Here is a 72,089-nt window from a genome sequence, read left to right as displayed (position 1 = left end):
ACACCAAGGAACTTAAGGCTCTCGGTCCACTCCACTGCAGCCCCGTCGATGTGGATGGGGGCGTGCTCACCCCCTCCCCCCTTGTTGTATGTGGTCCACGATCAGCTCCTTGGTCTTACTGACGTTGAGGGAGAGGTTGTTGTCCTGGCACAACACTGCCTTGTCACTGACTTACACCCTTTAGACTGTCATTGTCGCCGGTGATCAGGCCTACCACCGTTGTGTCGTCAGCAAACTTAATGATGGTGATGGAGTTGTGCGTTGCCACGCAGTCGTGGGTGAACAGAGAGTACAGGAGGGGACTAAGCACACACCTCTGTGGGGCCCCTGTGTTGAGGGTCAGCGTGGCAGAGGGGATTTTGCCTACCCTCACCACCTGGGTCAGGAAGTCCAGGATGCAGAGGGGGAGGTGTTCCGTTCCAGGGTCCCGAGCTTAGTGACGATCTTGGAGGGGACAACGGTGTTGAACGCTGAGCTGTAGTCAATGAACAGCATTTTCATTTGTATTCCTCTTATCTAAGTGGGTGAGGGCACTGTGGAGTTTGCATCGTCTATGGATCTGTTGAAGCTGTATGCAAATTGCAGTGGGTCTAGGTTGTCTGGGATGATTGAATTGATGTTCCATTACCAGCCTCTCAAAGCACTTCATGATTACAGATGTGAGAGCTACAAGGTGATAGTCATTGTGGCATGAAGCCTTGGAGTTCTTAGGAACAGGAATGATGATAGTCATTTTAAGACGTGGGGATTACAGACTGGGACAAGGAGACGTTGAAAATGACTCAATCAATATTATACTATATAATATTATTGCAATGATATTATAGCTACTCTGTTAATGTGTAATCTGGCTATTGGACCACTTATGCCTGGAACTGGCCCTGTGTGTGTCTAGTAACTTAGCAAACTTACTTGATGATGGTTGACATGCTTCTATAGGTAAGCTATCAGGTAGGTGTGCCACTCAGACCTGATTGACTTGTTCAACTGTGAACAGAAAGAGTTTGTGTTTGACTGTATGGTCTCTGTCTCCCTTTATTTGACCACTGCAGCCTCTGCCAAGGGGTTTGGATCTTTATGGCACAGCCAGGATGCAGTGGCCTGGCCCGCTAACTGCAGGGTCACTGGTTCAAGCCCCATTGGGTTGTTCTCCCCTGTTGTTGAATTAGGTGTTAGAACAGGGCTGGAATAAAAGCCTGCACACCCAGTAGCTGGAGTGGTTATACAGTAAGTTATATGGCAGGCATTGTGTCAATGTGATGTTATTGTATTCTCTTCCAGACTATGTATTCATTGAGAATTCCTCCAGCAACCCTTACCTGATTCGCCGGCTAGAAGAACTTAACAAGGTACTGCCCGCCCTGGGGTGTGTGTGTGTGTGTGTTTGTGTGTAGGTAATTTAAGTACTCTGGCCGATGTGCCTGACGGCGAATAGCTGCCTGTCTGTCCTGTGACTTTTCCTGTCCTGCGCTAGTGAGTGTGAGATTGTGTGTGTAATCTGATGCTTAGCGACAGATGTTACCTGCCTTCAACTGTCATTTCCATGGCAACTGGAAGGTGAGAATGGGCCCACCTCCTCCCACCCCCTCTCTCTCCCTCAGTACCACCCTCTGTCCTCTTCCTCCTTCCCTCTGTCATCTGTACCTCCTTCCCTCCTCATCTGTACCGCCTTTGCCTTCTCCTCTTCATCCGTACCTCCTTCGCTCTCTCCTCTCTTCCTCCATGACCTTCCGTCAACTTGTTTCATCTCAGAGGAGACAAAACATCTGCTTGCCCAGTTACATCCACAATCTATCAATGTATCTATCAGTCAGTGTCATGGCTATTAGGTCAGGGAGAAAAGTCTCATGGGAAATTAAAATGTTGGTCTTCTTTGTTTGTTAGTCATTGTATTTCCCTGCCTCTCTCTCTAAATGCAATTCAAGACGCTGTTTTTAAAGTGTTGGAACTCTCTTTCCCCCTCCCATAAACAGCCAGTCGTAAATTTGAGTAGTATTTATGTGATAAATTAGTGTTTAACCTCTCTCCTCTCTCTCTCTTCAGACGGCCAGTGGCAATGTGGAGGCCAAGGTGGTGTGTTTCTACAGAAGGAGAGATATCTCGCACAGCCTCATACAGTTGGCTGACAAACACGCACGTAGGTGGCCCTGTGTGTGTGTGCGTGCGTGCGTCAGTCTCTCCGTCCATATGTGTGCTTCTGTGTATCAGTGTAACAGTAGGGGGTAGCTGAAATGTCTGCAGAGTTTCCTGATCAATATAACAGGGGTCCAGGCTCAGACAGTCATGTTTTGTGTGTGTGTGTGTGTGTGTGTGTGTGTGTGTGTGTGTGTGTGTGTGTGTGTGTGTGTGTGTGTGTGTGTGTGTGTGTGTGTGTGTGTGTGTGTGTGTGTGTGTGTGTGTGTGTGTGTGTGAGAACATACAGAGGACCTAGAGGAGGAGAAAGAGAGTCCGTCTGAGGCGGACCTGACAGACAAACAGGAACACCAGTTACGTCACAGAGAACTGTTCCTCTCGCGCCAATATGAGAGTCTACCAGCCACACACATCAGGTACACTCACTCATTTACACACACACGCTAGGGACATGACGGTCATGGAATTTTGGATGACTGCAATTGGTCAGCCAAATGACCACAGGCATCTTAATATCCGTTCGAATAGCAAACAAACAAAATATATATATATATATACAGTTGAAGTCGGAAGTTTACATACACTTAGGTTGGAGTCATTAAAAGTTATTTTTCAACCACTCCACAAATTTCTTGTTAACAAACTATAGTTTTAGAAAGTCGGTTAGGACATCTACTGTGTGCATGACGCAAGTAATGTTTCCAACAATTGTTTACAGACAGATTATTTCACTTATAACTCACTGTATCACAATTCCAGTGGGTCAGAAGTTTACATACACTAAGTTGACTGTGCCGTTAAACAGCTTGGAAAATTCCAGAAAATTATGTAATGGATTTAGAAGCTTCTGATAGGCTAATTGACATCATTTGAGTCAATTGGAGGTGTACCTGTGGATGTATTTCAAGGCCTACCTTCAAACTCAGTGCATCTTGGCTTGACATCATGGGAATATCAAAAGAAATCAGCCAAGAACCAAGAAAAAAAATTGTAGACTTCCACAAGTCTTGTTCATCCTTGGGAGCAATTTCCAAACGGCTGAAGGTGAATGGAAAAAAAAAACGCACACTGCTCTTGATAGTATCACTGATCTTTAATAAGCTTACGTATCAGCCTCATGGCCTTTGTTAGACCTTTTGCTCTCAAAAGCTCTGACGAAGGCCCTGAGGCCGATACGTAAGCTTGTTAAAGATTGCGTAAGCTTGTTAAAGATTGCCATGCACCTGCAATTGTTCAACTATTGCCATGTACCTGCAATAGGTTTGCTCAGATGTGCGAGTACCTTTTGAATTTCAAACGCTTGAAGGTACCTCGTTCATCTGTATAAACAATAGTACGCAAGTATAAACACCATGGTACCACGCAGCCGTCATACCGCTCAGGAAGGAGATGCGTTCTGTCTCCTAGAGATGAATGTACTTTGGTTCGAAAAGTGTAAATCAATCCCAGAACAGCAGCAAAGGACATTGTGAAGATGCTGGAGGAAACAGGTACAAAAGTGTCTATATCCACAGTAAAACAAGTCCTATATTGACATAACCTGAAAGGCCACTCAGAAAGAAAGAAGCCACTGCTCCAAAACCGCCATAAAAAAGCCAGACTGCAGTTTGCAAATGCACATGGGGACAAAGATTGTACTTTTTGGAGAAATGTCCTCTGTTCTGATGAAACAAAAATAGAACTGTTTGACCATAATGACCATCGTTATGTTTGGAGGAAAAAGGGGGAGGCTTGCAAGCCGAAGAACACCATCCCAACCATGAAGCACGGGGGTGGCAGCATCATGTTGTGGGGGTGCTTTGCTGCAGGAGGGACTGGTGCACTTCACAAAATACATGGTATTATGAGGAAGGAAAATTATGTGGATATATTGAAGCAACATCTCAAGACATCAGTCAGGAAGTTAAAGCTTGGTCGCAAATGGGTCTTCCAAATGGACAATGACCCCAAAGCATACTTCCAAAGTTTTGGCAAAATGGCTTAAGGACAACACAGTCAAGGTATTGGAGTGGCCATCACAATGCCCTGACCTCAATCCTATAGAAAATTTGTGGGCAGAACTGAAAAAGTGTGTGTGAGCGAGAAGGCCTACACACCTGACTCAGTTACACCACCTCTGTCAGGAGGAAAGTGCCAAAATTCACCCAACTTATTGTGGGAAGCTTGTGGAAGGCTACCCAAAACTTTGACCAAAGTTAACTTCTTACGGCTGAAATCCCGTTAACGGGATCGATATGACAACAGCCAGTGAAAGTGCAGGGCGCCAAATTCAAACAACAGAAATCTTATAATAAAAATTCCTCAAACATACAAGTATTATACACAATTTTAAAGATAAACTTGTTGTTAATCCCACCACAGTGTCCGATTTCAAAAATGCTTTACGACGAAAGCATACCATGTGATTATGTTAGGTCAGCACCTAGTCACAGAAAAACACAGCCATTTTTCCAGCCTAAGAGAGGAGTCACAAAAAGCAGAAATAGAGAAAATGTATCACTAACCTTTGATGATCTTCATCAGATGACACTCGTAGGACTTCATGTTACACAATACATGTATGTTTTGTTCGATAAAGTTCATATTTATATCCAAAAATCTCAGTTTACATTGGTGCGTTATGTTCAGTAATATTTTGCTTCCAAAACATCCGGTAATTTTGCAGAGAGCCACATAAATTTACAGAAATACTCATAATAAACATTGATAAAAGGTGCAAGTGTTATGCATGGAATTATAGATAAACTTCTCCTTAATGCAACCGCCGTGTCAGAGTTCAAAAAAGCTTTACGGAAAAAGCACACCATGCAATAATCTCAGTACAGCGATCAGGCACAAAAACAAGCCATACAGATACCCGCCATGTTATGTAGTCAACAGAAGTCAGAAATAGCATTATAAATATTCACTTACCTTTGATGATCTTCATCAGAATGCACTCCCAGGAATCCCAGTTCCACAATAAATGTTTGTTTTGTTCGATAAAGTCCATCATTTATTTCCAAATACCCCCTTTTTGTTTCCAAATACCCCCTTTTAGTTCACAAATCCAAATTCATGAGGCACAGGCACTTAGTCCAGACGAAAAGTCAAAAAAGTTGTATTACAATTCGTAGAAACATGTCAAACGATGTATAGAATCAATCTTTAGGATGTTTTTAACATAAATCTTCAATAATGTTTCAATCGGACAATTCCTTTGTCTTTAGAAAGGAAAAGGAACAGAGCTCACTCTCACGGGTGCACGACTGACTTAGCTCATGGCATTCTGCCAGACCCCTGACTCAAACAGCTCTTATTCGCTCCCCCTTCACAGTAGAAGCCTGAAACAAGATTCTAAAGACTGTTGACATCTAGTGGAAGCCTTAGGAAGTGCAATCGAACCAAATTTACACTGTATATTGGATAGGCAAAGACTTGAAAACCTACAAACTTCAGATTTCCCACTTCCTGGTTGGATTTTCATCAGGTTTTTGCCTGCCATATGAGTTCTGTTATACTCACAGACATAATTCAAAACGTTTTAGAATCTTCAGAGTGTTTTCTATCCAAATCTACTAATAATCTGCATATCTTAGCTTCTGGGCCTGAGTAGCAGGCAGTTTACTCTGGGCACCTTATTCATCCAAGCTACTCAATACTGCCCCCCAGCCATAAGATGTTAAAAAGTTTAACTTTTTAGGGATAGGGGGCAGCATTTTCACTTTGGATGAATCGCGTGCCCATAGTGAACTGCCTCCTACTCTGTCCCAGATGCTAATATATGCATGTTATTATTACTATTGGATAGATAACACTCTGAAGTTTCTAACACTGTTTGAATTATGTCTGTGAGTATAACAGAACTCATATGGCAGGCAAAACTCCAAACAGGAAGTGGAAATTCTGGGGCTGGTTGATGTTAAACTCATCGTTTATTCACATCCCAGTAAGATATGGATCTGTTCGCACTTCCTACACCTTCCACTAGATGTCAACAGTCAGTAGAACGTGGAATGAAGCTTCTAGTGTGATGTGGGGCCGGATGGCAGCTATTTGAGTCAGTGGTCTGGCAGAATGCTAGTTCCTGGTCACGCGCACTAGTCATGATATGGCCATGCATTCCATTACTCTGTAGACAAAAACGAATGCTCCGGTTGGAACGTTATTGGATATATATGATAACAACATCCTGAAGATTGATTCTCTACTTAATTTGACCAGTTTATTCGACCTGGAATATAACTTTTTGAAGTTTTTGTCCGAGTTCGCCTGGACCGGCGCCAGCGTTTGGACAAGTGAACTAAACGTGCTAGCAAAAGTAGCTAATTGGACACTAGTAATGGCCATTATCGAACAAAACAACGATTTATTGTGGAACTAGGATTCCCGGCACTGCATTCTGATGAAAGATCATCAAAGGTAAGGGAATATTTATGATGTAATTTCGTATTTCTGTTGACTCCAACATGGCGGAGAAATGTTGTGTCTTTCTGAGCGCCGTCTCAGATTATTGCATGGTATGCTTTTTCCTAAAGTTTAAAAAAAATCTGACACAGTGGTTGCATTAAGAACAAGTGTATCTTTAATTATATGTAAAACATGTGTCTTTCATCAAAGTTTATGTTATTTGACGTGGCTCTCTGTAATTACATCAGATATTTTGGAGGCATTTCTGAACATGGCGCCAATGTAAACCGAGATTTGTGGATATAAATACGCACATTATCGAACAAAACATAAATGTATTGTGTAACATGATGTCCTATGAGTGTCATCTGATGAAGATTATTAAAGGTTAGTGATTCATTTTATCTCTATTTCTGCTTTTGTGACTATCTTTGGCTGGGAAAAATGGATGTGTTTTTTGGATTTGGTGGTGATCTAACATAAATATATGTTGTGTTTTCTCTGTAAAACATTTAAAAAATCGGACACGTTGGGTAGATTAACAAGATGTTTATCTTTCATTTTCTGTATTGGACTTGTTAATGTGTGAAAGTTACATATTTCAAAAAAATATTTTTGAATTTCGCGCTCTGCCTTTTCAGCGGAATGTTGTGGGTGTTCCGCTAGCAGAACCCCTGGGCTAGAAAGGTTAAAGGCAATGCTACCAAATACTAATTGAGTGAATGTAAACTTCTGACCCACTGGGAATGTGATGAAAGAAATAAAAGCTGAAATAAATCATTCTCTCTACTATTACTCTGACATTTCACATTGTTAAAATAAAGTGGTGATCCTAACTGACCTAAGAAAGGGAATTTTTACTAGGATTAAATGTCAGGAATTGTGAAAAACTGACTTTACATGTATTTGGCTAAGGTGTATGTAAACTTTCAACTTCAACTGTGTATGTGTGTATATATATAATATATAATAAATATATTTAAAGATTGAATCCGCAGTCGGTGGTTAACAGTGCCACCACCATAGTTTGTGTTGCTGAGCTGAGGAGACGTCAGCATGGTCCCACCAAAAGAATGCTGTACATTTTGTGTTCTTCAGTCGCGCGTGTCCAGTGACTTATTTGTTGTAATATTGCAAACAAACGTGTCAGTTTCCCAATTAAGGATTTCAGCTTTAAAAGTCGCATATCTCCTCTACTCTGCTCCTGACTACATGTACTGCTGTTGGGGGGGGGGGGGGTGGGGGTTCCCAGGCAACCAAAGACTTGTTTGCTACAACACCTTGCTTGTTTCAGCAACGTTTCATCACGTTACAGCAGAAACAGACTAAACCCCATGTATTCCTGGTGTCTCATTTTCAATCAGCTGTTTGTTACACACACACACACACACACACACACAGTTCCTTCGCAAAGTATTCAGACCCTGTGACTTTTTTTGTTACGTTACAGCCTTATTCTAAAATGTATTAAATATGTATATATATTTCTCAGCAATCTACACACAATACCCAATAATGACAAAGCAAAAACAGGTTTTTAGGTCATTTATTTTGCAAAAAAAAACAACCTTTATTTACATTAGTTTTCAGACCCTTTGCTATGAGACTAGAAATTGATCTCAGGTGCATCCTGTTTCCATTGATCATTCTTGAGCTGTTTCTACAACTTGATTGGGGTCCACCTGTGGTAAATTCAATTGATTGGACATGATTTGGAAAGGCACACACCTGTCCAATATAAGGTCCCACAGTTGACAGTGCATGTCAGAGCAAAAACCAAGCCATGAAGTTGAAGGAATTGTATGTAGAGCTCCGAGACAGGATTGTTTTTAGGCACAGATCTGGGGAAGGGTACTAAAACATCTGCAGCTTTGAAGGTGCCCAAGAACACAGTGGCCTCCATCATCCTTAAATGGAAGAAGTTTGGAACCCCCAAGACTCTTCCTAGAGCTGGCCACCCCGGCCAAACTGAGCAATCACGGGAGAAGGGCGGTGACCAAGAACCCGATGGTCACTCTGACAGAGCTATAGAATTCCTCTGTGGAGATGGAAGAACCTTCCAGAAGGAGAACAACCTCTGCAGCACTCCACCAATCAGGCCTTTATGGCAGAGTCGCCAGACAGAAGCCACTCCTCAGTAAAAGGCACATGACAGCCCGCTTGGACTTTGCCAAAAGGCACCTAAAGACTCTCAGACCATGAGAAAGAAGATTCTCTGGTCTGATGCAACCAAGATTGAAGTCTTTGCCATGAATGCTAAGCGTCACGTCTGGAGGAAACCTGGCACCATCCCTGCGGTGAAGCATGGTGGTAGCAGGATCATGCTGTGGGGATGTGTTTCAACGGCAGGGACTGGGAGACTAGTTAGGATTGAGGGAAAGATGAACGGAACAAAGTACAGAGAGATCCATCATGAAAACCTGCTCCATAGCGTTCAGGACCTTAGAGTGGGATGCAGGTTCACCTTCCAACAGAACAATGACCCTATGCACACAGCCAAGACAACGCAGGAGTGGCTTCGGGACAGGTCTCTGAATGTCCTTGAGTGGCCCAGCCAGAGCCCGGACATGAACACGATCAACCATCTCTGTAGAGACCTGAAAATAACAACACTTCCCATCCAACCTGACAGCTTGAGAGGATCTGCAGAGAAGAATGGGAGAAACTTACCAAATGCAGGTGTGCCAAGCTTGTAGCGTCATACCCAAGAAGACTCGAGGCTGTAATCGCTGCCAAAAGTGCTTCAACAAAGTACTGAGTAAACAGTCTGAATACTTATGGGATATTTCTGTTTTTATTATTTATTTTTTTTAAATATAAATTGGCAAAAATTTATAACCAGTTTTTTCTTTGTCATTATGGGTTATTGTGTGTAGATTGATAACGAAGAAAAACAATTTTATACATTTTAGAGTAATGCTGTAATGTAACAAAATGTGGAAAATGTCAAGGGGTCTGAATACTTTCCGAATGCACTGTATCAGTGGAGGCTGCTGAGGGGAGGACGGCTCATAATAATGGCTGGAACTGATCATTTTATTTTCATGACTGTCTTCATCCATAACCGTCGGTGACACGGTTGTACAGTAATTGTGCCAGCCCTAACACACACACACACACACACAATCCCCCCTGCTGTAACAGGCAGTACCCCAGGATGCACACTCACCCAGCCATTAAACTGTGTACCACAGACAACAGTGCTCATCCCCCCCCCCCGTCTCTCTCTTTTAGGGGGAAGTGTAGTGTGGCATTGTTGAATGAGACGGAAGCTGTTCTCTCCTACCTGGACAAAGAGGTAAGAGGGGTTGTGTGTAGGTGTTGGTAGGTCCACACCTGCCAATAAAATGCCTCCCATACCATTCTCATATGTCAGCTTTGTGTGTGTGTGTGTGTGTGTGTGTGTGTGTGTGTGTGTGTATTGTAAAAACATCTGTGTTTTCCAAAGGATATGTTTTTCTACTCGCTGGTCTACGACCCTACCCAGAAGACACTGTTGGCTGATAAAGGAGAGATCAGAGTGGGACCACGCTTTCAGGCCGACGTACCTGACATACTACAGGAGGGTAGGGCGCACACACACACACACACACACACACACACACACACACACACACACACACACACACACACACACACAAGCCCCTCTCTCTGACTGACTGTATCTCTTCGTAGGTGACTCAGATGAACGTGACCAATCAAAGCTAGAGGAGAAGCTATGGGATCCTGACTGTCCTCTCTCCAGCAAACAGATAGACCAGTTCCTGGTGGTGGCACGGTACGACCTTTAACCTCTAATCCCTGACCTCTCGGTTCGTTTTCCGTACCAAAGAGCCCGGACCCTTGATCTCTAGCCCTGACATTAAAACTGTGTGCTTGTAGGGCGGTGGGGACGTTTGCCAGGGCGCTGGACTGTAGCAGCTCAGTCAGACAGCCCAGTCTACATGCGAGTGCAGCCGCCGCCTCACGAGACATCACACTGGTGATAGACACACACACACTCGTATTGTCCCGAGTTTGACTGTTCGTCTAAGGATGTAACCTTCTCTAACTTTCTATCTGCCTGTGTGTGTCCCCGTGTGTAGTTCCATGCGATGGACACGCTGCATCGTCATGGTTACGACCTGTCCAGTGCGTTGAGTGTGTTGGTGCCGTCCGGTGGGCCGGTGCTGTGTCGGGACGAGATGGAGGAGTGGAGCGCCTCGGAGGCAGCCATGTTTGAAGAGGCTCTGGAAAAATACGGAAAGGACTTCAACGACATAAGACAAGACTTCGTAAGTCTCCGTGTGTGTGTGTACATTGTTTTTAGTGTCACGTGCACATGTACAGTGAAATGCCTTTCTTGCTCGTTCCCAACAATGCAGTAACCAATATCAGTAGTACTATAAAATGCTAACGTATGGTAGAACAAAAACACAGGAGAAAGTAAGAAGCTATATACAGGGTCACTTCCAATACCTTATTTACAGAGTGCACGGATACTGGAGTGATGGAAGTAGATATGTATAGGGGGAAGGTGACAGGGATACTGGAGTGATGGAGGTAGATATGTATAGGGGTAAGGTGACAGGGATACTGGAGTGATGGAGGTAGATATGTATAGGGGGAAGGTGACAGGGATACTGGAGTGATGGAGGTAGATATGTATAGGGGTAAGGAGACAGGGATACTGGAGTGATGGAGGTAGATATGTATAGGGGTAAGGAGACAGGGATACTGGAGTGATGGAGGTAGATATGTATAGGGGTAAGGTGACAGGGATACTGGAGTGATGGAGGTAGATATGTATAGGGGTAAGGTGACAGGGATACTGGAGTGATGGAGGTAGATATGTATAGGGGTAAGGTGACAGGGATACTGGAGTGATGGAGGTAGATATGTATAGGGGTAAGGTGACAGGGATACTGGAGTGATGGAGGTAGATATGTATAGGGGTAAGGTGACAGGGATACTGGAGTGATGGAGGTAGATATGTATAGGGGTAAGGTGACAGGGATACTGGAGTGATGGAGGTAGACATGTATAGAGGAAGGATGTGTGATTAACAAGAGTAGCAGCAGTGTATATAATGATTGTGTGTTTAGGGTCAGTATGAGTGTGTAGTGTGCATAGAGTCCGTGCAAAAAGAGAAATAAAATCAAGGGTCAACTCAGATAGTCCGTGTAGCCATTCTGTTAGCTATTTAGCAGTCTTAAGGCTTGGGGATAGAAGCTTTTCAGGAGCCTGTTGGTGTCAGACTTGTTGCTCCGGTACTGCTTGCCGTGTGGAAACAGAGAGAATAGTCTATGGCTTGGGTGGCTGGAGTCTTGAACGATTTTCCGGACTTTCCTTTCACATCGCCTGGTATAGAGTTCCTGGATGGCAGGGAGCTCGGCCCCAGTGATGTACTGGGCTGTCTGCACCACCCTCTGCTGTAGAACCTTTTGAGGATTAGAGGGCCCATGCCAAATCTTTTCAACCTCCTGAGGGTCTTCACGACTGTTTGTGTGTATGTGTACCATTTGAAGTCCTTAGTGCAGGGTTTCCCCAAACTCGATTCTTGGGACCCCAGGGGGTGTTTTCGTTTCTGACCTAGCGCTACACATATGATTCAAATCAACTATTCAATAAAGGTTTGATCTTTTTAATCAACCGTGTAGTGTTAGGGCAAAACACTACATGTGCTCCCCTTCTGGTCCCGAGGACCGAGTTTGGGAAACGCTGCCTTAGTGATTTGGACACAGAGGAACTTGAAGCTCATTGACCTGCTCCACTGCAGCCCCGTTGATGTGGATAGGGGGCGTGCTTGCTCCCCGTTTCCTGTAGTCCATGATCAGCTATTATGTCTTGGTGACGTTGAGGGAGACGTTGATGTATTGGCACCACACTTAATTTTTTTTATCCTTATTTTACCAGGTAAATTGACTGAGAACACGTTCTCATTTTACAGCAACAACCTGGCGAATAGTTGGAGGGGGGACGAATGAGCCAATTGGAAGCTGGGGATGATTAGGTGGCCATGATGGTATTAGGGCCAGATTGAGAATTTAGCCTGGACACTGGGGTTAACACCCCCACTCTTACGATAGGTACACACTGCCAGGTCACTGACCTTCCTGTAGGCTGTCTCATCGTCGCCGGTGATCAGGCCTACCACCGTCTTGTCGTCAGCAAACTTGATGTTGATGTTTGAGTCGTGCATGGCCACGCAGTCATGGATGAACAGGGAGTACAGAAGGGGACTAAGCACACACCCCTGTGGGGCCCATGTGTTGAGGGTCAGTGTGGCAGAGGTAGGGTTGCACATTTTGGGGAATATTCAAAGGTGGAAACTTTCCATGGGGATTTAACGGAAATATATGCAAATTAATATTAATACCATTTAAATGTATTTTGCATTGTATATATTTACCATATCATATGGAGACCGAAACATAAACCTTTTACCTCATCATAAGTAGACATAATTGCAAATTATTAAATCCTTCCAATAGAAATTTTAAAAACTATTTAGTTACGAATTGAACTTTAATTAAATGAGTTGACTCTTCACATGGGATGATTTCACTGAACAACAAAAGGGAATATTGAATGATCCCCAAGTGGCTGATGAGATGTTGGCACGACTGCCATATTGCATCTCCATCCCAAAGCCCTTGCTTGGAAGTGTACTTCACCAGACTGCCAAGAACTTTGCCCTCACCCAGGCCAAGGTAGCGAGACACGGTAGTGTCTTGATAATCCAAGATGGCGTAGCAGTGGGATGTTTCGATTGTCTTGTCCCGTCCCTTGTACAGTTGACGTTGGAAGTTTACATACACCTTAGCCAAATACATTTAAACTCAGTTTTTTCACAATTCCTGACATTTAATCAGAGTAAAAATTCCGTTTTAGGTCAGTTAGGATCACCACTTCATTTTAAGAATGTGAAATGTTAGAATAATAGTAGAGAGAATGATTCATTTCAGCTTTCATCACATTCCCAGTGCGTCAGAAGTTTACATACACTAAATTATTATTTGGTAGCATTGCCTTTAAATTGTTTAACTTGGGTCAAACATTTCATGTAGCCTTCCACAAGCTTCCCACAATAAGTTGGGTGAATTTTGTCCCATTCCTCCTGACAGAGCTGGTGTAACGGAGTCAGGTTTGTAGGCCCCTTGCTCGCACACGCTTTTTCAGTTCTGCCCACAAATTTTCTATAGGATTGAGGTTAGGGCTTTGTGATGGCCGCTCCAATACCTTGACTGTGTTGTCCTTAAGCCATTTTGCCAAAACTTTGGAAGTATGCTTGGGGTCATTGTTCATTTGGAAGACCCAAGCTTTAACTTCCTGACTGATGTCTTGAGATGTTGCTTCAATATATCCACATAATTTTCCTTCGTCATGAAGCCATCTATTTTGTGAAGTGCACCAGTCCCTCCTGTAGCAAAGCACCCCCAAAACATGATGCTGCCACCCCCGTGCTTCACGGTTGGGATGGTGTTCTTCGGCTTGCAAGCCTCCCCCTTTTTCCTCCAAACATAACGATGGTCATTATGGTCAAACAGTTCTATTTTTGTTTCATCAGACCAGAGGACATTTCTCCAAAAAGTACAATTTTTGTCCCCATGTGCAGTTGCAAACCGTAATCAGGCTTTTTTTTATGGCGGTTTTGGAGCAGTGGCTTCTTCCTTCCTGAGAGGCCTTTTCAGGTTATGTGGATATAGATACTTTTGTACCTGTTTCCTCCAGCATCTTCACAAGGTCCTTTGCTGCTGTTCTGGGATTGATTTGCACTTTTCGCACCAAAGTACATTCATCTCTAGGAGACAGAACGCGTCTCCTTCCTGAGTGGTATGACAGCTGCGTGGTCCCATGGTGTTTATACTTGCATGCTATTGTTTTTACAGATGAACGTGGTACTTTTAGACGTTTGGACATTTTTCCCAAGGATGAACCCGACTTGTGGAGGTCTACAATTTTTTTCTGGGGTCTTGGCTGATTTCTTTTGATTTTCCCATGATGTCAAGCAAAGAGGCACTGAGTTAGAAGGTAGGCCTTGAAATACATCCACAGGTACACCTCCAATTGACTCAAATGATGTCAATTAGCCTATCAGAAGCTGCTAAAGCCATGACATAATTTTCTGGAATTTTCCAAGCTGTTTAAAGGCACAGTCAACTTAGTGTATGCAAACTTCCGACCCACTGGAATTGTGATACAACGAGTTATAAGTGAAATAATCTGTCTGTAAACAATTGTTGGAAAAATTACTTGTGTCGTGCACAAAGTAGATGTCCTAACCGACTTGCCAAAACTATAGTTTGTTAACAACAAGAAATTTGTGGAGTGGTTGAAAAACGAGTTTTAATGACGCCAACCTAAGTGTATGTAAACTTCCGACGATAATTTCTTTCTTCGTATATATTTTTCATAGCATTTTTCCATCTACGAACTGAACATACTCTCCTGCAACCTGCCTCACCCAATGCGGTGTGGATCTGCTATTGTTTTATACTTTAGAACCGTAACCCCCTTCAAGCTAGCCAGCTAGTAGTCAGTTAGCCACTGCTAGTTAGCCATTACCGTTAACTGGGACATCTGCCAGCTTCAGCCCGTTCAACTCCTGCCAGCCTGCACAGTGCGATATCAACCCAGAGCATATCGGACTGCTTTTCTCCACCATATCTCCGGATTCCTACCACAAGCGCTGAACCTTTACTCCGGATCATCGCAGTTAGCTAGCTGCTATCCGAGTGGCTACTCCTAGCTAACTTCTCTGTCCCGAAGCAAGCACCAGTTAGCCTGGAGCTAGCCTCGAATCTATGCCCATCTCCTGGCTAGCCGAATAGATCTATCAAGAATTCCTGGGCTTCAATTACCTCTTTTGCCTATTGGCCTGAACCCTTTGCTGCCGACACGGAGCCCCGCCGATCCATCATGAATGGTCTACCGATGTAACCGTCCGAGGGGGTTTCTGTCCCAAAGCAAGCACCAGTTAGTCTCGAGCTAGGCTCATCTCCCGGCTATTATCTGCTATGACTACAAGGTCCGATAGGAATTCAGGGAACTCAGTGAGGAACGCTGTATATGGCCCAGAAAAACAGTTTTCAACCAGCGATTGAGTTGTGAGACTCTGCTGTAGAGCTCATCACTCCCCCTAACTGGGAGGGGGCCAGAGACAATTACTCGATGCCGACACATCTTTCTAGCTGATTTACACGCTGAAGCTATGTTGTGCTTGGTGACCTCTGACTGTTTCATCCTAACATCGTTGGTGCCGACGTGGATAACAATATCCCTATACTTTCTACACTCGCCAGTTTTAGCTTTAGCCAGCACCATCTTCAGATTAGCCTTAACGTCGGTAGCCCTGCCCCCTGGTAAACAGTGTATGATCGCTGGATGATTTGTTTTAAGTCTAATACTGCAGGTAATGGAGTCTCCAATGACTACAGTTTTCAATTTGTCAGAGCTAATGGTGGGAGGCTTCGGCGTCTCAGACCCCGTAACGGGAGGAGTAGAGACCAGAGAAGGCTCGGCCTCTGACTCCGACTCGCTGCTTAATGGGGAGAACCGGTTGAAAGTTTCTGTCGGCTGAATGAGCGACACCGGTTGGGCATTCCTACTGCATTTCCTTCCAGAAGCCATGAGAAAGTTTTCCGGCTGCGGGGACTGTGTGAGGGGATTTATACTACTATCTGTACTTACTGGTGGCACAAATGCTGTTTCATCCTTTCTTACACTGAAATTACCCTTGCCTAACGATTGCATCTGAAGCTGGGCTTGCAGCGATCGTTCTGCTGTATATTATGAGTACAGCGACTGCAATTAGAAGGCATCATGTTAATGTTACTACTTTGCTTCGGCTGTTGGAGGTCCTGACGAACCATGTCCAGATAAAGCGTCCGGAGTGAAAAAGTTGAATGAAAAAAAGTTGAGTGAGGGGAAAACAAAAAATATAAACGGTAATTAAAAAGTAAAAACCGTAAAGTTGTCAGGTAGCAAAGTAAGGTTAGCAACAAAACACACAGCAGCACGTTAAGTTCACCTATTGACGACACAAAATCTTATTTACAGTGACGGCCCCCCCAAAAAACTTTGCGGGACTGTGGTTGGGTTTGGGAGCAATTCTTGCTGTAATTGGTGGGAGTCGGACAGGAAGCCAGTAGGTGTGAGCGGGTGGGAGTCGGACAGGAAGCCAGCAGGTGTGGGCGGGTGGGAGTCGGACAGGAAGCCAGCAGGTGTGGGCGGGTGGGAGTCTGGACAGGAAGCCAGCAGGTGTGGGCGGGTGGGAGTCGGACAGGAAGCCAGCAGGTGTGGGCGGGTGGGAGTCTGGACAGGAAGCCAGCAGGTGTGGGCGGGTGGGAGTCGGACAGGAAGCCAGCAGGTGTGGGCGGGTGGGAGTCGGACAGGAAGCCAGCAGGTGTGGGCGGGTGGGAGTCTGGACAGGAAGCCAGCAGGTGTGGGCGGGTGGGAGTCGGACAGGAAGCCAGCAGGTGTGGGCGGGTGGGAGTCGGACAGGAAGCCAGCAGGTGTGGGCGGGTGGGAGTCGGACAGGAAGCCAGCAGGTGTGGCGGGTGGGAGTCGGACAGGAAGCCAGCAGGTGTGGGCGGGTGGAAGTCTGGACAGGAAGCAAGCAGGTGTGGGCGGGTGGGAGCCGGACACGAAGCCAGCAGGTGTGGGCGGGTGGGAGTCTGGACAGGAAGCCAGCAGGTGTGGGCGGGTGGGAGTCGGACAGGAAGCCAGCAGGTGTGGGCGGGTGGGAGCTGGACATGAAGCCAGCAGGTGTGGCGGGTGAGAGTCGGACACGAAGCCAGCAGGTGTGGCGGGTGAGAGCCGTACAGGAAGCCAGCAGGTGTGGGCGGGTGGGAGTCGGACAGGAAGCCAGCAGGTGTGGGCGGGTGCGGTATGAAAACCTGTGGGAGCGGGATTAATTCATCAGTCAGACCTCTACATGTCTTAATGACGCAGAAGGAAAGCAGCCTCCGGGGTGTATGGTTTTCTGCTTGTTTATAGCCTCGTACAGTTTGTTAAGTGCCTGCTTCTTGTTTTTCTTGTCCTGAGGTGGAATATATGTATATATATATATATACAGCAGTCACAATAACAGCTGAAAACTCTTGGGAGGTAAAAGGGTTGACATTTGACCATCAGGTATTCCAAGATGGGTGAACAATGGGTCGAGAGTTCAGCACACCATTTGTTGTTGATGAAGAGGAATACCCGTCCCCCTCTTTACTTCCCTGAATCCAATGTCCTGTCTGCTCAGTGAATGGCAAAAACTTTGATTTGGATAGCCACAGGGAAGTGGCAGGTATTCCCTTTGCCGTAATCTTGCTAGGGCTCCCCTCTCCTGCCTCTTTGTCGCCGGCATTTCCTCTTGAATAGCTGGGAAAATTGGATCAGAATTATACAACCATTATACAACGGACATATGAGTCTAAGTTGATGCCGGAATTAGGTTAGTAACTGCCGATCTGATGTTCAAAAGTTCTTGTCTGTCATTTTGTGCAAAAAAAAATTAAGGGTAAATGCTAAAATGATCACTAAATAGCAAAGTTGGGTTGGAGCTCGCAAGATGGCAGCCATACAGTATGGCGCCATCTTATTTGTGTGTGCGTGTGTGTGTGTGATGAATTGGTTTCAGAATAACCCTGGTCGGCCTGCTCATCAATATTCATGAGGTTTCTGACACACAGACGTAAAAAACATGAGCGTTAATACCATCTCTCTCCTTTTCCCTCTCTTTAGCTACCGTGGAAGTCTCTGACCAGTATAATAGAGTATTATTACATGTGGAAGACAACAGACCGATACGTACAGCAGGTCAGTCTCCGTATCTCTAACCCACTCCTGCTAGCTAGCTAGCTAACCTAGCTGTTAGCCACACCGCAGAATCCAGTGCCAAGCTGTCCTCTGGTCTTATTGGCTAGTAGTCTAACCCTCCTCTCTGTCTTTCTCTCTGAGCAGAAGAGACTGAAGGCAGCAGAAGCAGAAAGCAAACTGAAGCAGGTTTACATCCCCACATAGTAAGTGTGTGTGTGTGTGTGTGTGTGTGTGTGTGTGTGTGTGTGTGTGTGTGTGTGTGTGTGTGTGTGTGTGTGTGTGTGTGTGTGTGTGTGTGTGTGTGTGTGTGTTTTATTGATTGAGTGTCTAAGTGTTGGTGTGTGAGTGTTGGTGCACAATCATGTCCATATACAGTGTGTGTCTTCAGCGTTAGAGGATTCATGTTGAAGATTTGTTGTGTATCTACCTCTCTCTTATTTCGCAGCAATAAGCCCAACCCTAACCAGATCTCAGTGACCAATGGGAAGATGGCGACGGTGAATGGGGCTGGGCCTGGAGCCTACCATGCAGCAGGGGGAGGACGAGCCTGCGAGAGCTGCTACTGTAAGTACACCTTCCTCACTTCATCCATCCATCACTCTCCATCCCTCATCTTAAACACTCATCAGAGTGTTTAAGAGGATGACTTATCGATCGACTGTTAGATTTTGATCATGTTTATTGATTGTGCTTTGATGAGGTGAATGAGTCCTAACATGCAGAATGTGTGTGTGTGTGTGTGTGTGTGTGGGTGTGTGTGTGTACAGCGACGCAATCAGCCCAGTGGTACTCGTGGGGGCCACCCAACATGCAGTGTCGCCTGTGTGTGTCGTGCTGGATGTACTGGAAGAAGTACGGTGGCCTTAAGATGCCAAGCAGAGCGGAGGGGCCCGAGGAGAAGACCCCACCCAGCCCTATGCCCAACGTAAGACCTCACCTTTAACTACTTTACCCCAGGGGCTTATTCTGCCGAATGAATGTTACTGAACATTCTGATAAATATATAATGTAGGACAGTTGTTTCTCTCCGTCATGCAGAACGGGTACTCATGTTGGCCCTCTCTCCCTCTAGGAGCCTCGGTCGCGTGGCCACGGCCCCCGCCAGTCCAGTCACATGGTGCCGGTGCGTAACAGCGGCAGCCCCAAGTCCTCCACGAAGACAAAGCAGGCCTTCCTGCTGCAGGCAACCCGCCTCACCAAGCTGGCACGCCACATGTGCCGCGACATCATCAGACTGCGACGCGCTGCGCGGCGCCCCTTTGTGCCCATTAACTGTGGCGCCATAAAGGCTGCGTGTAAGAGCTCCTTCAATTCCTAATTTCTGCCTCCACACACACACACATGGACACACACACACACACACCGCCCCCTCCTTCACCTTGACGCCCCCCTTTCACCCCCTCTCCTCCCACCCTCTGTCTGTCTCTCTCTCTGTTTTTGTTATATTGTATTATATTATTATTATGTTTTTTGTATTTCCCCCCCGTTTCCAATAAAGACTGGCGGTCCTCATGACTTTTGAGTTTCACCATCTGTTCATCCGTCTGTCTAGGTCTGTTTTTGGTTAGTTTTTGTCAATATCAACTGAACAGCCGTTAGAGCCGTTTGAAATTCATACGAGTACACACTGTTCTCCAAACATTTCTCAGAACGGGTCATTTTGTACACATGCATGCCCCGCACACACATCCTATACATGCTCACCCATACACAAACACACATAATGGAAGCTCTTCTCCAGCCAGAGTAGATTATAGTCGCAGAATGTCAGCGTATATTTGCTAAGGTTAGTTAGAAGTGGAGGAGACATATTTTACTAAGAGAATCTCTATTTTGCACAGCACACAGTGCGTGTTACATTGAGGAGCCTTGCTGTGCTTTTTCTGCAAGGAATTGTGTATATGAGATACGAGTGGTCGGTGTGATTGATTTGAGAGAAGTTTCATTAGAGCTCATCTGATGACATAAGGAGGGAAGGAGGAATGTAAATGGGTGAGTTCAGGTAGTAGTGGCTTTATGAAAATGACCACGGTGGTAACTAGCCTTCTATTCTCAGCTGTTCTTTCTGAGTTTAAAGCTCGTTTTTATTTATTTCCTGTTTCTGTGTTGCCAAGCCAACCCCCACACGTGCTCCCATTCCGTCCTGTAAGCCACTCTCACATGCCCATATCAGGATGTTCCTCTGTTCCAGTCATATGGACTCACTTCTATTGCTCTCTATTTCTCCTACCTCGTATTTATCTCTGTCTCTTGCTCTTCATCTCTCCCATTCCCTCTCTTTCTCTCTCTCCATCTCTTCCTCTCCATCCTTCTCATCTTTCTCCGTCTCACTCTCTTCCTCTCGCCATCCCTCTCTTTGTCTCTTTCTCTCTCCGTCTCTTCCTCTTCTTTCTTCTCATTTTTCTCCGTCTCGCTCTCTTCCTCTCTCCATCCCTCTGTCTCTTTCTCTCTCTCCGTCTCTTCCTCTCTCCATTCTTCTCATCTTTCTCCGTCTCGCTCTCTTCCTCTCCATCCCTCTCTCTGTGAATGTGACAGTGGTAACTGTAATAAAGTCACAGCTGAAACCATCCTCTCTGAGTCCTTGTGCTTCATTTGTCTGTGTACCTGTCATCATGCCACCACACTCACCGATTGGTCAGAGGACCAGACAAGGCCCGTCCCCTACTGCAGCATGGACTCCACCCTTCTCTGCCTGCTTCCATCACACCCTCACCATGTGCATGTGTTATACGGGTTACGCTTATATATTTAGTGTGTGAGCTCTGCTATCAACCCATAACCACCTCATACAGTAAGTCATCTAACACACTGCTACATCTACCCATAACCACCTCATACAGTAAGTCATCTAACACACTGCTACATCTACCCATAACCACCTCATACAGTAAGTCATCTAACACACTGCTACATCTACCCATCACCACCTCATACAGTAAGTCATCTAACACACTGCTACATCTACCCAAAACCACCTCATACAGTAAGTCATCTAACACACTGCTGCTACATCTACCCATAACCACCTCATACAGGAAGTCATCTAACACACTGCTGCTACATCTACCCATAACCACCTCATACAGTAAGTCATCTAACACACTGCTACATCTACCCATAACCACCTCATACAGTAAGTCATCTAACTCACTGCTACATCTACCCATAACCACCTCATACAGTAAGTCATCTAACACACTGCTACATCTACCCATAACCACCTCATACAGTAAGTCATCTAACACACTGCTACATCTACCCATAACCACCTCATACAGTAAGTCATCTAACACACTGCTACATCTACCCATAACCACCTCATACAGTAAGTCATCTAACACACTGCTACATCTACCCATCACCACCTCATACAGTAAGTCATCTAACACACTGCTACATCTACCCATAACCACCTCATACAGTAAGTCATCTAACACACTGCTACATCTACCCATAACCACCTCATACAGTAAGTCATCTAACACACTGCTACATCTACCCATAACCACCTCATACAGTAAGTCATCTAACACACTGCTACATCTACCCATCACCACCTCATACAGTAAGTCATCTAACACACTGCTACATCTACCCATAACCACCTCATACAGTAAGTCATCTAACACACTGCTACATCTACCCATAACCACCTCATACAGTAAGTCATCTAACACACTGCTGCTACATCTACCCATAACCACCTCATACAGTAAGTCATCTAACACACTGCTGCTACATCTACCCATAACCACCTCATACAGTAAGTCATCTAACACACTGCTGCTACATCTACCCATAACCACCTCATACAGTAAGTCATCTAACACACTGCTACATCTACCCATAACCACCTCATACAGTAAGTCATCTAACACACTGCTACATCTACCCATAACCACCTCATACAGTAAGTCATCTAACACACTGCTGCTACATCTACCCATAACCACCTCATACAGTAGGTCATCTAACACACTGCTACATCTACCCATAACCACCTCATACAGTAAGTCATCTAACACACTGCTACATCTACCCATAACCACCTCATACAGTAAGTCATCTAACACACTGCTACATCTACCCATAACCACCTCATACAGTAAGTCATCTAACACACTGCTACATCTACCCATAACCACCTCATACAGTAAGTAATCTAACACAGTGTTTCACTCTCAAACTGCTTTCAACTCAAACTGCAGTTATTTACAGTTTTATTAGCAGTTACTATTAGTTGGTAACAGTTAGTTTCAGAGCTTTCAGATAAATTCGTTAGTAGAGTTTCACCAATTCAAAACAACTACACAGCATGCCACAGGCACCAGTAGATGAAGCAATGTTCATATCTTTTCTCTGTCTGAAACATTCTCCGTATTCTTGACTGAATGACATAGTACAGCTGCTTTGTCTGTCACTGGCGCTGTTTGGTGATTGGTCAGTAGTAGAGCTGCTGTGTGGTGATTGGTCTAGATATGTTGCGGCTGTCGGAGGGTCAAGTCGGGCGACCGCCCAGAATCCGGACCGCCCAGAGGAGCACCCTGACCAGCGTCCTGCAGTTCCTGGGTAACACTCGCAATGTCTAAACAATGGACCAATACGTGTTTGTATGACATAAGAGTAGTCTCCAAGGAATGACATTCTCTTATGACAACAAATAGAAAAAAACAGAGTAATATGGGTGGTCAAACATGTGATGCTATGTGTTCCAGAGTCCCGCCCCGCGATACACGCCCCCCGTTCTCACCGAACCCTTGGCCTGCAAGCCCCTCCCCCTCGCCGCCTCCTCTCTTCTCTCCCTCACGGTCCCCATGGCCTTCTGGGTAAACGCAGCTTCCACCACCACACCAGAGCCGAGCCAGAGAAACGCCCAGGTACACAAACACACACACACACTTGCACACACACCTACAATCACACACACTCCAACTAATCTCTATTATGTTGTCTCCTGTGTCCTTCTGTAGAAAACCCAGGCCAGACAATGGTACCAGTGGTGAGTAACAGTTTCTCTTTTACTAAACACAGGACTTTAAATATGTGGTGTTCCCGCCTGACAACATTGCAGACGCAGATCTCAAATCGCCTGGATAGGTGTTTAACATGTCAGCTGACCACATCACATATTATACCAATCTGCCCGTAGACCAACCATAGACTTCAAATACAGACATTTAAGGTTGAATCTACAATATTACATCATTAAGCATGGCAGTTTTTTTTTATTGGATAATCAGGAGGTGCTCGTATTTGATTGTCTCGTTCTGAAGTTATTGTTTGTGATTGGCTCTTCCCAGCAGAATGGCCGTAGCAGTGGAGGCGGGGGGACCAGGGGCAGTGCTAGGGGTGGAGTCATGATTAGGAAGAGACGCCCAAACTTGATCGATGCCCCCGATGACAGCTTCTTCTTTGTCTCCCGGGAGACCAGGTAGGGGTGGCCTTTGATTGGCAACTGGCCTGATGATGCGTGAAACCGTCTTGCGTGTGATTGGAGAGTGACGGCTTATTATGCCTGTGACTGACAGCTGACTGGGCTTGAAGCAGCTGTGTCCTAACAAGCTTCAACAACCCTGACTCACCAAGCACAGAAATAGAATTCCAGAGATAAGCGTGTAGAAATGTAATTAATAAGCAGATCACTGCTGTTGGTTGAGATTCATCAGGAGTTGAGTGAGCAAACTGGGCCAAATTAGTCTTCAGATATAGTTTTGCTATGCAACAACTTGCTAGGGTAAGGGTTAATGGATAGTTAGTTGAACATATTTTATAGGGGACTAACAAGGAGACAACTGCAGGGTTATAAACAGGATTGAGACTGAGGCCACTGCCAAGCTGATGAATGGGACTCCACAGGTAACCAAATATTCTCATCTCATACAAAACACACTCACATGATGTAATGACTCTTAATGTGCACAACACCTGGGTCTGTATTCAATAAGTGTCTCAGAGTAGAAGTGCTGATCCAGGATCAGTTCCATAAAATCTTGCATTATCACTCCTACTCTGAGACTCTTTTGGGAATACAGACCCTGACCCCTGACCTCTTGTGCCCTGTTGCATCGTGGGTCGGCGTGTGTTTCCCTTCCTGTCAGTGACTGGCTGCTTGTCTCATTTCAGTGCTGCAGCCGTTACACAACTGCTCACGGTAAGCCCCCCACCCCGCACACACACACGCTCATATGCACACACATACATACACACACACGTGCCCTGGGTTACCTGTGGAGTCTGTTTTCTCACTTGTGCAGCGTACAGTCCAGTCCACTTGATAATGCACTCACACACAAACATACACACACTCACTGTGTCCATGAACCATTGCCACCCACATCGCCCCCCGGCTTCCCGGGATGAAGGGTTATTTCAGACTAACTGTCTGAGATTGACCAGGTTTCAGTGGAAATATCATTACTGCATTACTGGAGCATCCACTTACATCATCTGTGTGTGTGTGTGTGTGTGTGTGTCAGGAGACCTCATCTTCCCAGAATCACAGGAATAGAATATGCTAATGAGTCTCATCTGTTTGGCTGACTGACACTAATGACAGATGATGTAGATGCTCTATTCTTTATTAGAACCAATCAGAGCTCAGCTAGAGGTCAGGTTGTTGGTGTGTGACCATAGCTGTGGGAAGTAGGGGTGCAACCCCTGAAAAATAAAAAATACATACAAATAATAATAAATACCCATTTTCCCCAAATAAATATTTTCACAAAATGAGTGCAATGACCCTTTAATAATGCTGTATTAGTAGACCTACAGTGTATGTAGTGCGGGCAAAAAAAAATGCAGCACCCCAAAACTACTTCCCATGGCTATGTGTGTGTGTGTTTCTAAGCAGGTAGACATTAGTCTCCATTAATAATGTTCCGACATACACGCCTGCACAGGTAGAAGCATCGGTTGGGCTATGCAGAAATGGACTGGTAAAATCCATCCAGAGTCTTATGCGTTAGTGTCCTGGCGTAAACTTCCCCACCGGACGCAAAATTGGTAGCTAGCGGATAATATTTTCAATGAGTGTATATCTCAAGTGAGTAGTTTGCGCCATGACAGCTAACGTTAGTGTTACAAGCTTACAACCACTATAATTAGCCTAGCTATCTGCGTCGGCCTTTGGTCCGCCTCTGTCATGTTATCGAGATCATTTTTGAGCACAATTCCCGCTCACATTTTATGCCCGCCCCAAAAAAATTCTCCCTTTTCGAAGTCACCGAGAAAATCCACCATGTTCCATTGAACTAGTTCTGTTGCCCTAGGTCTGGGACTTCCGAGACTATGAAATAATATATTCAGCAAAAGGTACTTTCACACTTCATACATTTTCCATGACTCTGTGACTGGTCCTGCCTCACTAGATGGAGTGATCAATATTACAGATTATATCACGCAGAGAAGCTCTATTACAGTCATCACTCTTTATAATAAACACTCAGTCATTCACAGGACAGCCCTCAGGACCCATCTCTCTCTCCATCTCCCTCTCGCTCTCTTTTCTTGATGCGGTAAAACACAATGGCCTAAACAACACAATATGCACGTACACGCCACATGAGGCTGCTGAGGGCAGGACGGCTCATAGTAACCGCTGGAACGGAGCGAATGGAATGGCATCAAACACAATGAAACCATGTGATGTATTTGATACCATTCCACTGATTCCGCTCCAGTCATTACCAACAGCCCATCCACCCCAACTAAAGTGCCACCAACCTCCTGTGATACACTCTCACACACAGTGTCTATATTAGCCCGCACTAATTCAATCCCAGCGTTGTACTGGAGGTAATTGATGTGTTTTTCTGTTCAGAGAAATGATAAACAGAGAGAGAGAGAGAGAAAGAGAGATGCTGCTGCTGCTGCTGTAGTAATCGACTCCCTCGAACAACAGCCCTTTACTTAATTTCTCTCTCTGTCTATCCCAATGTTTTAACAGTGTTCTAATGTTCTGTTGAGTTCCCCTCTGATGTCATGTCCTGTCCACGTGATGTCGTGTCCTGTCTCTCCAGGAGGGTCAGGCGGCTGCTGTCTCGGTCCCAGCTGAGGCGCGCCTGTCGACAGCCCTGTGAGCAGATCACCCTGCGCAGGGCATCCCAGGCACCACCACAGGGGCCGCTCCTCGCCCCTCCACACCCCCACCCCAGCCTCCGGATGAGGGGACCCATTGTCATCCACGACTGACCCCTGACCTCTGACCCTATCTCCCTCCCATGCCTGTACCCTGCCTATGCTCAGCTCGACATGCAAGACCCCAATCCAAGTTTCACCCAGCCCCGCCCTCCCTAAACGCCCCCCTTTAAAAAAAAAAAAACGGTGAATCTCTGGACTCTTCGGAATCTGACCCTTCACCTCGGCAGGAAGTGATGTGCTTCGTTGCCGTGGAGACAGACATAAAGGGGTTCCCACCTGTACAGATCCAACTCCCCTGGGACAGAAAACCAGTGAGTGTGTGAACTTGATTATGTTTTTTCTTCTTCAGTACCTACTGCATGTCAGTGACTGGTGGTTGTGAGCTCTCCTCGGTTTGTCAGAGAGATCTAACCTGATATCAACTAACCAGATCGGCTTAATTTAAAGGGATGGTTTGATCATAAACTAGATGGTTAAAGGGATTGGATCACTAACTAGATAACTGCATCATTATGCATCCTACAGTTCCACGACACTGCTAACTTCTGAGTCAACAACATAGAAATACGCTCCTCTGCATCTGAGCCATTGTATATTACTATACCGATTGCAACTCTGTACAATCTAGACATTCTGTTTTATGCTCTACCTAGCACTGCTATAGGCAGAACACTTCCTCTCTCCTCAACGGAACCTGGGACTGTCATGACAGATCTAATCTGATTTGGTATTCTATTCCCTGTGTAGGGCACAACTTTTGGCCAGATCCATCTAGTGCCCAAGGGAATAAGGGGCTATTTAGAACGTCCCCTGCAGTAGCATGCCACTGAGGTCAAGCCTCCTGATTTGTTTATGTTGGTGTTCATGAATGTCACGTGTTGAAATATGCTGATTAAAAACAACAGTTTCCTCTACTTGTCTCCTTTATGTCTTCTCATCTTCTCTCCGTATCTCCTTGTGTCCTTTCCTTCAGAGGGCCTGAAGCTTAATTTAATTCAACACTCCAAGTCCCAGGGCCAGGGATCAGTATGTATGTGTGTGCGTGTGTGTGTGTGTGACTGTTTGTTATGATGGATGGGGGCTGGGTTTTCAGGTTTGGGTATTTGATATCGGAATGACGTTGTCAATACCCCATGGAAACACAGTAATTCACACTACCAGAGAAGACTCTGCTCAGAGCACCAATCACACGCTGAAGATTACAGCACACCGCAGGGATGTGTCTGTGTGTGTTAGCGATTTGAACGCACTACAAGTATAGGTGTGTGTCTGTTCGTATGAGAAAGATGGAACTAATATTTCGGTGTGTTATGCTTGGGTTGTTTGGGGGAGACCATAACATAAAACAAATACACCACCTCCCTTTCCCCCTCCCCTCCCCTCCCATTGGTTGATGTGTTATTTCATGGAGGGTGATTTCTCATATTCTGCCTCCCAGCCTTCAACACAGATTTAATGGCAGACTGTTCCAGTCTCATTATCACACATAAAGACACTCCATACCGACGGCCAGTGAATGATACTACACAACACGGGACACAGATGGTGGGCATACAATACAAGACCTGTTGTTAACAGAGGCATTTCAATAAAAAAACTCAACCACAGACGAATACAGGAAATGGGGTATGAGAATCATCTTTGCCTCAGCATACTGGTAAATGAACAGTAGCCTAATACACTAAATGCACCCTGTCTCTACAGTGTGCTTAGTGGGTGGTAGGGCTGATCCATCAAGCCCCACGGTGGCGCACCATCGGTCCCTGTTATTACAGAGGACATTAGGTATTTAGAAAGAACGAGCAAACATATTATTAGAAAATCGTTTTTAGCTTTTAATCCCCATTAACCTCTTTTCTGAACCAGCATTCTCTATTCTGTATACTCATCTTGGTAACGTTTTTCTCTCCCCTCTGCAGTAAGTTCACTACATACGTCCCAGTCATTCGTACATATCGATACAATTAGCTGCAAGCTACCAAGTTGTTACAAGTAGAAAAAAACGGTAGAAAAGGAAAAATGACAGAAAACGTCGACATTTCCCGTAGGCTAGGCAGCTGCTTAGGCTACGTTTCCCCCAAAGAACAGACGTGACATTCTTAAAGTGTGTTTCTGTTAGTTAGCGTGCGGTACGTATACAACAGTATTCAGTAGAACTATGTCGGGGTTGTGAGTTCGATCCTCACCTGGAACTGAGCGTTTTTAACGGTGCTCGGTTACTGAACCGCAGAGAAGAAGTTGTTAAAAGGTGAAAAAGTACACGCTACAACGGTGTATCATTTGCTCTTTTGCACACTAGTATTTTTACTTGCACACCCTCATCTGCACATCTATCACTCCAGTGTTAATTGTTAAATTGTAATTACTTCGCCACTAAGGCCTATTTATTGCCTTACCTCCTTACTTCATTTGCACACACTGTATACAGATTTTTCTATTGTGTTATCGACTGTACGTTTGTTTATCCCATGTGTAACTCTGTGTTGTTGTTTTTGTCACACTGCTTTGCTTTATCTTGGCCAGGTCACAGTTGTAAATGAGAACTTGTTCTCAACTGGCCTACCTGGTTAAATAAATGAGTAAAATTTAAAAAATGATGTTGCGGGATTCGGCGTACCTGCAACTGGACTTTCCCGTACTGAAAACGAGTGTAGTGTGTTGCAAATACAGGAGTTTCAAAACTGATATCTTTATTTTTAAGGGTAAATTCAATTTGTAAGTGCTCATCTCATCTGTAGAATACACAACTGCTGCTCTGTCATATCAATACTGACTGATCTATTGTTTGTAAATACTCATCTGTCCGTGTTCAAATTATAGACATTAATACCAAATACCTCTTCAATTACTGCTCAACAGCACATCCTACTTGTAAACTGGAGAGAAAACGCTGAATAGTTTCTGTTTATATTAGGATTGTTGCAACTGAGATTTATAGATGGTCTCTCTACCGGTTGGAAATATATTACTTTAAAGGTAAAAAGGAAACATTGATTTACTGCTGCAGAAGGTAGGGATTTTTTTTCTCCATTGTGAATATATCATTCTGTCGTAATGAAAGTATAACTTGCCTAGTTAAATGAAGGTTAAATAAATACAAATAAAATAAATGAAACACCTGTTTCATAATCATAACAATGCAAACCTAGTATGATCTGTCCTTCTCCACCAGAGGGCAGCATATCTCTAACCCCTCCCCCCTCCCCCGTCTATTCCACACCCAGTCTTCCCAAACCTTTGTCCCAGTGCCACAGTACAGGCAAAGATATTCATAACCCCTTTCATCTGTGGTATAGGCCTACATATCTTGTCCCAGTATTTTCCAGTATTAACTTCTCATGGTTACAGCTTCTTAAACCTGAGTTATGGCCATTACAAAATAGGTATATTCAGAGGATTCAGGAAATGAAGAAAAATGTAATTAATGACTTAAACTGACCAGTATATTCTATAAATATATTTAAATTCATGATTGATGAGTCAGACTTTTGTGTTTCCATGGCTGAGGCCGGCGCCCCCCAAAATAGTATTGGGGCCAGTTGGAGGCAAGCCACAATGTAAAGTTAACAACATTGTTAAGGGGGAGAACCACCAAGTATGACTTATTAAATATGTGTGTTCTTTCTATTAACAATGTTTCATTGTGCATTCAAATGTTTGTGTGTGTGTGTTTACATATATGTATAGCTCTGTAAGCTGTGTAAACTGGGAATGAACATGCAGAAGATTGTAATAATGATGTGACCTAGATGTCTTTGATCTCTGAACTGAAAATGAGAGTGTAAATCTGTGTCCCTTACCTCTCCTTCCTCCTTCCCTTCCTCTCTCCCTCTATCCTTTCTTTCATCCGGCCCAGGACACAATCAGTGTGTCTTTATCTGTGTGTGTGTGTACCCTGAGCCATGAAAACATAATGGATTAGTGCTCAGATTTCTGTGTGTGTGTGTGTGTGTGTGTGTGTGTGTGTGTGTGTGTGTGTGTGTGTGTGTGTGTGTGTGTGTGTGTGTGTGTGTGTGTGTGTGTGTGTGTGTGTGTGTGTGTGACACTGGTTCTCTCTCTGGCAGATTAGACAGAACAGTTTTTAATTTAGGATTCTGAGCCGCTGCTATAAGACTCTAAATCCCCTATAGGGTTCAGTGCAACACAGCCTCTGCCTGACCCCTTGTTTCTCTCATACATACAGTACCAGTCAAAAGTTAGGACACACCTACTAATTTAAGGGTTTTTCTTTATTTGTACTATTTTCTACAGTGTAGAATAATAGTGAACACATCAAAACTATGAAATAACACATATGGAATCATGTAACAAATCAAAATATATTTAATATTTGGCTTTCTTCCAAGTAGCCACCCTTTGCCTTGATGACAGCTTTGCACACTCTTGGCATGTCTTCACGATTATTCAACAATGTAGAAAATAGTAAAAATAAAGAAATAATCTTGAATGAGTAGGTGTTCTAAAACTTTTGCCTGGTACTGTACTTACATACATAAATACATACAGTGCCATCGGAAAGTATTCATACCCCTTGACTTTTTCCACATTTTGTTACGTTACAGCCTTATTCTAAAATGGATTAAATAAAGCCTTTTCCTCAGCAGTCTACACACAATACCCCATAATGACAATTGGTGGTTTTTAGAAATGTTTAGAAATGTATTAAAAATAAAAAACAGAAATACCTTATTTACACAAGAATTCAGACCCTTTGCTATGAGACTCGAAATTGAGCTCAGGTGCATCTTGTTTCCATTGATCATCTTGAGATGTTTCTAAAACTTGATTGGTGTCCACTTGTGGTAAATTCAATTGATTGGATATGATTTGGAAAGGCACACAACTGTATATATAAGGTCCCACAGTTGACAGTGCATATCAGAGCAAAAACATAGCCATGAGGTTAAAGGAATTGTCCGTAGAGCTCCGAGACAGGATTGTGTCAAGGCACTGATCTGAGGAAGGGTACCAAAACAGTCCCTAAGAACACACTGGCCTCCATCAGTCTGAAATGGAAGAAGTTTGGAACCACCAAGACTCTCTCTAGAGTTGGCTTCCCTGCCAAACGAAACAATCGGGGGAGAAGGGCCTTGGTCAAGGAGGTGACCATGAACTCGATGGTCACCCTAACAGAGCTCTAGAGTTCCTCTGTGGAGATGGAAGAACCTTCCAGAAGGACAACCATCTCTGCAGCTCTCCACCAATCAGGCCTTTAAGGTAGAGTGGCCAGACAGAAGCCACTCAGTAAAAGGCACACAACATCCCATTTGGAGTTTGCAAAAAGGCACCTAAAGACTCTCAGACCATGAGAAACAAGATTCTCTGGTCTGATGAATCTAAGATTGTTCTCTTTGGCCCTCCATGCCAAGCGTCTTGTCTGGAGGAAACCTGACTCCATCCCTACGGTGAAGCATGGTGGTGGCAGCATCATGCTGTGGGGATGTTTTTCAGCGGCAGGGACTGGGAGACTAGTCAGTGTCGAGGGAAAGATGAACGGATCAAATTACAGAGAGATCCTTGATGAAAACCTGCTCCAGAGCGCCCAGGACCACAGAGTGGGGAGAAGGTTCACCTTCCAACAAGAACACGACCCTAAGCACACAGCCAAGACAACACAGGAGTGGATTCTGGACAAGTCTCTGAATGTCCTTGAGTGGCCCAGCCAGAGCCTGGACTTGAACCCGATTGAACATCTCTAGAGAGACCTGAAAATAGCTGTGCAGCAACCCTCCCCATCCAACCTGACAGAGCTTGAGAGGATCTGCAGAGTGGGAGAAACTCCCCAAATACAGTTTTGCCAAGCTTGTAGCTGTCACGATCGTCGGAATAACATTCGGACCAAGGCGCAGCGTCATATGGGTTCCACATCTTTTTATACGTGAAACGCACAAAAACAATAAAGAGCAAACGAGTGCTCACAGGCAACTACACATAAACAAGATCCCACAAAAATGGCTGCCTAAATATGATCTCCATTCAGAGACAACGATAAACAGCTGCCTCTGATTGGGAACCATACCAGGCCAACATAGAAAAAAACAACCTAGATTACCCACCCTAGTCACACCCCGACCTACCCAAAATAGAGAATAAAAAGGCTCTCTATGGTCAGGGCGTGACAGTAGCGTCATTCCCAAGAAGACTCGAGAATGTAATTGCTGCCAAAGGTGGTTCAACAAAGTTCTTTGTAAAAGGTCTGAATACTTATTTAAAAGTGATATTCAGTTTTTGCTTTGTCATTATGGGGTATTGTGTGTAGATTGATGAGGGGGGGAAAACTATTTAATCCAATTTAGAATAAGGACATAATGTTACAAAATGAGTCTGAATACTTTCCGAATGCACTGTACAGACATACACACACACACACACCCCTAACCCCACAGCCGACCCGGAGCTTGTGTGTGTGTGTTTGTCTGTGTCTGTTTGGGGGGTAAGCTGAGATTGAACATCCTGAGATCAGAGAAGAATGATCGAATCCTACCAATGATAATCCTACATTTCAGCAAATGAAATACCCACTCCACACTGGCCTGTGGCTGTGTGTCACAACGCTTGTTGGCCTCGGCAAAGGCTGCTGTGGTATCTGATGAGTTGTTCATAATAAGACTGATATTAATCCTGCTGGGAAACACCAAGAAACACTACATGACAACAGGCTCCCCTGAGTCTTACACGGAGGGGTAATCTCTGATATTAATCCTAAAGACCTCAGACTGTCTATCTGCACTGCCTATCATACAGCTGCACCCTCGAGAACATCCTGGTTGCATCCTGGTATGGCAACTGCTCGGCATCTGACCGTAAGGCGCTACAGAGGGTAATGCAAACGGCCCAGTACATCACTGGTGCCAAGCTTCCTGCCACCCAGGACCTATATAATAGGTGGTGTCAGAGGAAAGTCCATAAAATTGTCAGAGACTCCAGTCACCTAAGTCATAGACTGTTTTCTCTGCTACCGCACGGCAAGCGGTACCGGAGCACCAAGTCTAGGACCAAAAGGCTCCTTAACAGCTTCTACCCCCAAGCCATAAGACTGCTGAACAATTAATCAAATGGCCACCGGACTATTTACATTGACCCCCCCTTCCTTTGTTTGGTACACTGCTGCTACTCGCTGTTTATTATCTATGCATAGTCACTTAACCCCCACCTACATGTACAAATTACCTCCAACCTGTACCCCCGCACACTGACTTGGTACCCTCTTTATTGTTATGTTATTGTGTTACTTTTTATAATTTTTTACTTGAGTTAATTTGGTAAATATTTTCTTAACTCTTCTTGAACTGCACTGTTGGTTAAAGGCTTGTAAGTAAGCATTTCATGGTGAGGTACACACTTGTTGTATTCGGCGCATGTGCCAAATAAAGTTTGATTTGATTGGATTTGTGTGTGTGGGTTGGTTCTTCTGTCCTTGTGGGGACCTAAAATCCCCAAAAGTCCCCACAAGGATAGTAAGACAAGGAAAATTCTGCCTTGTGGGGACATTTCCCACATCTCCATGAGGATAAAGGCTATTTTAAGCTTAGGGGTTAGGTTTAGGGTACACAGCAAATTCTCCTGTGTTAAAAAAACAAAATTAACACAGAGTATTAAATCAACACTGAAAGTGTTGTCTGTGGACCCATATAGACATTGGAACAGTGTTAAATTAACACACTGCTTAGAGTAAGGCATTATTTAAATATTTCCCAGAGTGCCTTGCCTTTCGAGTAAATTGTAGAGTTACCACCCATGACTTTATTTGTTAGTGATGGACAGAGGAGGCTGGCGAGAGAAGATATAGGAGTTGGTTTTATATGTTTGATACCGTTCCATAAATTCCATTCCAGACATTACAATAAGCCCCTCCTCCTATAGCTCATCCCACCAGCCTCCAATGGTGACAGACACATGGTTATTGCGTTCATTCATTTTCAGTCCTATGGAGTTCCCCAAGTGAGATCCTAAGCAAACATCTTATCATAAAAAATATATATTTAACATAGTACCATAAGTATTTCATAAGGCCTAGTTGTACCCTAACACAGGGGCCTGAAACTCATACACATCACGTTGAACCAAAACCACGGCCATCATTGTCATATTTCCCAGCATGCTCTACTGCAGGTTGATTTTTTTTAAATGTTTGTTTTAATATCTATGTTTGTGCATTGATTGATAGATTAATCTTATGCTACACAAATATAAATAACATACTTTTGTATAAACTAATCCAATCAGTTAGTATGAATTTTTGGCCAAGTAAATGAATAATGGTTCCAGTTTAAACGCATTCGGTAGTCTCCTCAGCATAATGTGATTTACAGGTAGGGCTGCAAAATTCTGATAACTTTCCCAAAATTAGGGGTAGGCCGTCATTGTAAATAAGAATTTGTTCTTCAAATCTAATTTTATTTGTCACATGTGCCAAATACAACAGGTGCTTACAGTACCATAAGTACCATAAGTCAGTGAACTGACTTGCCTAGTTAAATAAATGTAAAATAAAAACGTTTTAAATTAGGCTGTAACGTAACAAAATGTTGAAAAAGGGAAGCAGTTGGAGTACTTTCTGAATGCACTGTAACTGCCTCAATTTTGCTGGACCCCAGGAAGATGGGGACCCCAGCTAATGGATATCCATAATAAATACAAATATAAATACACACAACTTATCCCACCGATACTACACATTATTTTGTTTCATGCCCTCCGGTACATTTCTAACATCTAGGAATCAACCTCCTGAAACATGACCATAAGCTTGGCACCTAAAACACCGTAAGGAGTTCGGGACAAAAGCTCTCACGGGACAACTGACACATCCTAACTTGACTTTGTTGGGTAAAGACTCTGTATCAAACTCAGCAGGATGGTCTGCTTTGCACCAAACAGCGGGTGTCACAGACACCGGGAATCATCAATTTTGGTTGATCCTCTCCAACACTTAACGTCACCCCAGTTATCATTCCTTTCAACGGAGCCCTGCTCCGGAGAGCAAAGCAAGTCACAGTTCTTATCCCTACGCACGTGGTAAGGAGCGCCCGCTCTCTCTGGATGGAAGGAATGCAAAAAATAATACTGAGTCCACTTCGAGGTACTTTTACCGACTCAACAGTCCCCAAACCTCTTCTCCACCCAACAGGACACCAGATATGGACCAGCCAGAAGGCAAGGATCCATTTTCTCCCCAAAATCTCACTTCCACTGGGCCAAAATCATCTTTGCCATCCTTTCGTTTCTTCCCACTCTTGACAGACATATCAACCTCCACACCGTGCTGCTCCGAATCCGAATTTGTTCCTCCATTAAAAAAAATTGTCAACCTGTCTCTCTTCAACTCCTTCAAACTCCATGTCACTCTCATCAGATTCATGCTCTGAGCTACTAAAGTACAGTTTTCCATTTTTGTACTTGACACCCAACATCTCTTTCTGTATAAGCACTTTGTGACATCTACTGATGTAAAAAGGGCTTTATAAATACATTTGATTTGCCCAGGTTTTTTCCTTGTTCCCTCCACCCTGCCGCCACCTTCCTCTTGTCAGTTTCACCATCCGAATTGCTGTAGCGCAATTTCATTTTTTTTTTACTTCTCTTTCTCAATAACTTTTCTTGTCACAGGTTTTTTTTGTTTCTTCAACTTTTCTGTTTTCTTACGAGCTACGAATTTCCACTTTAGTACTTGACGCCTATCAACCTCCTGTCCTCATCCTCCATATTCAAACCCCCTCCGGGCGCAAGATTCAATTATGAGACTACCTAAACCATCTGAAATGGAACAAACATTTCAGTAACATAAATCCCATTAACATATTGAATTAGTTTAGAAAATTGTTGTAATTTATATTTGAGTAGCGTAAGATTAATTAGATAAGATTTAACATAGATATTGGAACAAGCTATTTTTAAAAATCTACCTGCAATAGAGCATGCTGGGAAATATGATAACGATGGGTGTGGTTTTGGTTCAAAGTGATGTGTATCCGTTTCAGGCCCCTGGATTAGAATGGCGCACTGCATCTCAGTGCTTGAGGCATCACTACAAACTCTGGTTTGATTCCCTGGTTCAATTCCAGGCTGTGTCACAACTGGCTGTGATTGGGAGTCCCATAGGGCGGTGCACAATTGTTCCAGTGTTGTTAGGGTTTGGCTGGGGTAGGCTGTCATTGTAAATAATAATTTGTTCATAACAGACTTGACTAGTTAAATACATACATAAAAACTAGGCCCTCAAAATAAGGCCTCATGAAATAAATATGGTATTACGTTAAACATACATTTTTATGATAACATTTTCGCTTGGGATCTCACTTGGTGAAGTTCATAGGACTACAAATGAATTAATGTAATAACCATGGCTCTGTCACTAACAAATACGGTTATGGGTGGTAACTGGTCGTCACTAACTACCACAGTCACAAAGCCATAAACACCCCCCACCTATTTCTACAGTTCTTCTTAAAATCTTCTTAAATCTTCTTGAATCTAATTAAAATGTGATTTTAAACCCAACCCTAGTGTTAACCCTAACCTTAACCACGCTTCTAACCTTATGCTTAACACTAACCTCCTTTTTTATTTTTACGACATAGGCAATTTTGACTTTGTGGCTGTGCTATCTAATGGAAACCGTGGTAACTACAATTTACTCCAAATACCGGTAAATTTAGCTTACTTGGATCCCATTAGCTACTGCACATGCAACAGCTACTCATCTTGGGTCCACAAAGACAAGGCACTCTGGGAAGTATTTGAATAAGGCTTTACACTAAGCAGTTTGTTCATTTAACACTGTTCCGGTATCTATGGGTCCACAGACTCCACACGTTCAGTGTTGATTTAACACTCTCAGTTTTAATTTGGTTGTTTTTTTAACACTGGAGAATTTGTAGTGTGGAGTTATGTTTTTTTTATCATATAGTTGTTAATCTCGTCTAACTAAAAACCAATGTTATGTTGTAACTGACCCCTAAACTCATCTACGTATCTCAGGACACGCCATCGGGGAAAACGAGCGCAATTTTGCGAAACGTCAGACTGTTAGAGGAACACACAACAACCAATGAAACGGCAGATTTGAACGGGGGGGGCAGAACTGATTGAGAGTGATTTCAACAAATCAATGTTAGCGTCCTCGAGAATTTTTGACCAATCAGCGAACGAATATTGAAAATAGCACCTCCTCTTGTTCAGCACCCAAAGGACGAAAGTGCGAGATTCGTCTGTGTTGTCTATTATAGCTAGCTAAATATTATTGACTGCCCATATATGTGTAGAAACGTACAGAATATATATATATATTTTTTGCTTGATGTGACAAACTTAGTTAGTGTCAAACATGCGTAAAAATCTACGCCATCCGAACAGGGAACCGCCGAGAAAGGAATTATCGCCACTCATCTGAGGCCAAACTCGCCGATTTTGTTTTGTCAAATAAGGAAACAAAACAAGATAACGTCAGCTAGCTCGACACATCACCACGAAAATACCCACTACACAGGGACCTCAAAAACATCTACATTCGTTTTACAGTTGGAAACGTAAGTATAAGTGAAGAGGTTTAGCTGGTGGGTCAATCGTTGTTGGCTAACTTGCTAAAGTTAGCCTAGCATGGCCTATTAGCATTTAGCATCTGACGTTATCGCAGAGATAGCTACTCTATTGATTCTCGCATGCTGTTGTGTAACGTTAGTTTGGGTAGCAGCTAACATTAGCTAACAAGTTAGCTACTTTGGCTACTTGCGTTTGACTGTCAACGTCGTCTAAAAGGTGCATCAATTGTTTTCCAATTCCGTGCGTGGGCTGGGAAATGTCATTGTTTTGCCAACAATTTAGCTAGCTAGTTAGCTAACTAACGTTAGCCACCTATTTTTCAGGTGACACCTTGCCAGTTAACTATCGTTTGGTTTGTTGGCAGTTGTGTTTAACGCGTTTAACCTAATCGGATCAAATTTAATATTATTAGCACAGTTAATTATATAATCGCCTCCCCCACTCCACATTTTGCTGCGCTTTCTCCTCAACTGCGTTAAATTAGCATCGCATATTTTATAACTCAGTCAGACACATACAGGCATTTGGCTAACTGACGTTAACCATTGACTACAGTTAGATAACTATCCAACTAGTTAACTAAATCAATGCTGGTGGTCTGTGATGGCCAGTCTGGGTGATTTTTAGAATACTACCATAAATGTAGCTTTATAGTTTGTGACCCAGCCATGGTAGAATCTTAACCAAGGACTGGTCCATTCACCATGCTACAAACCCCTGCTACTGCACAGTTAGAGCAGGGCCTCTATGGTTTGGCGTTGGTGTAGCAGTGGGCCAGGTGGGGTGTGTTTGGCATTCTGGGTTGACCCTTGAGAGGAGCAGTGGGCGAGGTCTGTCACCTGCTGACCCAGATTGTGTAAGGTCACCTAGACTCTGACCCCCTATCTATTCTTCAGGTATTTAAAGATATACACAGAGTATTGACTCAAATAAAAATGTATTTGTCACATGCATTGAATACAACAGGTGTAGACCTTACAGTGAAATGCTTACTTACAAGCTCTTTCCCAATGATGCAGAGTTAAATAAGATAAAAACACAAGAAATATGCAGTGACTCTAGGATGGACGAGTGTTATGTTAACTTGGACAGCCCTTTAGCATTGACACAGCCCTTTAGCATTGACACAGCCCTTTAGCATTGACACAGCCCTATCTTTATCACTACTGGAACTAAGATGGAGAATATAGGGAGAAGAGACAAGGCAGGGAAATGGAGTGAGAGGATGAAAGGTTCTGTACAGGGTCGTGTTCAGGCTGAATGTAACTCTAAATGTTCTGAAACCAAAGTGTTAGACTCTGAACAGACACTGATCTTCTCCCCTGGTCCTGGAGAGATATATAGGGTGTGCAGGTATTAGTTCCAGACCAGCACTAACAGACATGATTGGTTCCACTAATCAACTCCCAGCAAGATCTCGGTTAGCTGTATCAGGTGTGTTGGTGCTGGGCTGTAGATCTAATTCGACGGGATAGGTTTCCACCCATTCTGAGAGTAAGATGAACCAGTCAACAGTTTGGACACACCTACTCATTCCAGGGTTATTCTTTTTTTTTTTTACTCTTTTCTACATTGTGGAATAATAGTGAAGACATCAAAACTATGAAATAACACAGATGGAATCATGTAGTTACCCAAAAAATCTTAAACAAATCAAAATACATTTGAGATTCTTCAAAGTAGCCACCCTTTGCCTTGATGACAGCTTTGCACAGTCTTGGAAATCTCTCAACGAGTCTTGAAGGAGTTCTCACATATGCTGAGCACTTGTTTCCTGATTTTCCTTCACTCTGAGTTCCAAATCATCCCAACCCATCTCAATTGGGTTGAGGTCGAGTGATAGTGGAGGCCAGGTCATCTGATGCAGCACTCCATCACTCTCCTTCTTGGTCAAATATACCTTACACAGCCTGGAGGTTTGTTGGGTCATTGTCCTGTTGAAAACAAACAATAGTCACGATAAGCACAAACCAGATGGGATGGTGTATCGCTGCAGAATGCTGTGGTAGTCATGCTGGTTAAGTGTGCCTTGAATTCTAAATAAATCACTGACAGTGTCACCAGCAAAGCACCATCGCACTTCCTCCATGCTTCACAGTGGGAACCACATGTGGAGATAATTCATTCACCTACTCTGCGTCTCACAAAGACACGGCGGTTAGACTTATCAGACCAAAGGACAGATTTCCACCAGTCTAATGTCCATTGCTTGTGTTTCTTGGCAAGTCCCTTCTTTTTACTGGTGTCCTTTAGTAGTGTTTTTTTTTGCAGCAATTTGACCATGAAGGCCTGATTCAAGCAGTCTATTCTGAACAGTTGATCTTGATGTGTCTCTTACTTGAACTTTGTGAAGCATTTATTTGGGCTGCAATCTAAGGTGCAATTAACTCGAATAAACTTATGCTCTGTAGCAGAGTTCCTCTGGGTCTTCCTTTCCTGTGGCGGTCCTCATGAGAGCCAGTTTCATCGTAGCACTTGGAGAAACTTTCAAACTTCTTGAAACTTTTCAGATTGACTGACCTTCATATCTTAGTAGTGATGGACTGTCGTTTCTCTTTTCTTATTTAAGCTATCCTTGCCATAATATAGACTTGGTCTTTTACCAAATAGGGCTGTCTTCTGTATACCACACCTACCATGTCAATCAGTTCTGTTGTGACTCAAACGCATTAAGAAGGGAAAAAAATTCCACACTTTTAACAAGGCACACCTGTTTATTGAAATGCATTCCAGGTGACTATCTCATGAAGCTGGTTGAGAGAATGCCAAGAGTGTGCGAAGTTGTCATCAAGGCAAAGGTGGCTATTTGAAGTATCTCAAATATAACATATATTAGAAAAAAAATCTAACTTTTCTGGGCTACTACATGATTCCATATGTTATTTCATTGTTTTGATGTCTTCACTATTATTCTACCAAGTGTAAAAAAAAAAAAATAATTAAAAAAAAACTACCCTTGAATGAGTAGGTGTGTCCATACTTTTGACTGGTACAGCGTATACGTACAAGGGTGGATATATATGTATATATATGTTTTGTTGGTGTAATCATTTGTTGTACACCCCCCCCCACCGACCGGATGGATGACTCCATTGGCTCAATCTGTTATGTTTGGACATACAATCTCTGTACGGCCGTACCAGGGTTTCCGTTAGGAAAATGTGGTGCCCGACAACTTGACAGGGAATGGTGTACATAACCCATGAGGGAGTCCACCCACGGTGCTCAGAATGAAAAATCACATTTCAATTATGGTAATTAATCTTAACAGAACATGCATCTCCTCTAATGAAGCAACCAATAAAACTTAATTTTCAAACATTTGCCAATTCGCAGGAAAACTCCATTCTAACCGGCACATCTGAGAGCTTTTCCATGTGACAGATGCATCTCCATTAGAAACTTAGAGGGGAAATCTAAAGATGCAACAACCTAAGATGGTTTGATAATATGACTAGGATTGTGCCTTTGACTTCAGGAGAATGAGGAAGTGTAGGCTATTGAAAGAAATTAACAAAAATACTATCATTACTCCTGTCTAAACAGAAAATAAAAAACGCCACCAGAAAGCATGACTTAGCCACAGAGGAATTGAGGATCATTTGCTTTTTTTTTTTTTTTTTTTTTTATAGCTGTGGATTGTTTAAAATCACAAGCTTGTAGGCCTATGCCTATTTGGGAATCGTGTAATTTGGCCAGAGCACGTGACAATAGGCCTAGTTGATTATTGAGTTGCGGCCATCAGTGGAAAACATCTGAAATATGTGTGAAGATGTGTCTAGAGTATAATTAAAAATTGAGACGGGGGAGGGGTGGGGGTGAAGATATAGGCGCGTTTCTCGCCAGAATGGCTCGGCTGTCTCCTGCCAATTCTTGCACATTCATCGTTTCGTTGTGTGAATTGTTTGCCCTTTTGTTTGTTTTGATCAATTCCACATTACATTTGTCACTGGTAGTAAACGTATGTAATGGGGAATTGATAAAAAGAGCAGCTCAAGACATAGAAAGTGAGGCAGACAGGCTGAGTAGAGATTAATTACATTTGAAAGAACATGAATTTATCTTTTTAAAAACTTTTTGTCGGCTTTGTGTTTTGACTTATTTGACAATGGAAGTTTTTGGCCCACTGCTACATTGGCCTATAGGCTGAGTTTCATGCGCTCATTTTAGCCGCCAATAGATCACGGTGTATTAATGTGTCCATATGGCAGAGGCTGGTGATCACGGTGTATTAATGTGTCCATATGGCAGAGGCTGGTGATCACGGTGTATTAATGTGTCCATATGGCAGAGGCTGGTGATCACGGTGTATTAATGTGTCCATATGGCAGAGGCTGGTGATCACGGTGTATTAATGTGTCCATATGGCAGAGGCTGGTGATCACGGTGTATTAATGTGTCCATATGGCAGAGGCTGGTGATCACGATGTATTAACCACGTGACAATTATCTTGAAATAAGTTATTAATGAAATAACTGTTCCATGAAAATGTACATATAGAAAATGATAACTGGCATGCAGATCAGTAGACATGGTAGGATAAATTGTAAGCTTCCCCAAACTTGAAACTCACACGCCGACTATGAAGTTCTTATAAAATATTTGCCCCCGTGTTTCCATGGTCGTATTTGCCTATAGACTAATTTGAAGCAAGGTAAGACATGCCTCGTAATATGTATTAAAACATTCCGGTTTCAGATAATTAAGTAGGCCTATGTTTTCAAAATGCATACTGCCTCCAGCTCCCTTTTGTAAAGTGATGGTGATGCGCCGAGAGCCTGTTGGCAGCACTTGAATGGTGAATGGGAGGTGTGCTTCAATTAGGCTTCCAGTTGAGAAATGGAAATAGTAGCTATTTTTAATCATGCAACAAAACTGTTTTTAACACGTTTGCAATTACAATTGTTGCTCAATAAATGGGCTTATACAAGCAGGTTTTAGTCCAGCAGCCAATCAGCTGAGCAGCTGCAGGAGAAATCCTGCACAAAAGCGGGCTGCGTATGATGTGCGCGTTGTATAAGTCATTTTTTATTTTACCTTTATTTAAATATGCAAGTGAGTTAAGAACACATTCTTATTTACAATGATGACCTAGGAACAGTGGGTTAACGTCCTTGTTCAGGGGCAGAATGACAGATTTTTACATTGTCAGCTCGGTGATTTTGTTTTAGCAACCTTTCGGGTACTGGTCCAATGCTCTAACCACAAGGCTACACGATGACTAATGAATACACACACGCCAATTTAATTCCACTCTATTATGCAAATAGACCGATAAGCACGACGGTCAAATGTTTCCTGAACAAAAATATAAATGCAACATGCAACAATTACATAGAGTTGGCTGAGTGACATGCTCAATGGGTGGTATGTCTGAGTAAGCAGGCCATTTTCACCTTCCAGGAATTGTGTACAAATCCTTGTAACAAGGGGCTGTGTATTATCATGCTGAAACATGAGGTGACAGTGGCAGATGAGTGGCACGACAATGGGCCTCAGGATCTTGTCACGGTATCTCTGTGCATTCAAATTGCCATAGATCAAATGTGTTGGTGGTTTGTAGCTTATGCCTGCCCATACCATAACTCCGGCCACCACCATGTGTCACTCTGCTCACAACGTTGACATCAGCAAAGCGCTCACCCACACGTCTGCCACTTCTCCAGCGTGCCAGTGGCCATCGAAGGTCAGCATTTTCCCACTGAACTCTGTTGCGATGCCGAACTACAGTCTGGTGAAGACCCCGGTGAGACTGTTTCTGGAAGTTTGTGCAAACATTCTTCAGTTTTGCAAACCCCGTTTCATCAGCTGTCTGGGTGGCTCGTCTCAGACCATCCCGCAGGTGAAGAGGCCGGATGTGGAGGTCCCAGGCTGACGTGGTTACATGTGGTCTGCGGTTGTGAGTCCGGTTGGACGTACTTCCAAATTCTCTAAAAAGAGATTAGCGGTGGTTTATGGTAGAGAAATTAAGATTAAAATCTCTGGCAAAAACTCTCGTCGACATTCCTGCTGTCAGCAGGGTGTGTCAAGGGCGGGGCCAATGGTGAGGCTGTCAACCCAAAAATGTACAGGCCCTCCTGTTGGCCACAGTGACATTTTGCTGTTTTAAAGCAAATTTCCTGCAATTCTACACATTTTGCCATTGCTAATCTGACTCCGGGTTCTCCAGAGTGGCGCAGCAGTCTAAGGCACTGCATCTCAGTGCTAGAGGTGTCATTACAGACCCTGGTTCGATTCCAGACTGTATCACAACCGGCCGTGATTGGGAGTCTCATAGGGCGGCACACAATTGGCCCAGCATCGTTAGTGTTTGGCCGGGCGAGGCCGTCATTATAAATAAGAATTTGTTCTTAACTGAGTTGCGTAGTTAAAGGTTAAATTATAACAAAATCAATGACAAAAATACTCAAATGCATAATTTTTTAGAGTTTTAGATTCTCCCTGGTTTTAGTCGTTTTTAAGTTTTCACAAATCTTTTTTTTCACCCCGAATAATAGATGTTTTTTTTTTTTTTACTGTTTGGACATAGGATAACCTGTTGGGGATGGGGGCGCTGTTTAGACTATTTATGCTAATGTGGCAAATTTTTTAAACGGCTTCCCACAAAATCCTTGATCGTACAATATGCATATTATTATTATTATTATTATTGGATAGAAAACAGTCTATAGTTTCTATAGGAGTTGAAATTTTGTCTCTAAGTGGAACAGAGCCCATTCTACAGCAATTTCCCTGACATGGAGTCAGATTTGAGAAATGTTGGCCACTCTTCTGAAGGCAGTTAAAAGGGCACTGTCGTTGCTATGACTATACGGACACTTCTTACGTCTTCCCCTGGATGCCTTTACGTGATGACGATTCCAACGGGGTCGATTGCACGTTCACAGGCCCTACAAATGAAAAAACCCTGAAGCTAGTCATTCTTTCCTTGGTGCGTAACGCGCGTGCTGGTCACCGACCCGCTCCTGTTCCAAGCGTTAGTTTAGCCTGTTATATTTCTCCGGTCATCTTTTCACTCGTTATAGGAGTTAAAAACATCATAAGGTAGTTAATTTAAAGCGTTTTATAGCAATTTATATCCGTTTAGTGCGATTTTGGGACATTTATTTTTGCAACGATGTGAAAAGTTGGGCACGCTTTTCAGTTCATCCCGAACGCAGTTGACATTTCCACATGGCAAGAGGACAGCTTTCCACCAAAAGACGATTTCTCCCAAGAAAGGATCCTTTGCCCAAGATACTGATGGAAGAACAGCTCAAGGTAGGACATTTTTATTATGATAAATCGTGTTTCTGTCGAAACATTTTAGTGGCTTGGAACGCCATGTTTTATGACGTAGCTTCGCTAGGCGCAAACTGTATTGAAAAGTAAGGATAAATTAAAAAATGTAATAACGCAATTGTATTAAGAATTAAATTGTCTATCAATCCCTGTCCACCCTATATTTTTTAGTCACGTTTATGAGTATTTATGTATAAGAGTAGATCACTGTCTAAGTGGCGCAAGGACATTTTCTTTACCAGCTTGTCTACATTTCACATTGTCTAACCATGATTTTGGTGGCTAAATATAAACATTTGCGATCAAACTCTATATGGAATGTGTAATATGATGTTACAGGAGTGTCATCGGAAGAATTCTGAGAAGGTTAGTGAAAAAATTAATATCTTTTGGCGATGTTGACTTTTATCGCTCACTTTGGCTAGAATCAATGCTGGGCTGCTAATTGCTATGTGCTAAGCTAATATAACGATTTATTGTGTTTTCGCTGTAAGACACTTAGAAAATCTGAAATATTGTCTGTATTCACAGGATCTGTGTCTTTCGATTCGTGTATGCTGTGTATTTTTACGAAATGTTTGATGATTAGTAGTTAGGTAAACACGTTGCTCATTGTAATTATTCTAGTCCATTTGTGATGGTGGGTGCAATTGTAAACTATGCCATCTACCTGAAATATGCACTTTTTTCTAACAAAACCTATCCCATACCATAAATATGTTATCAGACTGTCATCTAATGAGTTTTTTTGTTGGTTAGGGGCTATAAATATCTTAGTTTAGCCGAATTGGTGATGGCTACTGGTGTTGGTGGACAAATAAAAGATGGTGGATTATGCTAATGTGTTTTTAGGTAATAGATGTACATCTTTACATATTGTGTCTTCCCTGTAAAACATTTTAAAAATCGGAAATGTTGACTGGATTCACAAGATCTGTGTCTTTCATTAGCTGTATTGGACTTTAATGTGTGAAAGTTAAATATTTAAAAAAAATATTTTTTTTGAATTTCGCGCACTGGTTTTTCAGTGGGGGGGGCCGCTAGCGCCACGCTGATCCTAGACAGGATAAACACTTAGGTGGTCTGCCCAAGACGTTCTATGCTTTAAAAAAAACTAAAATGGCAATTGTCATTCTAAAAAAAAATACCAGTCCGAATGACGCAGAGGTAAAACAGTGTGCTTTTCTTCTAGAAGTTGTCAACAGCGAAAGAGAAGTCTGATTTTCGCCCTGATAGACCTAATTCTGTTACAAAAGGGTTTTATGGTAAGTGTTTTACATTTCTCTGTTACATGTCTTTTGGAAACTCACCTGTAATTGCTATTTGAAATGGGGAAAATAGCATACTGTCAGGGTAGCCTGGAGGGCTATGCGCAGCGCACCTTTTGTAAACACTATATTCACAAGTTTGTTTTATAAATAAAATTAAGAATCTCAAATGTCATGCCAATGTCAAGTATAATTACATTGAGACAAGGCTTTTTCATTGTTAAAATAGGCATACCATTTTCTTTCTCAAACTGAACACATCAAGTAATCGAATACTAACGTCCTTTCGTATATTTGATTAACCATCCGTAGTGTGTAGGGTCTAGAACCAGGTTAGGCAGAGTTGATATATTAGATGGGCCCAGTTAGTATGGACTGGGAGAACAGCAGATGTCCTAAAGGTGAGATGCTAACTCTCGCTCCTTGGCTGGGCTTGAGGCCAGAGGGGTCTGGGCAAGATGAGCAATTTCTGCAGAAGGTTGTGTGTGTACATTATATGCCATGAGATGGGTGTGTCTGGGTGTTGGCCAGAATGACTCAAACCCAGAATGTGGTTTGGTGGGTGATTAAGTGAGTGGAGCCTATAGACAGGAATCAGTATATTGGAAGATTCTAAATGGATCTGTGAACAGTTTAAAAAAGTGTATTTGTGTGTGTGACCACAGAGCTGAACTCAGAGCTCATTCCCTCTGCAGAGCCAGTGGATCTTGGCAGCCATGTCAGGGATTTTTCAGGATCAAAATGGGGCTTAGGTGGTGGGCGTGACCGGGCCGGGGCAGTGGGCTTGGCTAATGGCGCGGTCGCCGACTGTACATTTTTGAGCCCCTCTTGGCCGCAGAGACCAAATGTTGCCGTTTTTAAAGCAAATTTCCTGCAATTCTACACATTTTGCCATGGTTCATGCCATTTTCTTATCCTATCTGAGTGACTCAAACATAACAAAATCAATGGGGCCTTAAAAAAAACGGGGGGGGGAACATTTTTGTCATCTTGGTGCTTTTATCAACAAGTTATAGGTTCATTTTCTTTCCTACATGGTTTTTATCTGGATTTAGTCGTTTTAAAGGTGGACTCAGCGATATGACGTGGATGCGCAAAGTAAACCGCGTAGTGGGTACATTTCAGCAACAACTAAGAGCATTGGAGTGCGAGGCTTAACTTTGCCGCTGTCTAGGTCCCCTGGCTCTCACATTGTGTGTGTGAAGCGAAGTATCGGTGCATGTGCACGGCTGTGTTTGACTTTGAGAGTGAAGTCTTGTATCTCGCTCATCGCAATATTTGCCGTGCAGCTTGTGCAACGTCCGCTGACTAACTTGAAATTTCCACAGAAAATGTTTTGCCACCCCTTTTGATCACTTTTCTACTTTTGTAATGCAGAAAAAAGCCTCTGTGGGAAATCTGCTTTCGGTCTGAGGGTTGAATGGTCGAGTTTGTGCTTTCGTCCAAGTGAGGGGGTGTATGTGTCTCAACAGCTATACCTATGTCACGTGTGTGTGTGGCAGTCCATCTTAAATGACACAGGAGAGTAAAGGGGGTTCTAAGAAAGGTGTTTCCCTGTCGTTTCAGGCTGGGCTATGCGACTACCTCTTACACAGTACACACACTGCTCCCATTTTGTGAGATTGTATGAACTGAGGTAGCTGAATGAAGCCTGAACTGCATAGTGAGTTTTATTTTTAGAGTAGTACTGCTGCCTAACATGACAGGGAGACACTGACGGAGTGGGAAATCAACACCAGCTACCAGCAAAATGCTAGATTGTCTAGTAAGAATGTATATTCTAGCCACATTGGCGGGTGGTCACAGCATTTGGGAGTGGTTGTGTATATACACTGCTCAAAAAAATAAAGGGAACACTTAAACAACACAATGTAACTCCAAGTCAATCACACTTCTGTGAAATCAAACTGTCCACTTAGGAAGCAACACTGATTGACAATAAATTTCACATGCTGTTGTGCAAATGGAATAGACAAAAGGTGGAAATTATAGGCAATTAGCAAGACACCCCCAAAAACAGGAGTGATTCTGCAGGTGGTGACCACAGACCACTTCTCAGTTCCTATGCTTCCTGGCTGATGTTTTGGTCACTTTTGAATGCTGGCGGTGCTCTCACTCTAGTGGTAGCATGAGACGGAGTCTACAACCCACACAAGTGGCTCAGGTAGTGCAGTTCATCCAGGATGGCACATCAATGCGAACTGTGGCAAAAAGGTTTGCTGTGTCTGTCAGCGTAGTGTCCAGAGCATGCAGGCGCTACCAGGAGACAGGCCAGTACATCAGGAGACGTGGAGGAGGCCGTAGGAGGGCAACAACCCAGCAGCAGGACCGCTACCTCCGCCTTTGTGCAAGGAGGTGCACTGCCAGCGCCCTGCAAAATGACCTCCAGCAGGCCACAAATGTGCATGTGTCAGCATATGGTCTCACAAGGGGTCTGAGGATCTCATCTCGGTATCTAATGGCAGTCAGGCTACCTCTTGCGAGCACATGGAGGGCTGTGCGGCCCCACAAAGAAATGCCACCCCACACCATGACTGACCCATCGCCAAACCGGTCATGCTGGAGGATGTTGCAGGCAGCAGAACGTTCTCCACGGCGTCTCCAGACTCTGTCACGTCTGTCACATGTGCTCAGTGTGAACCTGCTTTCATCTGTGAAGAGCACAGGGCGCCAGTGGCGAATTTGCCAATCTTGGTGTTCTCTGGCAAATGCCAAACGTCCTGCACGGTGTTGGGCTGTAAGCACAACCCCCACCTGTGGACGTCGGGCCCTCATACCACCCTCATGGAGTCTGTTTCTGACCGTTTGAGCAGACACATGCACATTTGTGGCCTGCTGGAGGTCATTTTGCAGGGCTCTGGCAGTGCTCCTCCTTGCACAAAGGCGGAGGTAGCGGTCCTGCTGCTGGGTTGTTGCCCTCCTACGGCCTCCTCCACGTCTCCTGATGTACTGGCCTGTCTCCTGGTAGCGCCTCCATGCCCTGGACACTACGCTGACAGACACAGCAAACCGTTTTGCCACAGCTCGCATTGATGTGCCATCCTGGATGAACTGCACTACCTGAGCCACTTGTGTGGGTTGTAGACTCCGTCTCATGCTACCACTAGAGTGAAAGCACCGCCAGCATTCAAAAGTGACCAAAACATCAGCCAGGAAGCATAGGAACTGAGAAGTGGTCTGCGGTCACCACCTGCAGAACCATTCCTTTATTGGGGGTGTCTTGCTAATTGCCTATAATTTCCACCTTTTGTCTATTCCATTTGCACAACAGCATGTGAAATTTATTGTCAATCAGTGTTGCTTCCTAAGTGGACAGTTTGATTTCACAGAAGTGTGATTGACTTGGAGTTACATTGTGTTGTTTAAGTGTTCCCTTTATTTTTTTGAGCAGTGTATATAGTTTTTCATAGTTCTGTGCGTATGTCAGTGCTGGATGAGTCTCAAAGCTACCGTGGTGAAAGCAGGGTGGGGTACTGCGTGGGTTCATACAATAGACAGAAAGATGGTGACCTTGCCTGCTGGAAAAGGGATAGAATACACTGTGATATATTGTTTTAACATTACAAAACCATGTGCATGTGATTTCTTGGATTGGACAAAATGTGAGTGGCAGGTGAAATGTGGGCTGTGGCTGGTGGACCACAAAGCACACCCAAATGAGGAAGAGGTAGCCTAGAGGTAACAGTGATTGAGTTATGGGGCTAGTGGATGGAGGGAGGGATGGATGGGGAGGGATGGAGGGGCTAGTGGATGGATGGAGGGGCTAGAGGATGGAGCGAGGGATGGCTGCGTAGGGGAGGGATGGAGGGGCTAGTGGATGGATGCGTAGGGGAGGGATGGAGGGGCTAGTGGATGGATGCGTAGGGGATGGATGGAGGGGCTAGTGGATGGATGGAGGGGCTAGTGGATGGATGCGGAGGGATGGCTGCGTAGGAGAGGGATGGAGGGGCTAGTGGATGGATGCGTAGGGGAGGGATGGAGGGGCTAGTGGAGGGATGGAGGGGCTAGTGGATGGATGCGTAGGGGAGGGATGGAGGGGCTAGTGGATGGATGCGTAGGGGAGGGATGGCTGCGTAGGGGAGGGATGGAGGGGCTAGTGGATGGATGCGTAGGGGAGGGAGGGATGGAGGGGCTAGTGGATGGATGCGTAGGGGAGGGATGGAGGGGCTAGTGGATGGATGGAGGGGCTAGTGGATGGATGGAGGGGCTAGTGGATGAATGGAGGGGCTAGTGGATGGATGGAGGGGCTAGTGGATGGATGCGTAGGGGAGGGATGGAGGGGCTAGTGGATGGATGCGTAGTGGATGGATGGAGGGGCTAGTGGATGGATGCGTAGGGGAGGGATGGAGGGGCTAGTGGATGGATGCGTAGTGGATGGATGGAGGGGCTAGTGGATGGATGCGTAGGGGAGGGATGGAGGGGCTAGTGGATGGATGCGTAGGGGAGGGATGGAGGGGCTAGTGGATGGATGCGTAGGGGAGGGATGGAGGGGCTAGTGGATGGATGCGTAGGGGATGGATGGAGGGGCTAGTGGATGGATGGAGGGGCTAGTGGATGGATGCGTAGGGGAGGGATGGAGGGGCTAGTGGATGGATGCGTAGGGGAGGGATGGAGGGGCTAGTGGATGGATGCGTAGGGGATGGATGGAGGGGCTAGTGGATGGATGCGTAGGGGAGGGATGGCTGCGTAGGGGAGGGATGGAGGGGCTAGTGGATGGATGCGTAGGGGAGGGAGGGATGGAGGGGCTAGTGGATGGATGGAGGGGCTAGTGGATGGATGCGTAGTGGATGGATGGAGGGGCTAGTGGATGGATGCGTAGAGGAGGGATGGAGGGGCTAGTGGATGGATGCGGAGGGATGGCTGCGTAGGGGAGGGATGGAGGGGCTAGTGGATGGATGCGTAGGGGAGGGATGGAGGGGCTAGTGGATGGATGGAGGGGCTAGTGGATGGATGGGGGGGCTAGTGGATGGATGGAGGGGCTAGTGGATGGATGCAGGGGCTAGTGGATGGATGGAGGGGCTAGTGGATGGATGGAGGGGCTAGTGGATGGATGCGGAGGGGAGGGATGGAGGGGCTAGTGGATGGATGCGGAGGGGAGGGATGGAGGGGCTAGTGGATGGATGGAGGGGCTAGTGGATGGATGGAGGGGCTAGTGGATGGATGCGTAGTGGATGGATGGAGGGGCTAGTGGATGGATGCGTAGGGGATGGATGGAGGGGCTAGTGGATGGATGGAGGGGCTAGTGGATGGATGCGTAGAGGAGGGATGGAGGGGCTAGTGGATGGATGCGGAGGGATGGCTGCGTAGGGGAGGGATGGAGGGGCTAGTGGATGGATGCGTAGGGGAGGGATGGAGGGGCTAGTGGATGGATGGGGGGGCTAGTGGATGGATGGGGGGGCTAGTGGATGGATGCAGGGGCTAGTGGATGGATGCAGGGGCTAGTGGATGGATGGAGGGGCTAGTGGATGGATGGAGGGGCTAGTGGATGGATGCGTAGGGGAGGGATGGAGGGGCTAGTGGATGGATGCGGAGGGGAGGGATGGAGGGGCTAGTGGATGGATGGAGGGGCTAGTGGATGGATGCGGAGGGATGGCTGCGTAGGGGAGGGATGGAGGGGCTAGTGGATGGATGCATAGGGGAGGGATGGATGGATGGATGGATAGATAGTGGGAGGGATGGTGGAAGGGGCTAGTGGATGGGTGGGTAGTGGGAGGGAGGGGTTAGGGGATGGCTGGATGGATGGGGGGAGGGGCTAGTGGGTGGATGGAGGGATAGGGAATAGTGGGAGGGATGGATGGATGGATAGTGAGAGGGATGGAGGAAGGGGCTAGTGGGAGGGAGAGGTTAGTGGATGGATGGAGGGGCTAGTGGAGGGAGGCAGGGATGGCTCCCTCCACTCCCTCTATTATTCCAAACAATGTTTTTGAGATAAATACAAAAATGAGGCAAGCAATGGGAATCTGTTTTATCTAATAGTGTACTACTTATTTTTCAAGATTGGAAAGGAAGGGGAAGGAAAAATTAAGGGAGTAAAGAGTGAAGCGAGTGTAGAAGAGTGAGGTGGTAAAGAGAAGGAAGACGAGTGAAGAAAAGAGGAGAATAAAAAGTTAAGAGTATGAAGAGTGACACAAGGAGAGTGAAGAAGAGCAGACGAAGGTACAATGGCTCTTTCCAAGAAACAGAAATGCACTTTTTATGACATGAGAGAATTTCCATTTATACTCTTAGGTCCAGACAATAGTTGTTCACTGCACCCTTTGTAATTCCTCTCTGCACCCTTTGTAATTCCTCTTTCATTTGACAGCCGGGGAAGAACGGCAGTGGTAGAATATCAACAGACGAAAAAGCATAAAGCCTCTCTGATTGCCCGTGTTGGTATGCCCTCTGTCACCACATTCTTCAAGAAGGTAGAGCCTTCCCAAGAAGAATATGATTTAGCTGTGCAGGAGGGTGTCTTTGTATACCACACTATGATACATAATCATAGTTAATGATCTATGGACTCTACAGCACAACTGACACGGAAGCTTTATGAGTCAAAGTGTACATGTGCTAGGACAAAATGTGACGCCATAGTGAGTAACGTGTTAGCACCATGGGCAACTTCTTTGGCAAACACAGGACCTAGACCAGGTTGAATGTGTGTCCCTGTCCATTGATGCGTCCAATCATGGACATGTAAAGCTGCTGCCAATAGTAGTAAGATATATGATGGCAGCACATCTGTGGAAACAAAACTGCTTGATTTTGTTGAATTGAATGGAGAAACAGCAGAGGGAATTGCAGCTGAGGTCCTAGTGGTCATCCAAAAATGTAACCTGGAAAACATTCTCTGCCGACAACAAATACCAACAAGGGTCAATGTCCATACCAAAGTTAAAAATGCTCTGCAGCGGGAGGGGATTGGCTTAGGTTGTCCTGCCCACATCATTCATAACACGGCCAGAACATGGATATGATGTTGAGTACCTGCTCACAAAGATATTTTCACGTCAGAGTAGAAAGACTGAAGAGCTTTTGTGAGTGTGTTGGACAGGAGTACCATAACATTTTAGGACACAGCAATGTTCGCTAGCTGTCCATGCTCCCTGCTCTAGATAGTGCTGAAAATGTATGTGCGATTGAAATCCTTTTTTCTTAAGACAAATGACCTGTTGTCCTGCGAACAATGTTCGAAAAGCCACTGACTGAACTTTGGCTGGCCTTTGTCCATGGAAACTTGACTGTATTCAATGACATGATCAAGATGCTTGAAGGCCAGGACCGCTGTGCTGTGGAGTCCGCTGCAATTGTGAGAAACGTTGAGGCAAAATTGACTGCAAGACGTGATGAGGACTTCTGAGAGAGCTAGAGGAAAATGGAGGCATGTCTAAAGAGAGCTTTCTCAAAACATCCCAATTATTCTTCACTATGGCTGTGAACTACTTGCAAGCATGGGGAAAGCACACAGATAATCTAAAATATTTACATTGTGTCCTTTTAAAAAGGCAACCTCAATGTGAAGAGATCCATGAGTCTGCAGGACAAATACTCCAATGTGACCAGCAATGTGGATGCATTGTTTGACAAGGTTACTGGCCTGGAAGAGTTCCTGAAGGGGAGATCGATTGAAGAATGGAAAACATCTGAGACACCGCTTAGTCAGAGATGGAGCACGGTGGTTACCCACTTCAAAGGGAATGGCATCCCACACCCTAACTTGGCTAGATTAGCTTCTGTTGTCATGTGCATTACTTCCAGGTAAGCACCAGTCGGGAGATTGTTCTCCCAAATGAATGATATATGGACAGCAGCAAGAAATAGGTTCACTGTTCCTAGCATCAAGGCCATGCTTATTGTGAAGACAAACTTATACCTCCCCTGCCAGGAGTTCACGGAGAAGCTGGCCAAAGACAGAGCAATCCTGAAGAAAATACATTCTTCTAAGAAATATACAGTTGAAGGAGGAAGTTTATATACACTTTAGTCAAATACATTTAAACTCAGTTTTTCACAATTTCTGACATTTAATCTGTGTAAAAATTCTCTGTTTTAGGATCACCACTATTTTAAGACTGAAATGTCAGAATAATAGTATATAGAGTGATTTCTTTCATCACATTCCCAGTGGGTCAGAAGTTTACATACACTCAATTAGTATTTGGTAGCATTGCCTTTTAAATTGTTTAACTTGGCTCAAATATTTCGGGTAGCCTTCCACAAGCTTCCCACAATAAGTTGGGTGAATTTTGGCCCATTCCCCCTGACAGAGCTGCTGTAACTTAGTCAGGTTTTCTAGGCCTCCTTGTTCGCACACGCTTTTTCAGTTCTGCCCACACATTTTGTATAGGATTGAGGTCAGGGCTTTGTGATGGCCACTCCAATACCTTGACTTTGTTGTCCTTAAGCCATTTTGCCACAACTTTGGAAGTATGCTTTGGGGTCATTGTCCATTTGGAAGACCCATCTGCGACCAAGCTTTAACTTCCTGACTGATGTCTTGAGATGTTGCTTCAATATATCCACATAATTTTCCTGCCTCATGATGCCATCTATTTTGTGAAGCGTTTGGAAAATGCTCTCAAGGATGAACCAGACTTGTGGTCTACTTTTTTTTCTGAGGTCTTGGCTGATTTCTTTAGATTTTTCCAGTGATGTCAAGCAAAGAGGCACTGGGTTTGAAGGTAGGCCTTGAAATACATCCACAGGTACACCTCCAATAGGCTAATTGACATAATTTGAGTCAATCAGAAGCTTCTAAAGCCATGACACCATTTTCTGTCATTTCCAAGCTGTGTAAAGGCACAGTGAACTTAGTGTATGTAAATGTCAGACTTGAACTGTACGTATTAGGTTGGTGTAAGTATATTATGTATTTACCAACCTCATCTTATTTCTTTATTACGTTTATTATTATTATGTATTTCACATTCAGTTGAAATATGAAGTTTACATACACTTAGGTTGGAGTCATTAGAACTCCTTTTTCAACCACTCCACAAATTTCTTGTTAACAAACTATAGTTTAGGCGAGTCAGTTAGGACATCTACTTTGCAAGACAAGTCATTTTTACAACAATTGTTTACAGATAGATTACTTCACTTATAAATTCACTGTATCACAATTCGTGGGTCAGAAGTTTACATACACGAAGTTGACTTTGCTTTTAAACAACTAGGAAAATTCCAGAAAATGATGTCATGGCTTTAGAAGCTTCTGATAGGCTAATTGACATCATTTGAGTCATTTGGAGGTGTACCTGTGGGATGTATTTCAAGGCCTACTGTCAAACTCAGTGCCTCTTTGCTAGGTAGCAAACTCTGGCTAGCTAATGTTAGCATCGCTAGCAAATGACTACACACCATAGTCGTGGGTCTGCAAAATCAAGCAAATGGTTTTGAATTCATGACAATCATATTGACATTGTAGTGGCTATTGCTGTTTGGTTAGTTTTTTGGTTAGTGACATTGCGAATATCATCTTTTAAACTCTGATTTAATTAGCTATGTATCTAATCTGGTTTCGGTATGAGAATGGGTGAAGTCCCAAATTCCCACAAAATACTGCGAGAATTTGTGTGCTCATGGATACGGAGCCCCAGAAGTATTAAATCTGGTAACGGATTAGGAGCCACTCCCTTCAAAATATCACGGCCTCTTGCCATATGGATATGGCACATATCAATATCGCAATTTTTATCAAAATTGGATTAATCGTGCAGCCCTACATTGACCCAATAGCAGCCTCAAATTAAATTTCAGAGGGAAATCTAAATCAATATTAACATTTTGAAACGCCGTAGCTAGTATGAACTTCGTCAAAATAATGACAGATTTCATGAGTTTATGTTTTTGCTTAGGAGATCTTAGTTGTGCAATTTTACATCTTAACTAAGATGTTTGCAGTATTTCGCCATGAAAAAACATGCATGAAAACGAGTCGTCTCTCGTTGAATGACAACAGACTTTATTGAATAATCCTTACTGTTGACCAATCACCCACGAAGGGGTGTAGATTTAGCCTCAGAATTTCGGATTGCCTCCAGAATATTTTGTGTGTGCCCGAACAACCAAAAGAATCCCTCACCAAAGTCCAAACGTCATAATATATCCACGAACTCCACCGAACTGTTTCGGCTGGGAAGCACGCGGATGCCTTAAGTCTCCCTCGCGTCTCTTCTCTCTCACTGTGTACAAAAGACATTACTTCTTCTATGCAAATGTTGTTGATCACAACAATAAAATAAGCCACAAATGAAAGGGAAAATTGTTTTTCCATCTGTAGCCCCATGAAATCAGCCTATTCACCTGCATTGCGAATAGGCCTAGGCTACATCTTGATTTACGCAGTTTATCAATAGATTTACTATTCAAATAAATGATTACTAGGAACAAAGTCAAATTAATTGTATGAACCACACAGGTCAGGTCTTTATTGCCACAGTGGCACCTGTGGAAATAGTAGCACCTGTGGAAATAGTAGCACCTGTGGAAATAGTAGCACCAGTGGAAATAGTAGCACCTGTAGCACCTGTGGAAATAGTAGCACCAGTGGAAATAGTAGCACCTGCAGCACCTGTGGAAATAGTAGCACCTGTGGAAATAGTAGCACCAGTAGAAATAGTAGTACCTGTAGCACCTGTGGAAATAGTAGCACCTGTCGAAATAATAGCACCTGTAGCACCAGTGGAAATAGTAGCACCAGTGGAAATAGTAGAACCGGTAGCACCAGTGGAAATAGTAGCACCAGTGGAAATAGTAGAACCGGTAGCATCTGTGGAAATGGTAGCACCTGTGGAAATGGTAGCACTAGTGGGAAAAGTTAGTCTAAAACCTGTACCTCATGGACATAAGTGAAGTGTCTAGACTTCCTAAAGGTAACATTGACATATTAACGTATGACTATGTTGATAATGTACCTTATGTACTCTGTCTGTCAGCAGTGTGTAGGTATGGGGGCGTTCCTGGACAAGCCTAAAACCGAGAAGCACACGGCCCATGGCCAGGGCAACGGGCTGCACTATGGCCTGAGTAGCATGCAGGGCTGGCGGGTGGAGATGGAGGATGCCCACACTGCCATGGTGGGCCTTCCCCAAGGCCTCAACGACTGGTCCTTCTTTGCTGTTTATGACGGGCACGCCGGCTCCCGCGTCGCCAACTATTGCTCTGCCCACCTGCTGGAGCACATCCTGTTAGGGGGGGCAGAGTTCACCCCGGGGATGGGCTCAGTGGAGGGCGTTAAGGATGGGATCCGCGCCGGCTTCCTGAGGATCGACGAGTACATGCGCAACTTCTCGGACCTGCGGCATGGGTTGGATCGCAGCGGCTCCACGGCAGTGGGTGTGCTGCTAAGCCCCTCCCACCTCTACTTCATAAACTGTGGCGACTCCCGGGCCGTGCTGAGCCGAGAAGGGCGAGTTGGATTCTCTACACAGGTACAATACTACGCACTAGACCAGGACTCTCCAACCCTATTCCTGGATAGCAACCGTCCTGGAGGTTATCACTCGAACTCTAGTCTAGAGCACCTGACTCTTATAGTTATCTGGTTGATGTGCCTAACCAGGTTAGTTACAACTGGGGTTGGAGTGAACCTACAGAAGAGTAGCTCTCCGAATATATAATGGTCCAATACTATACACACATAAATATATACATATATATACTGGGATACACACACACTCAAAGGGAGAGCGGGTGGAAGGAGGGATTTTCTACACATGTACAATACTGAGGGTGAGTAAGGGGAGAGGGTGGGATTGATGAAGAGACTGAGCGATAGTAACATTAATCATGTATTTTTAGGGGATCAGTTTGAGCTAGGTGAGGTGCAGAATCTCTAATCTTGATCATGTCATGAGTAGTTATTTGGGATGCACATATGACCCCCCCTTTTAGGACCACAAGCCGTGTAACCCCAGAGAGAAGGAGCGTATCCAGAACGCAGGGGGGTCAGTGATGATCCAGAGGGTGAATGGTTCCCTGGCTGTGTCCAGAGCCCTGGGGGACTATGACTACAAGTGTGTGGATGGGAAGGGTCCCACAGAACAGCTGGTTAGCCCAGAGCCAGAGGTGTGTTTTTAAAAAGCCTTTATTACTGTAGCATGTTGATTGGAACAGCTTATAGTACTTTGTCCTTGTTGAGGTGTGTGTGTGATCTCTCAGGCTGAGGTGTGTGTTCCTCCCCCAGGTGTGTGTGTTGGAGCGTGCTGCGGAGGGGGATGAGTTTGTGGTGCTGGCGTGCGACGGGATCTGGGATGTGATGTCTAACGAGGAGCTGTGCGACTTCGTCAGGTCCCGGCTACAGGTTTTTGACGACCTGGAGAGAGTCTGCAATGCTGTCGTGGACACTTGCCTGCACAAGGTACACACCACACAATGTTTCTGCCACTGTTTCTTACGACAGAAAAGAGCGTCTGGATATCAGAACAGCGATTACTCACCTCGAACTGGACAAAGATGTTTTTCTTTAATGAGTCAGACGCAAAGGATTTATTACTGCAACCGGACCAGGCCCAAATCCTCGTCATTCGCATGAAGAGATGGCACTGATACAGGGGATACAGATCCGGGTACCTTGTGAGAATTCGTTGGCGAGTGGGTAACCCGCCTCTTCCATTATATAGGCCAACATGAAATCATTGGAGAATAAACTGGATGAGCTCCGTTCGAGATTATCCAACCAAAATTGTAATCTCTTATGTTTCACCGAGTCGTGGCTGAACGATGACATGGATAATATACAGTTGGCTGGGTTTTCCGTGCATTGGCAAGACAGGGTAGCTACCCCTGGTAAAATGAGAGGTGGTGGATTTTAATGCAGGAAAACTTAAATCTGTTTTACCTCATTTCTGCCAGCATGTAACATGTGCAACTAGATCAGGGGTGTCAAACTCATTCCACGGAGGGCCTAGTGTCTGCAGGTTTTTGGTTTTTCCTTTCAATAAAGCCCTAGACAACCAGGTGTGGGGAGTTCCTAACTAATTAGTGATGTTAATTCATCAATCAAGTACAAGGGAGGAGCGAAAACCCGCAGACACTCGGCCCCCCGTGGAATGAGTTTGACACCTGTGAACTAGAGGATAAAAAAAATCAGTAGACCACCTTTACTCCACACACAGAGATGCATACAAATCTCTCCTTCGCCCTCCATTTGGCAAATGACCATAAGTCTATCCTCCTGCTTACAAACAAAAACTGAATCCGGAAATACTGTTGACTCGCTCCATATGAAAGGGGTCAGATGACGCAGATGCTAAGCTACAGGACTGTTTTGCTTGCACAGACTGGAATATTTACTTTACCTTTATTTAACTAGGCAAGTCCGTTAAGAACAATTACTTATTTTCAATGATGGCCTAGGAACAGTGGGCTAACGGCCTTGTTCAGGGGCAGAACGACAGATTTTTTACCTTTTTACCTTTACCTTTCGGTTACAAGTCCAACGCTCTAACCACTAGGCTACCAGCCGCCCCCAGGATTCATCCAATGGCATTGAGTATACCACATCAGTCACGGCTTCATCAATCAGTACATTGGTGACGTTGCACCCACAGTGACCGTACGGGCATACCCCAACCAGAAGCCATGGATTACAGGCAACATCCGCATTGAGCTAAAGGGTAGAGCTGCCGCTTTCATGGAGCGGGACTCTAACCCGGACGCTTCAAAGAAATCCTGCTATGCCCGCCGACGAACCATCAAACAGGCTAAGATTGAATCTTACTACACCGGCTCTGACGCTTGTCGGATGTGGCAGGGCTTGCAAACTATTATGGACTACAATGGGAAGCCCAGCCGTGAGCTGCCCAGTGACACGAGACTACCAGACGACTTAAATGATTTCTATGTGCGCTTTGAGGCAAGTGAAACCGAAGCATGCATTAGAGCACCAGCTGGTGCGGACGACTGTGTGATCAAGCACTCCATAGCCGATGTGAGTAAGACCTTGAAACAGGTCAATATTCACAAGGCTGCAGGGCCAGATGGATTACCAGGACGTGTACTCGGAACATGTGTTGACCAATTGGCAAGTGTCTTCACTGACGTTTTCAAACTCACTGACCGAGTCTGTAATACTTACATGTCTCAAGTAGTACACCATTGTCCCTGTACCCAAGAATGCTAAGGTCACCTGCCTAAATGACTACCGATCTGTAGCACTCATGTCTGTAGCCATGAAGTGCTTTGAAAGGCTGGTCATGGCTCACATCAACACAATCATCCCAGAAACCCTAGGCCCACTCCTATTCGCATACTGCCCCAACAGATCCACAGATGATGCAATCTATATTGCCCTCCACACTGCCCTTTCCTACCACGACAAAAGGAACACCTAGGTGTACTGTTCATTGACTACAGTTCAGCGTTCAGCGTTCAACACCATAGTGCCCTCAACTCATCAATAAGCTAAGGACCCCGCGACAAATCTCACTCTGCAACTGGATCCCGGACTTCTTGATGGGCCACCCCCAGGTGGTAAGGGTAGGCTACACATCTGCCATGCTGATCCTCAACTTTGGGGACCCTCCTGTAGTCCCTGTTCACCCGCGACTACGTGGCCAAGCACAATGGGGCTGTAGTGGAGCAAGTCTAGAGCTTGGTGTCCACATCCCCAACAAACTATCATGGTTCAAACACACCAAGACAGTCATGAAGAGGGCACGACAACGCCCATTCCCCCTCAGGAGACTGAAAAGATTTGGCATGGATCCTTAAAGTTATATAGCTGCACAATCGAGAGCATCCTGAGTGGTTGCATTAACGCTTGGTATGGCAACTGCTCAGCATCCGACCGCAAAGCCCTACAGAGGGTAGTGCGCACGGCCCAGTACTTCACTTTGGCCAAGCTTCCTGCCATCCAGGACCTCTATACCAGGCGGTGTCAGAGGAAGGCCCTAAAAATTGTGAGTCTCCAGCCACGCAAGTCAGACTTCTCTCTGCTACCGCATGGGAAGTGGTACTGGAGTGCCAAGTATAGGTCCAAAACGCTTCTTAACAGCTTCTACCCCAAGCCATAAGACTGCTGAACAGTTACTCAAATACCCGCCCCCCCGTTTCTTTTACGCTACTGTGTTTATTATCAATGCGTATTCACTTTACTTCTAACTACATGTACAGTTGAAGTCAGAAGTTTACACACACCTTAGCCAAATACATTTAAACCTTGTTTCTTTTACAATTCCTGACATTTAATCCTAGTAAAAATGTACTGTCTTAGGTCAGTTAGGGTCACCACTTTATTTTTTAAAATGTGAAATAATAGAATTATAGTAGAGACTTATTCCAGCTTTTATTTATTTCATCACATTCCCAGTGGGTCAGAAGTTTATTCACTCATTTAGTATTTGGTAGCATTGCCTTATTTATTTTTTTAACTTGAGTCAATTGTTTTGGGTAGCCTTCCACAAGCGGCCCATTCCTCCTGACAGAGCTGGTGTAACGGAGTCAGGTTTGTAGGCCTCCTTGCTCGCACGCGCTTTTTCAGTTCTGCTCACAATTTTTTTACAGGATTGAGGTCAGGGCTTTGTGATGGCCACTCCAATACCTTGACTTTGTTGTCCTTAACCTTTCACGAGCCTCTACCCCGGGTCCGGGAGCACCCCCCCACACTGATTAGCATCGCTAGCATAGCGTCACAATTAAATAGTAGCATCTAAATATCATTAAATCACAAGTCCAAGACACATAATGAAAGATACAGATCCTGTGAATAAAGCCACCATTTCAGATTTTTAAAATGTTTTACAGGGAAGACAAAATATGTAAATCTATTAGCTAACCACGTTAGCAAAAGCCATTTTTCTTTGTCCACCATTTTCTCTCTCCACCAGTAGCTATCACCAATTCGGCTAAACTAAGATATTGATAGCCACTAACCAAGAAAAAACCTCATCAGATGACAGTCTGATAACATTTATGGTATAGGATAGGTTTTGTTAGAAAAATGTGCATATTTCAGGTATAAATCATAGTTTGCCATTGCAGCCACCATCACAAATCTCACCAAAGCTCCTAGAATTACTACAGAGAGCAACTTGTATTACCAATCTACTCATCATAAAACATTTCTTAAAAATACACAGCACATAGCAATGGAAAGACACAGATCTTGTGAATTCAGACAACATTTCAGATTTTCTAAGTGTTTTACGGCGAAAAACACAAATCGTTATATTAGCATACCACATATGCAAACGTTACCCGACCATTGATTCAAGCCAAAGAGAGCGATATCGTTATCATCGCCAAAATATATTAATTTTTTCACTAACCTTCTCAGAATTCTTCAGATGACACTCCTGTAACATCATATTACAACATACATATAGAGTTTGTTCGAAAATGTGCATATTTAGCCATAAAAAAACGTGGTTATACAATGACAATACTAGCAAAACTAGCCTGAAAATGTCGGTCGCCATCTTTCACAGTGATCTTGTCTCATGGATATCTATTCATAAACTTGACTAAAAAAATATAAGTTGGACAGCTATCGAAAGACAAATTAGTTCAATGCAATCGCCGAATTACATTTCTAAAATTATCCTTACCCTGCAATACAGGGTTCGCCAAGCGAAGCTATGCCAAACAAAATGGCGGAATATGCGTTTAAAATTTTTCGACAGAACGATTTATCATCTTAAATATTTCTTACTTTGAGGTGATCTTCCATCAGATTCTTGGGCAATGTATCCTTTCTTGGGTCTAATCTTCTTTTGGTCGAAAGATGCCCTCTGTCCGTCAATGCCCACTAACGTTCGACCGGGACCCCGAAACGTGCCCGGCTCTTCAAAGAGCATCACATAGAAATGCCTCAAAATCGCACTAAACGGATATAAATTGCTATAAAACGGTTTAAATTAACTACCTTATGATGTTTCTAACACCTATAACGAGTAAAAACATGACCGACGCTATATTACTGGCTAAACCAAGGCTTGGAAAAAGGCCAGTCAGATATCCTTCTTGCGTTGAGCGCAGAGTCCAAAAGAACGGTACTTCCGGTATTTTGTCATTTATAGAGGCCATGATTGCGCAATCGACTCCATTCAAATTGTCACCACTTACTGACATCTAGAGGAAGGCGTGGGCAGTGTTTGTATCCTCATAGGATTTACAGTGGCTTTAAAACTGATCTGGAACCAGAGGCCAAGAGTTCTGAAAACTCACTCACTGGGAGGAAAAGTGCTGTAGAATGAGTTCTGTTCCACTCAGAGACATAATTCAAACGGCTATAGAAACTAGTGTTTTCTATCCAATAATAACAATAATATGCATATTGTACGAGCAAGAATTGAGTACTAGGCAGTTTAATCTGTAGAGCAAATTATGCTAATGCGAAACAGCACCCCCTATAGTTGCAAGAAGTTAAGCCATTTTGCCACAACTTTGGAAGTATGCTTTGGGGTCATTGTCTATTTGGAAGACCCATCTGCGACCAAGCTTTAACTTCCTGACTGATGTCTTGAGATGTTGCTTCAATATATCCACATAATTTTCCTGCCTCATGATGCCATCTATTTTGTGAAGTGCACCAGTCCCTCCTGCAGCAAAGCACCCCCACAACATGATGCTGCAACCCCCGTGCTTCACGGTTGGGATGGTGTTCTTTGGTTTGCAAGCCTCCTCCTTTTTCCTCCAAACAAAGGTGGTCATTATGGCCAAACAGTTCTATTTTTGTTTCATCAGACCAGAGGACATTTCTCCAAAAACTACGATCTTTGTCCACATCTGCAGTTGAAAACCGTGGTCCGGCTTTTTTATGGTGGTTTTGGATCAGTGGCTTCTTCCTTGCTGAGCGTCCTTTCAGGTTATGTCGATATAGGACTTGTTTTACTGTGGATATAGATACTTTTGTACCTGTTTCCTCCAGCATCTTCACAAGGTCCTTTGCTGCTGTTCTGGGATTGATTTGCTTGGGATTGGTCCCTTGGTGTTTATACTTGCGTACTGTAGTTTGTACAGATGAACGTGGTACCTTCAGGCGTTTGGAAATTGCTCCCAAGGATGAACCAGACTTGTGGAGGTCAAATTTTTTTTTCATGAGGTCTTGGCTGATTACTTTTGATTTTCCCATGATATCAAGCAAAGTAGTCATTTGCTAGCGATGCTAACATTAGCTAGCTAGCCAGAGTTTGCTACCTAGCAAAGAGGCACTGAGTTTGAAGGTAGGCCTTGAAATACATCCACAGGTAAACCTCCAATTGACTCAAATGATGTCAATTAGCCTATCATAAGCTTCTAAAGCCATGACATAATTTTCTTGAATTTTCCAAGCTGTTTAAAGGCACAGTCAACTTAGTGTATGTAAACTTCTGACCCACTGGAATTGTGATGCAGTGAATTATATGTGAAATAATCTGTCTGTAAACAATTGTTGGAAAAATGACTTGTGTCAAGTGATGTCAAAAAAGTAGATGTTCTAACAGACTTGCCAAAACTATAGTTTTAACTTCTTATGGCTGTAATCCCATTAACGGGATGATATGACAACAGCCAGTGAAAGTGCAGGGCGCCAAATTCAAACAAATCTCATAATTAAAATTCCTCAAACATTTAAAATGTATTTATATGGCCCTTCGTACATCAGCTAATATCTCGAAGTGCTGTACAGAAACCCAGCCTAAAACCCCAAACAGCAAGGAATGCAGGTGAAGAGGTGGCTAGGAAAAACTCCCTAGAAAGGCCAAAACCTAGGAAGAAACCTAGAGGCACCAGGCTATGAGGGGTGGCCAGCCCTCTTCTGGCTGTGCCGGGTGGAGATTATAACAGAACATGGCCAAGATGTTCAAATGTTCATAAATTACCAGCATGGTCAAATAATAATAATCACAGTAGTTGTCAAGGGTGCAGCAAGTCAGCACCTCAGGAGTAAATGTCAGTTGTCTTTTCATAGCAGATCATTATGAGTATCTCTACCGCTCCTGCAGTCTCTAGAGAGTTGAAAACAGCAGGTCTGGGACAGGGTTCCATAGCCGCAGGCAGAACAGTTGAACAGTTGAAACATACATGTATCTTATACCATTTTAAAGGTGATCTTGTTGTTAATCCCACCAAAGTGTCCGATTTCAAATAGGCTTTTCAGCGAAAGCACCACAAACGATTATGTAAGGTCACCACCAACTCACAGAAATTCTGCCATTTTTCCAGCCAAAGAGAGGAGTCACAAAAAGCACAAATAGAGATAAAATGAATCCCTAACCTTTGATGATCTTCATCAGATGACACTCATAGGACTTCATGTTACACAATACATATGTTTTGTTCGAAAAAGTTCATATTTATATCCAAAAACCTCAGTTTACATTGGCGCCATGTTCAGAAATGCCTCAAATATCCGGAGAAATTGCAGAGAGCCACGTCAAATAACATAAATACTCATCATAAACTTTGATGAAAGATGCATGTTTTACATAGAATTAAATATACACTTGTTCTTAATGCAACCGCTGTGTCAGATTTCAAAAAGCTTTACGGCAAAACACAATATTCAATAATCTGAGAACAGCATTCAGCCACAAAAGCAAGCCATACCGTTTACCCGCCAAATTGTGCAGTCAACAAAACTCATAAAAAGCATTAAAAATCTTCACTTACCTTTGCTGATCTTCGTTGGAATGGACTCCCACAAGAAATGTTTGGTAATGTCTATTTTTTAAAGTCCAAATAGCTACTTCTGTAGCGTGTTTGGTAAACAAATCCAACGTCAGGAAGCGCGTTCACTTAAACCTGACGAAATGTCCAAAAGTTCCGTAACAGTCAGTAGAAACATGTCAAACGATGTAATGAATCAATCTTTAGAATGTTTTTAACAAATCTTGAATAACGTTCCAACCGGAGAATTACATTGACTTCAGATGAGCAACGGATCAAAGCTTCCTCATTTGAACGCGCATGGTCAGAGCATGGTCAGGTCATGGCAGACCTGACTAATTCCCCTCTCATTCGGCCCCCCTTCACAGTAGAGGCATCAGACAAGGTTCTACAGACTGTTGACATCTAGTGGAAGCCATAGGAAGTGCAAACTCATCCATATCTCGCTGTGATTTCAATAGTATCTTGGTTGAAAATCGACCAGCCTCAGAATTTCCACTTCCTGTTTGGATTTTTTTCTCAGGTTTTTGCCTGCCATATGAGTTCTGTTATACTCACATATATAATTCAAACAGTTTTAGAAACTTCAGAGTGTTTTCTATCCAATACTATTAATAATATGCATATATTAGCAACTATGACTGAGGAGCAGGCCGTTTACTCTGGGCACCTTTCATCCAAGCTACTCAATACTCACTTGCAGCCATAAGAAGTTAACAAGAAATTTGTGGAGTGGTTGAGAAACGAGTTTTAATGACTCCAACCTAAGTGTATGTAAACTTCTGACTTCAATTGTACATATTACCTCGACTAATCTGTACCCCCGCACATTGACTCAGTACCCCCTGTATATAGCCTCGTTATTGTTATTTTATTGTTACTTTCTTTTTACTTAGTAAATATTTTCTTCATTTTTATTTTCTGCATTGTTGGTTAAGGGCTTGTAAGTAAGCGTTTCACAGTAAGATCAACACCTGTTGTATACAGCACATGTGACCTATACGATTTTAATTGACGTTCTAACCCTCTGTCTCTGTGTGTGTGTCCAGGGCAGTAGGGATAACATGAGTGTGGTGTTGGTGACTTTACCGGGAGCTCCCAAGGTGTCTGAACAAGCTCTGAAGAAAGAGGAGGAACTGGACAAATACCTGGAGACACGTGTAGAGGGTGAGAACACGCACATCCTCTCAGAGAGCTTGGACACACTGCACCGAAGAACAGCTAAAAGCAGAGTGGCTGCCCTATCGCTAGCTGTCTCTGCAGTGTGTTTTAGCCAGCTGCCCTATCGCTAGCTGTCTCTGCGGTGTGTTTTAGCGAGCCACGAGCAATGGCTGTTTGCGCCGATTCAACATGTAGAATCTGTTCAAAGGCAACCGGCTGTCCATCTTTCTGTTTCCACTTTAACCCTGTGTCTGTCCATAGACTTGCTGGGTGGCTGTGGAGAAGAGGGGGTTCCTGACCTGGTGTCTGTTCTGAGGTACATTGCCTCTGAGAACATCCCCAACCTACCTCCTGGAGGAGGCCTGGCCAGCAAGTAAATATTACACACACGCACACTGAAGAAATGTACTTCATTGTCCATTTTCTTTTCAGATCAATCTTCACTAATGCACACAAACGATAATGTATAATCTGTGTGTGTATTCAGACGCAGTGTGATCGAGGCGGTGTACAGCAGGCTGAACCCACACAGAGAAGAGGAAGGGGTGAGTAACTCTCCTTTGACCCATGACCTCCCACCTCCACAATTACCCACTCCAGCCCAGTCACAACAGCGCCACCCTCTGGGCCGGAGTGTGAATGGGCTTCGAGGACCTTCGATTACCAAGCGTGATCAAAATGGAGTATTTTATCCAGAGTCAAGACTTTGTTTCACATGACATGAAAACTGCTCCCTGATGTTCCTGCCATGTCCAAACCTTTTAGAAAATACCACCAAAGTCCAGGACGTCTTAAGAACAGGAACTAGCTATATGGCGTAGTCTAGTCTGTCCATACTGTGTCTGTGTTTTGGGAGTTGGGACTCGTAGTGGGGTATTGGAAGGCACTGGTGGCTTCTCCTCTCCTCACTGGACAAAGACGATGTCACTACGGGTAGCTGGCCACAGGGGTAGGGCTAGTATGGTGTGAGAAGCGTTCGTGTGCGTGCGTAAGTGCGCGTCATTTCCGCCTGCACCACCGGGGGCAGTATCGCTCGGTGCTGGAGGAAATACAGCCCACACGTGAGGAATCCTCCTCCTTTACCGCAGATGACCTCCCTGACTCCCCATCGCCCTCCCCGACCTTAACCCGCCGTCGTCGAGATGCCAGACCCCCCCCCGGGACGCAGAGAGAACCAAAGACACGGCCCCTCGAGCTGCTCTGGCAGACATCGACCAACCAGATCCTCCGGCGGCTCCGAAAGAGTTCGTCCAACTAGATCCTCTAGCTGCAGACCTCGACCAACCAGCCCCCCCCATCCGTGCTCTCAGACACCATAATGGGACAGATAGAAAGATGAGTGGTCTAAGTCTAGGGGCCGATCATGTATGGACCTCTACCCGACTGAGTGAGAGGAGTTCGCTCCTCTATTGGACTGGCATTTATATAAGCACAAGTTCCCATAAACGACCTGTCTGTGTCTGTCTTGCCTGTCTGTCTGGTTGGCCGTGCGTGCCAGTGTGTGTATTTGGTAGAATGTGTGTTGAGATGTGTGTCCACTTCAGTACTGTAAGTTCTACTTCAAAATGTAGGAAAATACAATGTTCTAAAAGAATGCAAAGTTCAAAATACAGAAGTTTTTAAGATACTTGCTTTTCAAAAAGTGTGTCCCTTATCATTGTTGTATTTCTAAATACTGACTTGTATTTATCTCAGAATATGGCACTTAGTACATGAGGGCAACAAGGCACAAAATGATGGTTTTACTATACGTTTTACTATACGTCTGAGTACCAGAAGTCCTCACAAGAATCGTAAACGAACTAAAATTGAGAGAACTGAGGACATTTTGCCAGTCCTCACTTGTAAAAAGGCTATGGGGGGGGCTGAATCTATTCCATACAGCGATTTTGTGAACAAATAAAATAATAAAAGTGATTTGATTTAATAATCATACTAAGATCTGTATCTGATTTGGTTTGTCTCTTGTCTGTCAGATTTGGTCGGTGTCTGACAGTCTTTCTGTTCTGATTATAGAAACACTTTTGCCTGTAAACATTCCATTGTGGGTCAAATGGCTCTTCACGTGCTGAATAGTGTACAGTGAATTCCTATTACATGGCATCCTGGCATTTCTAGCATACTCAGTACAAATGTTATATTCTTGACAAAAATCCTATTAAATGGGATGTAGCCTAGTATGAGAATTGAGACACAGCCGGCCTTTCAGTAGGCCACCGTCAGATGAGTCCAAGATCGACTCATCCCACCTATTGACCCACATTTCGACCCCTCATATTCTTAGCTCCTGATCCACACACACACTTCTCAACATCAGTACATAAATAACATCAGATTTATATTGTATTTCCTATGCCACCTCATAAACACCTTCTCTCTGTCCCCCTCTTTCTCTCAGTGTGATCTGGAGGACCACTGGTAGTCGTGGTAGCGGCGACCCCGGTCTCCTCCTGTGATTGGTCTAGCCACCCAGAGGGGGAGTTGCCTCCTCCACACGCCCAGTGGACGACGTGCATGTGTGTGAGGACGAACCCACACACACACGCTCTGCTGTTACCTGGGAGGAGTGTGTTTTTGGAGGCGGTTTTAAGGACTGATGAAACGTCAGGAGGGTAGAAGATGGTTTTTACCTTCCAGGTTTTCTGGTGTTTTATTCTTTTTTTTGTTGATGTTGTTGACATTGATCACCCGACTACACACGGACATGAGGACCTGAGGTGTATTTGTGTATGTGTGTGAAAGAAAGCTTTGAGGTGGGGACCAGGAACCAGACTGGTTCAATCTGGCTCTTGTCTTGGACCCGAACACACACACACACACCCTTCAACCTTACACACCACACCCTGCACATGCATGTACCACACACACACACACACACACACACTCAGAGGAGGGTCCACGTGCTACATGTTGATGGTTATACTACCCCCTCTGCAAAACTCCACCGCTACTGGACAGTTATTGGTTAAAACTGATCCCACCTGACTGCCTCTGATTGGCTCCTGCTGATGGATGGAGATTTGTGATGTTTTTTCCCTCTTGTTTGCTGTCAGATAAAGGAAGGAGGAGAGAAAGTGGAATCCCAAACCAGTTCCTTCCCCCTCGGCACTAGATTTGCGCGTTCGTGCCAGCCATGTGCACACGTTTCCCAAAGCTGAGGGAGTGAATATTGTGGGATTAGGGGCTAATTCGACCCTCTGTTACACTTTGATACTTCACAGAAAAGTAGTGTACCGACACCCACCACGACATGTTTTGGAGTTAGTGTAATTTCATAATTAGGCACGCATTTTCACAATTTGTCACATACATTTGTTGGTCTGACTTAATGAATTATAATACCTTCCAAATTAAATGTTCAATTTACTATGTTTTACACTATATATTGAAACAATGGGACATTTCTCAATTAGAATATCATGCAAGTCATGTGTGATGGGGTTCATTGATCACTTCGTTGTGCTGAAAATCAGCCTCTTTTGTCAGCAAGTGTGACAATGGAGGGACCTCAGTGAGTTGGTAGAGGCAAGGGACTGGTTTGGGATTCAGCAGAGGACTATAAGGCTCTCTTCTCTCGGGTGGGAATGGGCTCACAATGGTGGATTCTGAGGGGGTGGGTTTTGTGTGAAGATATCATCCTGTGTGATGTCACTGGCTGGACTGAGGGAGGGCGGGAGTAGGGCTGTCACTGTTGGACCTGCTGTGTCTAAAACAGACCTCTCCTAGACCCCGCTGTCTCACGCCCTGCCGCTCTTCCCCGCCCCCCGATCAAAGCAGGATCAATAGTTAACCTGGTCACTTTGATCAACAGTCACACGTAGCTGTTTATTTGACAAATTATTACAAAAGCTGAAGTTGAATTCAAATCTGTCTCTTTTTTTAAACTAGGAAATATGGATTTAGAGAATATTTAGGAACGTTACCTAAACATTTGATCCTGCTTTGTGACGACATACCCTCTGGTAGACTCAGTTGGCCCCCAGGCTTCTAGTTTTAAAGGTGCACCCCGCAATGTGACGTCACCATACACTGCAGGGCAACTTCCTGGTTACACAATTAAACTCTGCCAAAACTGACACTTAATATTCTGTTGCTGTTCTCTTTAAAGCAGAGTGCTGCCCTCACTGTATGACGACGTCAAATTGTGGCATGTACCTTTTAACCCAGGTCGAGTCCCAGTGTTAACCCTGTGTTCCTGGTTCGGACTACATCGGTCATGTTTTGTTTTTGCTGTTTGATTGCACTCACATTTGATTACAGAAAGCATCTATATATGAAATAAAATACCTGCCAAGGACCAGTGGCCACAGTCTCTGGGTAGTGTGTTTACTTTACCCTATTTATGTGCGTTCAAATTTTCACTTATTTTCCTGGAAGTGGACACTCACGCCTCCTCATGGAGGGACAATGGAGTGTACACTTCAGGGAGAATCAAACTGCAGACCACCCCCCCCCCCCCCAAATACCCTCTGTTTCTCAATCATCATTTCACCATAATCTCCAATTGAAATCACATCTTTTAAGGTGTTCTTAATCTGAGCTGGATTAGGGGATTATGGGCCGTTTGTGTATTTTTGTGGGGGAGTTGTTTAATTTTGTGATGGGTTACTCTAACCCCCGGGGTCAGAGGATCTTCAGTTATTCATATTTTCTACATCTTCCTTTTTTATTCATCTGTTTCTCATGGTAACACACACCAGCTCCTCTCCTAGGGCAGAGGTAGGACTGGACATTGTCCCGCTATTCTTTGTTTTGTGGAGGGTTCTGCATATAGATAGTAGAAGTGTGTGTGACAGCATATGATTTCTAGT

General features: G+C 44.2%; 2 protein-coding genes across 8 annotated transcripts in view; both read left to right on the top strand.

Moving 5' to 3' along the window:
• Positions 1 to 27,365, top strand: part of LOC129825110 (metastasis-associated protein MTA3-like) — a 33,451-nt gene extending 6,086 nt beyond the window's left edge. The window contains exons 2-20 of one of the 6 annotated variants that reach the window (XM_055885114.1): positions 1,282 to 1,349; positions 2,044 to 2,137; positions 2,423 to 2,549; positions 9,757 to 9,820; positions 9,971 to 10,088; positions 10,198 to 10,300; positions 10,405 to 10,504; positions 10,608 to 10,796; positions 18,238 to 18,312; positions 18,457 to 18,515; positions 18,758 to 18,876; positions 19,080 to 19,237; positions 19,385 to 19,607; positions 22,789 to 22,881; positions 23,028 to 23,189; positions 23,283 to 23,311; positions 23,613 to 23,743; positions 24,436 to 24,463; positions 26,331 to 26,487. In XM_055885114.1, the coding sequence (XP_055741089.1) occupies positions 1,282 to 1,349; positions 2,044 to 2,137; positions 2,423 to 2,549; positions 9,757 to 9,820; positions 9,971 to 10,088; positions 10,198 to 10,300; positions 10,405 to 10,504; positions 10,608 to 10,796; positions 18,238 to 18,312; positions 18,457 to 18,515; positions 18,758 to 18,876; positions 19,080 to 19,237; positions 19,385 to 19,607; positions 22,789 to 22,881; positions 23,028 to 23,189; positions 23,283 to 23,311; positions 23,613 to 23,743; positions 24,436 to 24,463; positions 26,331 to 26,390 (2,000 nt within the window). In that variant the 3' untranslated portion in view covers positions 26,391 to 26,487. Of the gene's footprint in view, positions 1 to 1,281; positions 1,350 to 2,043; positions 2,138 to 2,422; positions 2,550 to 9,756; positions 9,821 to 9,970; positions 10,089 to 10,197; positions 10,301 to 10,404; positions 10,505 to 10,607; positions 10,797 to 18,237; positions 18,313 to 18,456; positions 18,516 to 18,757; positions 18,877 to 19,079; positions 19,238 to 19,384; positions 19,608 to 22,760; positions 22,882 to 23,027; positions 23,190 to 23,282; positions 23,312 to 23,612; positions 23,744 to 24,435; positions 24,464 to 26,330 lie in introns of those variants that run through there. The other 5 variants (XM_055885030.1, XM_055884940.1, XR_008754840.1 and 2 more) reach the window with 5 other exon arrangements.
• Positions 27,366 to 37,605: 10,240 nt separating this feature from the next.
• LOC129824954 (protein phosphatase 1B-like) lies at positions 37,606 to 71,587 on the top strand. 2 transcript variants are annotated; one of them, XM_055884580.1, is made up of 8 exons: positions 37,606 to 37,979; positions 57,465 to 57,956; positions 58,420 to 58,593; positions 58,712 to 58,885; positions 67,167 to 67,284; positions 67,540 to 67,651; positions 67,766 to 67,823; positions 69,677 to 71,587. In XM_055884580.1, exons 2-8 carry the CDS (start codon positions 57,474 to 57,476, stop codon positions 69,698 to 69,700), a joined length of 1,143 nt encoding a protein of 380 aa, XP_055740555.1. In that variant the 5' UTR covers positions 37,606 to 37,979; positions 57,465 to 57,473; the 3' UTR covers positions 69,701 to 71,587. The 2 variants fall into 2 exon arrangements, with proteins under 2 accessions (XP_055740555.1, XP_055740643.1); XM_055884668.1 differs by having other exon boundaries at positions 57,462 to 57,956.
• The last annotated feature ends 502 nt before the right edge of the window (positions 71,588 to 72,089 follow it).

Source organism: Salvelinus fontinalis, chromosome 1 (assembly GCF_029448725.1).
Source record: "Salvelinus fontinalis isolate EN_2023a chromosome 1, ASM2944872v1, whole genome shotgun sequence".
NCBI lineage: Eukaryota > Metazoa > Chordata > Actinopteri > Salmoniformes > Salmonidae > Salvelinus > Salvelinus fontinalis.
The sequence above is the reverse complement of the archived record's forward strand: the minus strand, read 5'-3'. Positions and strand labels throughout refer to the sequence as shown.

Bases quoted from the DNA above. Each gene is read 5' to 3' on its own strand.
- LOC129824954 (XM_055884580.1), top strand. From the start codon at position 57,474: ATGGGGGCGTTCCTGGACAAGCCTAAAACCGAGAAGCACACGGCCCAT. The intron at 67,285-67,539 runs GTGAGAACACGC...GTCTGTCCATAG, and splicing joins CCTGGAGACACGTGTAGAGG to ACTTGCTGGGTGGCTGTGGA. The intron at 67,824-69,676 runs GTGAGTAACTCT...TCTTTCTCTCAG, and splicing joins CACACAGAGAAGAGGAAGGG to TGTGATCTGGAGGACCACTG.